The following is a 72089-nucleotide window of genomic DNA, read 5'->3' as shown; positions in this document are numbered from 1 at the left end:
ATAGGATGTAGCAAGCTCATCAAAAGTGATTTCACTGTCTGTATCACTTGAATCTTCAGCAGATTCAAATCTCCCAGTGAGTGCATTCACATCTCTGTCAGAATCACTTTCTTGTTCACTCTCTGTATCATCAGACCGACATACAGAAAGTCCTTTCCTCTGCTTCTTGAGATGAGTGGGACATTCAGCTTTGATGTGTCCAAAGCCTTCACACCCACGGCATTGAATTCCCTTGCTGTGACTGGGCTTTTCATCTGACCTTTTCTGGTATTCACTGCCTTTCCTGATGTCGAAAGGGATGTTCCGGACATGTGGTTTCTGCCTCCTATCCATTCTGTTCAGCACTTTGTTGACCTGTTTTCCAAGGAGCACAACTGCATTAGTCAGACCTTCATCAGTATCCAGGTCATACTCATCTTCTTCTCCTTCATCATTGGACACGAACGCCAGATTCTTGCTCTTCTTTTCAGTCCTATCCGAGAGTCCAAGCTCAAAGGTTTGAAGGGAACCAATGAGTTCATCTACTCTCATGTTGCAAATGTCTTGGGCCTCCTCTATTGCAGTGACTTTCATGTCAAATCTCTTAGGCAACGATCTGAGGATCTTTCTCACCAGCTTTTCGTCTGTCATCCTTTCTCCCAAGGCAGTGCAAGCATTGGCAATTTCAAGAATGTTCATGTGGAAGTCATGAATACACTCTTCCTCCTTCATCTTCAGATTTTCGAATTTTGTAGCCAATAGTTGCAATCTGGACATCTTCACTTTGGAGGTTCCTTCATGAGTGGTTTTCAGGATCTCCCATGCATCCTTGGCCACTGTGCATGTGTTGATCAGTCTGAAGATATTCTTGTCAACTCCATTGAATAGAGCATTCAAAGCTTTGGAGTTTCCAAGTGCTAATTCGTCTTCTTCTTTTGTCCAGTCTTCTTCAGGCTTCAATTCATCAGTGGGCTTTCCTTCTGTGTCCAGCATCTTGGGATGTTCCCAGCCTTTGATGACAGCTTTCCAGGTTCTGCTATCCAGTGATTTAAGGAAGGCCACCATCCTTGCTTTCCAGTATTCATAGTTGGTTCCATCCAGAATTGGTGGTCTGTTCACTGGTCCTCCTTCTTTCTCCATGTTCATCAGAATTTATCTCCCTAGATCTCACTCAGTGATTTCGAGTGCCTGCTCTGATACCAATTGAAATTCTGATACTGGGGACAGATGTCGTACAGGATGTCACGACATCACGCTTCAGAACATGCAGGTTATATTTGAGTGTGTGAACAGATTAAACAAGTAAATAACACAAGAGAATTGTTAACCCAGTTCGGTGCAACCTCACCTACATCTGGGGGCTACCAAGCCAGGGAGGAAATCCACTAAAATAGTGTTAGTTCAAGGTCTAACAGCCACTGTTTACAACCTTCTCACCTAACCACTACCCGTGCAATCTCTACCTAAGAGCCACTCTTAGATATGAGAACCCCTCTCACTCCCTCTCAAACACTCTCCCGTGTTTACAAATAAATCAAAGACACACCAGAGATTGCTCTCTGAACAAAAGAGATCAACTCTACACACTAGAGATCAACTCTACACACTAGAGATCAACTCTACACACTCAGGTCCAACACTTGATGTTAGGATACCATCAAGGTGGCTCACAAAACACTCAAGTCCTAAAACTCACAAAATAACTCTTCAATCCCGGACTTGGTACAGAACTCGTGCAGCCTCCATGTTTTTATAGCAGTGTGTGTATCTGGGCTGCAACATCTTGTGCTGGATGAGATCTATCATTCTTCTGAAAAATCTGCACTTAAAGATCTAAAAGATACAGTTTGATCTTTTAGTTTTTATCTTTAATCTTTAATCTTTAATCCCTGAACGAACTCCTCCAGTTTGTAATTCGAACTTTAATTATCTTTTAATTCGTTCCTAAAGATAGATCATCTTATCTCTTGCTAACTGCACAATAATCTGTTAAAGATATAACAGATTTATATGTCCAGTATTTTCGGGCCGGATGTCAGGACATCGTATCCGACATCGTGGATCCTGCAGCTTCACTTCTTCACTTGACTTTTATCTTGCATTGTACAGCAACTCCAGTATTCTCGGGCAGGATGTCCTGGACATTGTATCCGACATCGTGGATCCTGCAGCTTCAATTCTTCATTTGACATTTTATCTTGCCTTGTGCATTGTGCAGCCCGATCTTATTCTTTGACATAACGTTGGACATCATGTGCAGCAACTCCAGCTTTCCTTCATTGTCTAAGTGCTTATGTTTTAACAAAATCTTAGCCAATCTTTTAAAACTCAGTAGAGCTAAGCACTAACATATTAAACCTAAGAGTAAATTACATTTGCATCCCTTATGTTTTTTCCAAATTGCAACCAACACCCCTTCTTTTTTCACCATATAAAAAACCCCTTAATTTTTTAGCTCATATTACACCCAGACCCCCTCCCTCCTAAACACTGTTTAATAATTTAATAGAAAGTAAACACATGTTGGTCATATGACTTTTAATAAAAATTTATACCTAAAGTACCCTTATCTTCTTCCTCTTAACTCCATCAAAGACATATTGTCTTTTTCAACCTAAAAATATTTTAAACAGTAAATACCTTTTTCTCTCATTCCTGCACCAACCAAAGGATAACCAGTCCTACCTTGTCTCCACGCCTTAAAGTTGGCATGATCAGTATTCCAAGGAAAAAATGCCAAGTTCCCAAGCAGTGGCTTTTCTACGGTGAACGGGAAATTGAAACAAAGATAGTGTGAGTACACTCTAAGTCTAATTGCCTTGAGAAAAACCATTGCACTCCAAACCAACATTGTTTCCTTCATTTGTCCATAAAATCTACTTGGTACGCGCCAATTGAAAAATGTTCCTCACACTTAGTTCTCTGAAATGAATATATGGCGACAACAGTGAAGTAGAGTCTCCACCAACCTTTAACCTATTTTTGGAGTAGTGAATAGGTGTTGTTCAACAAATTTAGTTAAAGCCTTGTCAGTGTAGTTCCAACTTGGATACCATGCTCTTCCTAATAATGCATTGCTGGATTTTTCTGATTCATTCTTAAGACATAGTTTTTCAATTGAACATTTTCCAAATTTTCCCGCAATCAACAAAAGAAAAGAAACAAAATCTTATATGTACCTCTTTTTTTCATGCTTGATGTTTCATGTGTACAAGTATATGTCAAATTATGGACATGATGGTATAATAGTATAACAACATCATCACATAGATGCTTGTTGCCACAAGCAGATACTATATATGCTCAAATCGTCATTGGTTATATATCTCAACTCCAATAAATACCTGATATCAACTATCATATTATCAAGAAACAATCAAATCATAATATGAAGCACTCCTACCAATGTTGGAAGCATCATATCCATAAAATGTTTGCCTACATAAAATGCTTGATGGTAGTAGATGATATTCTCATATGGTCTCCAACATTTGGTTCTGACAAGATGGTGTCATATTTTAAAATTGCAGACCGCTTTTGTGAAATCAAATGTGTAATTAGATAATTCTCCAATTCAACCATATAGTACAAACTCTATAAAAAAAACATGATTTTGTTTTAACTATAGCAGCTCAATAGTTTTGTTTTCTTCTACAAACTTATCCAAACATGTTATGTTTAAGACTTAAGGATGTAGAGCGATAACGACTGTCAAATCGTTCAAAAACAAATTTACCAGGGAATTCTGTAGCATACGATTAACCTAGGTTGAACTCAGAAATATGATTCAATATGGTTCCTACATTCATTCACTTATAAATAGAAATGGGGAACAAAACACAAATCAAGATTAAAAGCATCAATCCAATTCACTAAACCAATGCAAATAAAATTATCACAGTTAGTACGAATGATTTCAGTGTGAAAGTTCACTCAAATGCATTAAAGAAAGTTCAATCGAATCAAATCTCTAAATTATTTGAAATCGTAAATTAGAGTGGACAATTATCCAAATAATTTGTGATTAGGTTTTGAAATTAGGAAATGAATCCATTATCTAATCCATTTTCAATCCTAAATATCATCACAATTATGAAAAATGAAAATAGGATTGTAGAGAAAGAAGAACATTTACATAGTAGAAAAACCAAACCAGGACTCAAATTAAGCTTTGCTTGGAGTGGATCCTTGGATTGATTAATTGTTTAGCCCTCCATGATCATCACCAATGGACAAACCACAAAATTTGCATAAGAAAATACTGGAACAAAAGTGAAAAGATGAAGAATAATAAAGAACACTTGAGAGAAAAGAGAAGGCTTACACAACAAGTTTTGTATAAAATGAAGTATAGTGAATTTCTACAATGAAGTTCTATCTTTAACTAACTATCCAAGACTAATATATAGTGTTAGTAACTAACTAAACTAATTACACAAAATAAAAGCCCAAACTCACAGCCCAATTCTTCAAGTGCATAGGTTCTAACTTCCAAGCTTAATTTGACCCTCGAGATGACAGAATTGACCAAATCTTATTGCCAACTAAATTAAAGATCTTTTTCTTATCTTTTCAATGACTACTCACATGTTCCATTTGTATTTCTGTAGTGTCCTCTAGTCCCAGCACAATGTAGATAGGTCAAGTAAGCACAAAATCTAAAATTTAGCTACAATTCTCAATTAAGTTTAATCATTTGCCTTAGACCAAAACTGAGTTAAGGTGAGAAAATAAGAGTCAAAGAGATGTAAATTGATCTAAGAAGAATAGAAAAATATTATACTACAAATGCTCTATCAAATTCCCCCACACTTTATCGTTTGCACTCCAGGGCAAAACTAAAAGAAAGATTAAGAAAAAGAAATCAAACTAAGAAAATAACCACACTAAAAGAAGGTATGAACAAGACATGCATATTTTTTTCAATGGATCCTAACAATGCACAAAAATGAGAGAGATGGAAAATGGAAGAATGGCCTCAAGGTAATAAGAAATCCATGAACACATGATCACAAAATGCAAAGTGGACATGTAGTCAAGTCAAAATTAAGAATGTACTATGGTGATAGACATCTCTCAAGGAACAACACTCAACCTTACCAAATGTTTATGGGTTTGTGTTTACGCTCAAGCACCACATGTAACTAGCACATCCAAATTTTGATAAGATTCTAATCCATTCAACTTGAAATACACATGCATCAAAAGATCAAAGGAACTTTTATTGGCTTGTAATGTATGGCTTAGGTAAGGGTGGATATGAAAAGGATATTTAGGCTAAAACCAAGGGAAAAGAGGAACAATGAGGAGTAAGTCAATAAGTTCAAAGAGGGTTAGAAACAAAGAAACAAAGTGAAGAACGACAAAATTAAAGTAACAAGAGCTTACAAAAATGAAGATGAATCGTAACACACTTTTTTTTTCATTCATTTTTTCTTCTTCTTCTCTTTGTTTGTACAAATCTTTTTCTTTTTAAACTTTTACTTTTTATACTCCCATTTTTCTATTTTCTTTTATTGTTTCCATTTTTTTCTTTTGTACTCTTCTCTTTTTTTTCTTTTCAACAAGTCACAAGAAAATGAAATGATGAAAACAAAGGAACTTTCATAAAACAAAGTATAATTTCCCCACACTTGTTTGAAACCCACTCCCAAAACAATTCCAAGCCCCTTTTTCTCCCTAAATTTTAGGACAACATGGTTTTCCACTTTTTGGCTTGTAATGAGCTACAAAATGAAAGAAAGGGTTAAAGGCTCAAAGAGAGTAACAATGGATATCAATGCAAGGTAGGTTTATTTGGCTAGTTGCTAAAAGAAAGAATGCCTAAATTATCTCAATCAATACATGTGCAACAAGGAATGAAAAGAGAAGCAAGGTAAAACCTAGAGTAATCTAGCATAAAGGTGAAATCACACATGAAAGAACACGAATGACATAATGCAATCCATCCATAAAATCCCAAAAACTCACAAGGCATAATTCCATTACACATGATCCACCTCAAAATTTTCAAGCCTAATTATCACTTCCACAATTGCAACAATGGTTTACATCAAGCTTGAAACCTCTCAACTAAAAATGATACATCTCTCACAATTTATACAAGTTAGAAATCCTATGAAAAACGTGAGAAATTGTCTAAATTCAACAAAAACATTAGAAACAACAGTTGTAAAATTTGTTTATTTATTTTTCTATATGTAAAACAATAAAAATAGTAAAATGACAAAACAAAACAAATACAGAAAAACAAAAAACAGAAAAGTAGAAAAAAGAAAAAAGAAAAACAAAACAGAAAACAGAAAACAAATTTCTCTAAACCCTCCCCCACACTTAAAATGCACATTGTCCTCAATGTGAGCATGTAACAAAATGCAAACAAAGGAACAACATATGAAAGACAAGGGGAAGGAAACTCTTCAAATTCCATTCAAGGTGCATCATAACATAAAATTGGTGACAAGACCATAGAGAGGTTCACCATAAATTCCTCCTCCATTTGGGGGCTTTCATGAAAAAGTTTGATTTTGTGACCGTTCACTTTGAAGACTTTGTTGGTAACTTCATTTTCAATCTTAAGTACACCATGGGAAAAACATTAGTAATAACAAAACCTCTTCACTTGCTCATTTCCCTTAAGCTTCCTCTTATGAGTGTGCAAGTCCTTCATGAACTTTGAATACCTAAGGTTCTTAGGTAGTAGTTTCAGCTCCAAGGAAGGTGGCTGAACGGTGGAAGCCAATGGAAGGTTGATGGTGGATGAAAGAGAACTAGGAGGATTAAAAATTGCACCTGCATCACAATCAGAGTGAATTACAGAAGAGATATCTACACAAATACTACAGATAGTAGCAGACTCATCAAAATGATCACAGTTACAAACAAAAGACTAAGATCAAAGTCATATAATCAGAAAGTAAATCTGTACAAATATCAACATTGACAGAATCTATTTTAGCACTATCGTCAATTTTGGCACCAACATCTATTGGCTTTTGAAGCTCTATGTCACTCTTCAAGGTAAAAACACTTACATAATCAATTTTGGCACCAACATCTGTTAGCTTTGGAAGCTCTCTGACACTCTTCAAGGTAACAGTAGTCACATTCTCTTTTGGATTGACAATTGGCTGCGCGAGAGTATTGCCAAAACCTAGTTGTTACAACTGATTGACAGTTGTAGCTAACTGTCCAATCTTAGCATGCAGGTCTTTGCTGGTGGCACTCACCTTTTGTTGAAACTGAATGTTTTTTATGACCATTTAATTTATTCACTCCTCCAAGGAAGGTCCAGAACTGATATTTTGCACAGGTTGGGTAGGTGGAGGTGTAGACTGCTGGAATTGTTGATGTTATTGTCTGAAAGGAGGAGCTTGGTATTGGTTAATGGAGGGTTGGAATTGTTGTTGTCTAAATGGTTGCTATTGTTGTGGACTAGGACCATACCTCAAGTTTGGATGATCTCTCCAACCAGGATTGTAGGTGTTGGAATAAGGATTATATTACTGTTGTTGAGGTCTGAATGACTGTCTAGGTTGCATGGTGGAACACATTACATAAAAATCATTTAGATGCTTATGTGGATCTTCACCTGCAAAACCATGAAACCTTGACAACAAATGGGTTAGTCCAAACTGTAGCTCATAACTAACCTCAGTCTCAGGATATTAAATACACCAAGGTTGATACACAACATCTGGTGTAACCCATTCCTTGAGAGTTCAGTTGTTATATGTCATTATACCAACAATATTTGTTTTTCAAAATTAGAGGCAATAAAAAAAGGTAGTAGCCCATTACAAGTCTAAAAATAGGTCCAAATTACAATTAAAAATGAAAATAAATCTTATTCTAAAAATTGACTAAAATTTATGAGTTTCACTTCTTCTTCTCTTTCCTCCATAAAGAATTTAGTCTCTCGTTAAGTTTTTCTTGAAATATCTTACTCCTTGCTCAAGTGATTGGTCCATCCATATTGACCCCACCCAAGCCAAACTCTTCCCCCTTGGATAGTCTATTATTCCTTCCTTCTTAGGAAGAATTCCTTTTGGAAGTAAACCTATTCTTCCTAAAGTGAATCCAAACCCAATCACCCGATTTGATAACCATTTTCTTTCCCCCCTTATTGGAATATCAAGCATATTGTTCAACCTTTTTCTCAATTTGTGCTTTCACCTTCTCATGCTAACTCTTAATAAAATTGGCTTTAAAAAGCTCATCCCTATTCATCATAGTAGAAGTGTTAGTCAAAGGTAAAAAATTAAGAAGGGACAATGGACTAGAACCGTAAACTACCCTATTATAAGAAAATTCAGCATGTGGTAGGCATTCCTCCCAAGCTTTCAAATTATTACCTACCACGTACCTTAGAAGTTGAGATAGAGTTTGATTTACTAGGATGACAGGTATAGCACATGGGCTCAAGATTTCTCTCACCCATCCTTTTTCCATCAAGCTCTCTACTTGCCTTTGGATCTCTTTTGTCTCTTCTAGATTGCTTCTATAAGTTGGCTTATTTGGTAAGGAAGCTCTTGGAATGAGATCAGTTTGGTGTTCTCCCTCTCAAAGGAGGTAACCCATGAGGGGTGTCTTTGGGGAAGACATCCCAAAACTCCTTCAATAATTCTTCCACACCTATTGGCAAAGAACTAGCAATAGAAGACAAACAATAACCATGAGGCATTAGTAAATACATAGGTGCCTAGCTAGCATCACTCTTTTCACCTTTTTTTCTCTCATGAACAAGCTATGTATTTTTATCTCTTCTTGATTTTCATTTTTTTCCAGTTTCACTATTTTCTTTCTTTTCTCTCATTTCATGTTTCTCTCTCTTTTCATCAATTTTGTTTTTGTCTTCCTTTATCTCTTGTTCTTTTTTTCACTCACATTTTTATTTGATCCTTATTTGGAGACAAAGGTGTGAGTGTAAACTTTTGCCCTTTATGTACAAATGAAAATTCATTTGTGACACCATTATGGACAACATCCCTATCATACTGTCAAGGCCTTCCAAGTAAGAGACGGTTAGCCTCCATAGGGATTACATCAAACAATATATCATCAACATATTTTCCAATGGACAAGCATATCAAAACTTGTCTATCTACAACTAGCTCCCCATTCTCACTCAACCATTGTAGTTTATAAGGTCTAGGGTGAGGGGAATCTTTCAAAGCAAGCTTTCCAATCAATCTTTGGCTAGCTACATTGGTGCAACTACCCCCTATCAATAATCAAAGAGCATATTTTCCCCATGACCATGCACCAAGTATGAAAAATTTTCTCCCTTTGTGTTTCATCTCTATTCTTACACACACTACCCATTAACCTCCTAACCATCAAAAGATCACCTTCCAGGGGTTGTACATTACATTCACTTTCACTAGAAGAGCTAGAAGAAAATGCATTAGTGATATTCCCATTACCCAACACAACCATATTCTTTTTATTAGGACATTGGGAGGCAATATGATCCTTTCTCAACCACTTAAAACATTTAATAGAACTCGCCTTTGAAGAAGTGGGAGTAGGATTAGAATTATTTTTACCAAGGGCAACACCTTTTTCATGAGATTTGAATAAAGATCCTCCCTCCTTTTTAAATGTCTCCTTATTTTTCAAAGTTGAAGAGCCATAGGGAGACTTCTTGTATATTTTCTTCCACTTTAATTGTTGGTCCACCTTGATAGCTTGATGAATGAGATCCTCCAAAGAGGCATAGTGGTGTAACTCTACAATGTCTTGGATCTCCCTATTGAGACCATGCAAAAACCTTGTCATGGTTTCCTCTTGAGACTCCTCAATTTGAGCCCTAATCAAGGAAATCTCAATCTCTTTGTAATACTCATCCATACTCCTATTTCCTTGAATTAGTCTTTGAAGCTTGTTGTGAAGGTCTATCCCATAATAGGATGACATAAATATCTTTCTCAAAGCTCTCTTCATGTCTTGCTAACTATTAATGAAGAGCCTTTTCATCATCTCAACATCACTCTTCACTTGATTCCACCATACTAAGGCATATCCCTCAAACTCCAGGGAGGCCAATTCGATCTTCTTCTCTTGATTGTAATTGTAGCAAGTGAAGACATGCCCAACCTTCATCTCCTACACAAGATACACTTATGGATCACAAGTCCCTTTAAAAGTAGGGTGTAGAAGCAAGCTTCATGATGATGAATCAAGTTGATACAAGTAGTTTTGATGATGACAAAAAGCCCAAGAGAATGATTTCAAGATTCAGTCAACAAGTTCAAGATAAAGATTAATTTCAAGTTTCATGAGAAGAAATCAAGAAGATTCAAGATTCAAGAGAAGTTTGATTTCAAGATTCAAGAGAAGATGAATTCAAGATTCAAGAGAAGAAATCAAGAAGACTTCACAAGGGAAGTATTGAAAAGATTTTTCAAAAAACAAACATAGCACAGTTTTGTTTTTCAAAAGAGTTTTTCTCAAAATTTTCTAAGTTACCAGAGTTTTTCTGGTAATCGATTACCAATTTCTTGTAATCGATTACTAGTGGCAAGGTTTGATTTCAAAAGCTTTTAACTGAATTTGCAATGTTCCAATTGTTTTTTAAATGGTGTAATCGATTACAATATATTGGTAATCAATTACCAGTGTATCTGAAAGTTGAAATTCAAATTCAATTGTGAAGAGTCACATCTTTTCATAAAATGCTTTGTGTAATTGATTACATGGTTTTGGTAATCGATTACCAATGAAAAATTTTGAATAAAAATCAAGAGATGTAACTCTTCCAATGGTTTCAGGTTTTTCAGGTTTTAATAACTTTTTTTTAACAATTCTTTAGAACAACGTTTGAGAAACCTTTGCTACTTATTCTTCTTCTTCTTCCTTTGCCAAAAGCTTTCTAAGTTTTCTGGTTTCCAAACCTTGTTCTTCCACAGAAAACAAAAGTGTGCTATTCATCTTTTTCATTCTCTTCTCCCTTTGCCAAAAAGAATTCGCCAAGGACTAACCGCATGAATTCTTTTTGTGTATCTCTTCTCCCTTTTCCAGAAGAACAAAGGACTAACCGCCTGAATTGTTTTGTGTCTCCCTTCTCCCTTTTCAAAGAATTCAAAATGACACAGTCTGAGAATTCTTTTGATTCTTCCCTTTCCCTTAAACAAAAGATTTCAAAGGACTAACCGCCTGAGATAATTTTTATTTCCCCTTCACAAAGTTTCAAAGGACTAACCGCTTGAGAACTTTGTCTTAACACATTGGAGGGTACATCCTTTGTGGTATAAGTAGAGGGTACATCTACTTGGGTTGTTGTAACTGAGAACAAGAGAGGGTACATCTCTTGTGGATCAGTTCAAGTGAAGGGTACATCCACTTGGTTGTTCAAAGAGAACAAGGGAGGGTACATCCCTTGTGGATCTTTGCTTGTAAAGGTTTTTACAAGGTTGAAAAGAAATCTCAAGGATCGCAGGTCGCTTGGGGACTGGATGTAGGCACGGGTTGTTGCCGAACCAGTATAAATTCTTGTGTTTGTCTTCTTCTTCCCTACACTCTTTAATTTCCGTTGTGCACTTTAATTATTGCTTTTACTTTTGGTTAAGTTTCTATTTATGTTCTTTACTTTCTTAACTTAGTAGTAAAAGCCTAATTAAATCTAGTAACATTAAGAAGGATAAGTTTGTAATTAGTCAAGGTACATTAATAATTAATTCAACCCCCTTCTTCTTAATTATTCCGAGGCCACTTGATCCAACATAAGGATCTTCACCTTCACCCCCTCAATCCCTTCCTCACTTTGCCTACCTCCATATCTTCTATGATTTCTTCTTTCCCTATACCTCTCATTCCTCCTTCCTCCCTCATCCTCTTCATACCCCTCATCTTCTCCATGAGAAGAATTAAATGATCTGTCCTCTCTTCTTCGTTCTATATTTTCAATCCTCACACTTAAAGCTTCACTACTCTTATGTATTCTTCTCAAACTCTCCTCATTATCTTTTCTCATTGTCTCTATCCTTTCTTCATTTTCATAACTCATTCTTCTCATTTGATCACAAAGTTTGATCATCTTTGCCATGAGCCTTGCGGTTTTTGGAGATGGTGGAGTAGCATTTCCACTTGTAGAAGCCATACCTACAAGTAAAACTAGTGCACAAGTAATAAACATAATAGGACCTTTGTCATACCCTAATTTCATCCGGGGACTATCATTCATAGATGTTTTTGATTCTCGCTAGCCAAACTGTGTGGTTTGACACCAGTTACTGCACAAAATGAAGGATTATTCAATGTTTTGATCAAGAATGAGAAAGATACCAAAAGGAGGGGGCAAAAGGGTCTTTTCATTGAGTTTCCTGGCCCCTAGCTTGCCTAGGCTAGCCTCTGTAGAAGCAAAGCTTCATGGTGAATCAAGAATGATTCAAAGATGTTTTGATGATAACAATGATGATAACAAAAGATGATGACAAAGGTGATGACAAAAAGCTCAAAGGTCAATCAAAGAATGAGTTCAAATTGTTCAAGATAGAATCAAGAACAATTCAAGACTCAAGAGGAAAAGTTGAAGAACACTTCAAGATTCAAGAGGAAAGTTGAATTCAAGAATCAATATTCAAGGATCAAGCTTCAAGAATCAAGATCAAGATTCAAGATTCAGGAATCAAGAGAAGACTTAATCAAGATAAGTATGAAAAGGATTTTTCAAAAACTGAGTAGCACATGGATTTTTCACAAAACATGTTTACCAAAGAGTTTTTACTCTCTGGTAATCGATTACCAGATTGCTGTAATCGATTACCAGTAGCAAAATATTTTTGAAAAAGTTTTCAAATTGAATTTACAACGTTCCAATTAATTTCAAAAAGCTGTAATCGATTACAATGTTTTGGTAATCAATTACCAGTGCCTTTGAACATTGAAATTCAAATTCAAATGTGAAGAGTCACTTCCTTTCACATAAAAGCCTTGTGTAATCGATTACACTGATTTGGTAATCAATTACCAGTGATTGTTTTTGAATAAATCAAAAGATGTAACTCTTCAAAAGGTTTTTGACTTTTTCAAATTGGTTTTAAGTTTTTCTAAAAGTTATAACTCTTCTAAATGGTCCTCTTGACCAGACATGAAGAGTCTATAAAAGCAAGGCTTTGTTTTGGATTCATTCATTCATTCAATCTTTTAATACACTTTTCCAATCAATCTTATACAATCCTTTACAAGCCTTGAATCTCTTCGAACTTCTTCTTCTTCTTTGTGCCAAAAGCTTTCCAAAGTTTTCTGGTTTTCTAAACCTTGAAAACTTGTGCTATTCATTCTTTTCATCTCTTCTCCCTTTGCCAAAAAGAATTCGCCAAGGACTAACCGCCTGAATTCTTTTTGTGTCTCTCTTCTCCCTTTTCCAAAAGAACGAAGGACTAACCGCCTGAATTCTTTTGTGTCTCCCTTCTCCCTTGTCAAAGAATTCAAAATGACACAGTCTGAGAATTCTTTTGATTCTTCCCATCCCCTTATACAAAAGTGTTCAAAGGACTAACCGCCTGAGAATTCTTTTGTATCCCCATTCACAAAGTATCAAAGGTTTAACCGCCTGAGATCTCTATCTTAACACATTGGAGGATACATCCTTTGTGGTACAAGTAGAGGGTACATCTACTTGGATTTGACTGAGAACAAGAAAGGGTACATCTCTTGTGGATCAGTTCTAGTGGAGGGTGCATCCACTAGGTTCAAAGAGAACAAGGGAGGGTACATCCCTTGTGAATCTTTGCTTGTAAAAGGATTTTTACAAGGTTGAAAGAAATCTCAAGGACTGCAGGTCGCTTAGGGACTGGATGTAGGCACAGGATGTTGTCGAACCAGTATAAAAACTCTTGTGTGTTTGTCTCCTTCTTCCTTACTCTTTTATTTTCCGCTGTGCATTTTAATTTCCGCTTTTACTTTCTGTTAAGTTTCTCTTCTACTCCTTATCCTCTTAACAACATAAGTAAAAGCCTTAGAAGAGTAAATTTTTAATTAGTAAAGGTTTACGAATAATTAATTCAACCCCCCCTTCTTAATTATTCTGAGGCCACTTGATCCAACAGCCTCTGGCTCGCCTAGGCTAGCCTCTAGCTCGCCTGGGCCACCAAAAGACTTCCATGTTAAGTAACCAGCTCACCTGGGCAAGCCAGTTGCTTCATAGCTATGTCTGCCATGGTCTCAAATGGATGTTTTTCCTATAAATAGGCGTGAAGGGAGGCTGATCAAGGGGTGGAAGGTCTAGAAGGTCAGAAATTGAGAGAAGAGAGAAAGAAGAAGAAGAAAGAAGAGGAAATGAGGCCAAAGTGCTACCGAATCGCGACTGTGATCATTCCTTACTTAATTTCTTGTTCGACGTTCTTCGTGCGACCGCCAGTTAGTTTTTGTTTTTGAGGATTGAATGTGATCTATGTACCCTTAGGGGCCCCCCTTGTTGTTTTGTGCACATTTATCTTCTCCATCTATCATCGTCAATCTCAATTTCTTTATAAAGTTCAATCTTAAACCGATCACTAAGTGTTGTAAAGTTGTCTTTGAAAAGATTGAAAGTTAATAAACAAAACCAAGATAAAACCAACGTATAACTAACTTCTTTTTTTTATTTATCAAATATCACTTGAGATTGTTTCAAGGTCCAATGCCGTAATGATTCTCTCTGCTTTTCATCAAACATCACTTGGGATCGTTTCAAGATCCATGCCTTAACAATTGTCTCCGCTTTTCAAATTTTAAAACATCGTTTCAAGGTCCAATGCCTTAAACGACTTTTTGTTTGCAATTAAAATCATTCTTTCAAAAACATAAAATAAATTTAACACACAAACTTTCAAACTTAAAGAACTACGTAGGTCTGAATTCCTCATTGCACCTGAGGATATGTAGGAGCAAGGGCAACACCTTTGTCGACACCAAAAAATAAAAATAAAAATTTAAAAAGGGAAAAGTAAATAATTTTGAAGTCACGTTGCGGACACTTGATTAAAGGCTTTCGTTCCTTGTGACGGGCGCGTGGGGTGCTAATACCTTCCCCATGCGTAAACAACTCTCGAACCCTTATTTTCAATATTCGCAGACCTCTTTTTGGTTTTTCTAACGTTTTCCTCGAATAAACGTTGGTGGCAACTCCTATGCGTTTTCTTTTTTAGAAGACATACCTTTTGGCATTTCGCCTCGCCCTTCCGCCGTAGGGTAGGTTGCGACAGATGGCGACTCCACTAGGGAAAGAATGTCATGAGCGTTACACAATTTTCATGATTCAAAACCTTTTGCATTACTAGATACAAAGCCTACATTTACTACATTTCAAGATGAAGGTTGCATGCATCTGCATCCCAAAAATCATGTTCATATTAGGCTATAAGTGCATAGATTTCTCTTTATATACCAATTTCCCAAATCTAATTCCCTATCTTTAGAGTTTAGGATGAGAGGCCCTCTCAAAGAGTCAACCTCTTGCCTTCTTATAAGGTTGAACCCTTTTGATGGAAGCTTGCTTGTGGAGCTTTTATGGAGGCTAGATCTTTGAGCTTCAATGAGGTCCTTTAATGGTGGTTTTCCACCATGGAGATGCAGCGGAAGACAAAGGAGAAGAGGTGAGAGGAGGCACCATCCACTAGGGAATAAGCCATGGAAGAAGGAGCTTCACAACCAAGATGAGACTTGGATAAGAAGCTTGGAGAGGATGCTTCAATGGAGGAAAAGAAAGAGGGAGAGAAAGAGAGACGGGGGAGCACAAAATTGAAGGAAGAAAAAAAGGGAGAGAAGTTGAACTTTGAGTTGTGTCTCACAAGACTCTCATTCATCAAAGTTACAACAAGTGTTACACATGCTTTTATTTATAGACTAGGTAGCTTCCTTGAGAAAAATTCCTTGACAAGCTTCTTTGAGAAAACTTCCTTGAGAAGCTAGAGCTTAGCTACACACACCCCTCTCATAACTAAGCTCACCTCCTTGAGAAGCTTCCTAAGAAAATTCCTAAAGAAGCTAGAGCTTAGCTACACACACCTCTCTAATAGCTAAGCTCACCTCCTTGAGATGAGAAGCTAGAGCTTAGCTACACACCCCCTATAATAGCTAAGCTCACCCCCATGAAAAAATACATGAAAATACAAAAAATTCCCTAATACAAAGACTACTCAAAATGCCTCGAAATACAAGGCTAAAACCCTATACTACTAGAATGGCCAAAAATACAAGGCCCAAACGAAGGAAAAATCTATTCTAATATTTACAAAGATAAGCGGGCTCATACTTAGCCCATGGGCTCGAAATCTACCCTAAGGCTCATGAGAACCCTAGGGCCTTCCCTTGGATCTCTGACCCAATCTACTTGGATTCTTCTATCCAATGCTCTTGCGGGGTAGGATTGCATCATTCCCTCCACCTTGGAAAGGATTTGACCTCAAATCCCGAGGTTCTTCATACTCTAGGCTCCTTCCCTCAACACCTGTAAAAAGAACAAAAACATATGTATTAGTGGTGTTTGGTATGTTGAAGTAAGGTATGAAAACCCATTTCCTGGGCATCTTCCCATGAAGGAACATGGTTCCTCACCAACTCAATGAGAGGTGCTACAAGTATAGAAAAATATGGGACAAACCTTTTGTAAAAGTTTATTAAGTCATGGAAGCCCCAAATTTTTCTTATACTTTGTGGAGTGGGCCACTCAGGAATGACCTTTATTCTCTTAGGGTTCATGGAAAACCCTACCAAAAAGTATGACAAACCTAAGGTTTCCCATATGAGTACCTAAGTTTGTATCAAAACCAAAAATAAGAACAAACCTACCTAATGAATCCCTATGTACACACACCATGAAGATGTTAGGTGTACGAGTGATTTTACAAAAGAGGGTTGCACCACTCAAAACATTCATCATACCACCTATTTTAGGGACTTGGTGCCTAATAATACCTATTTTGGGCACCAACAAAGCACAAGGATTTAAGCTCTTACAAACCAAAGCCTCATCCAACAACTTCTTTACTTGAGGAATAAACTCAAGCCCAAGAGGTGTGGCAATGCTAGCAAGTGTCTTTTTACAAAAGAGAAAATGTGGAGGTTGTCTAAGAGGGAAATTTTCTTTAATGTTTTTATTTATTTCAAAATGACTTTCCTTCTTGGCTAACCTCTTGGAGGAGACACTTACCTCCTTACACTCCTCCTTAACCATTAAAGGTTGTCCTTCTTCTTGGGGGTAGATTTCTTCACTAGATTCTTCCCCTTTTGCTTCTTCACTTTCACTAGAGGAAGGTGAAGTAGTAGCCTCATCTTGGCTACTATAAATGTCCTAGCCCCTCATAAGCATGGTTTTCTTGGTGGGACATTGAGAAGTAATGTGTCCTCTTCCAAGACATTTAAAGCACTTTATGGAGCTATTCTTCTCTTGCATACTAGCCTTAAGGGGTTGTTTTTCTAGTGTCTTCCTCTTATCATCTTTGGGCTTAGAAGGTGTCACCCCTAAGATGCCTTGACCTTGGTCTTTCTTTGGATAAGAGTGAGAGCCATAAGATTTTGAAGTAGACTTCCTTTTAAGTTGTTGCTCTACCCTTATTTCCCAATCTAAGTTAGCCTCTATATTGTCCTTCCCGTGGAAGCATGGGAGGTTAATGTTAGCCTCTTAAGGATTTCTTTCCTTTTCTCTACTATGGGAGTGGGGTCTAAGATGTGATCTATGCCTTCCTTCGTAATAGTCACGAAGTTCTTCACTTAGGCTCTTGCAAGAGTTATGACTACTATAGGAGGCATGCTTTTCTCTTTTCATTTCTTTCATTATTTTTCTTCTTTCTTCCTATCTTATTTTCTTTCTTTCATCTTGACTTATTTCTTCCACTCTTTTTTTTCCTTTTTCTTTTCTCTCTTGTTTTTCTTTCCATAACTTGAGGGAACTCAACTCATCTAAGATTCTAGATAAAGGATCTTTATGACTAGTACCCTCGCCATTAACACTAGATGAGTGATGACTCATGTTGGTTCCTAAGTTGTGGTTCTTTCTTGTTGGAGGTTTGAAAGCAAAAGGTAAAAGAAACTATGGTTGAAACTAGCCAAAATAAACACTAAAAGAGGTGTGAAAGATAAGGCAAAAACTAATTGGTAAAAGGAAAGCTATCTAGGCGGTTTGACAATGGAAGGTAAAAGAAATAAGCTATGAAAGTAAGAAAGAAATGTAAACTAGACGAATCCTAAAAGTGTTTGGATGACCACATTTAAGGTTCCCAACAAAACACTCACAATCCTAAGGGAAAATTGCCTAAAATTATTACACACAAAGGGAAGTAGGGTGACCTATTGGAGGCTCCCAACTTACTTCCTATGAAAGGCCTTTTTGTTACAAAATTTGAAAGCAATGAAAGTAAAGTAAATTGTCAATTACAAAATTGCAAAAAGGTCCTCAATTTTGGTGGTTTTTCTATCTTTGGTGATTCACTCAATTTGGAGTGCTTCTTAGTCCAATAGCTCATAAGGTGGTTGGCCCCTTGCTTCTTGACTCAAATTCTTCAAGGGATGGCACCAATCCTCCTTCCAATTCCCTATATGGCAACCCACAAACAAGGAAACAAAGAGACAAACAATAACCAAAGACCAAAAAAAAAATGAAATGAAAGCTAAACCAATGGAGTTTTAACAAGACAATTTTTCAAGGATTATTCAACAATTAAAGCAATGAAAAGGACATAGAAGCAAGCTAGGACTCAAAGAGAAACTTAGAATGACTCTAGAGTAGACTCAACAAACCTCTAGCTTTGGCACTTGTTTTCACAGTAGTTTTCAATTGAAATTTCAGAACTAAGATTGGTATAACATAGGCACCAATTATAGAATAAATTTTAAGCCAAAACAACAGGCACACTTCCCTTTCACTTTTTTTTCCCTGGATACTGATTTTTCTGCCAACTTGTGTGATTTTTAGTATTTTTTCCTTTTATCCAAATCACTTGGTTCTTTTTTTTATAACTTTTTCCCGATGTCTGGAAAATTCAGTAAAAAGTTCAGCTCAAAATTCAAAGTAACCAATTGTCAGTAATTTTTACAACTTTGTATGTCCAAGCTGCCAGCACCAGCGATTTTTCTTAAGCATGGTATATTGATTGCCTTGGGCTTACTTTCAACCCTCCTATGTATGTTGAACTCACTAGGATTGTTTACCACAGTTTTAGGAGTTCAATATTCACTTAGGATCAACATTTTATCCAGCAATTCAACTCAAATTCACGATAGACACAATCATAAGGAAAGCTAACAGTTCAAGAAAAGGTTCACAATCAAAGACACTCTAAGAATTTTGCATGAACATGTTAAGGACTACTTAACATGAAATATTTGACTCAAATCAAATAATAGGCTAAAAGAATTTCATACACTCATGAACAAATGAGTTAGACAAAGAAACAAGAAAATAAAATTCAGCACAACATAAGAAATCTTATGTGACAAGTTTCATGACTAGACATGACTTCTATGACAAAACTACAATAGGTGAACAAGTCACTCTAGATTTTTGAGGTTTTCTTCTACTTTAATATTTTTGTAAGAATTTTATGGTTTAGGTTTCAGCCACAAAAAATAACAAGACAAAACTCAAAGGAACCTAAACTCAACATAATTCATGGTTCAAGAACAAGAACAAGAAATTTGAACCATAAAAAATCAAATCTAGCTTCTATAACAAGTTTAATCGGTGGAAACTCTAAAGAATCATGTTAACAAAATTTAGCACAAGACATGTGAGGAGATACATAGAGAAAAATAAAGAAACAACAATGGAAGAGAAGGTAAAGCAAAAAAAATTAATGGAGGTTTAAGGAGCACCTACTTAAAGCTCTTGTGCTCTGATACCACTTGATGGAAGCTTGCTTGTGGAGCTTCTATGGAGGCTAGATATTTGAGATTCAATGAGGTCCTTTAATGGTGGTTTTCCACCATGGAGATGCAGCGGAAGACAAAGGAGAAGAGGTGAGAGGATGCGCCATCCACTAGGGAATAAGCCATGGAAGAAGGAGCTTCACCACCAAGATGAACCTTGGATAAGAAGCTTGGAGAGGATGCTTCAATGGAGGAAAAGAAAGAGGTGGGAGCACGAAATTGAAGGAAGAAAAAAAGGGAGAGAAGTTGAACTTTGAGTTGTGTCTCACAAGACTCTGATTCATCAAAGTTACAACAAGTGTTATACATGCTTCTATTTATAGACTAGGTAGCTTCCTTGAGAAGCTTTCTTGAGAAAACTTCCTTGAGAAGCTTCTATGAGAAAACTTCCTTGAGAAGCTAGAGCTTAGCTACACACACCCCTCTCATAACTAAGCTCACCTCCTTGAGAAGCTTCCTATGAAAATTCCTAAAGAAGCTAGAGCTTGGCTACACACACCTCTTTAATAGCTAAGCTCACCTCCTTGAGATGAGAAGCTAGAGCTTAGCTACACACCCCCTATAATAGCTAAGCTCACCCCCATTAAAAAATACATGAAAATACAAAAAATTCCCTAATACAAAGACTACTCAAAATGCCTCGAAATACAAGGCTAAAACCCTATACTACTATAATGGCAAAAAATACAAGGCCCAAACGAAGGAAAAACCTATTCTAATATTTACAAAGATAAGCGGGCTCATACTTAGCCCATGGGCTCGAAATCTACCCTAAAGCTCATGAGAACCCTAGGGCCTTCCCTTGGACCTCTGACCCAATCTACTTGGAGTCTTCTATCCAATGCCCTTGCGAGGTAGGATTGCATCACCTTTGGTACTAGTACCTATTGGCTTGTTTCACAAGACTCAACGTCCTTGGCTTTATGATTTCACAGGACTCAAAGTCCTCGCTCTTATCTTTCACAAGACTCAAAGTCCTTACCTTTATATTTAATTGGACTCAAAGTCCTCACTTTTATCTTTCATAGGACTCAAATTCCTCACCTCTATCTTTCATAAGGATCAAAGTCCTCTGTCCTTATACTTTCATAGGACTCAAAGTCCTCTGTCATTTACATTTCAAAGACTTCAATGTCTTCAGTCATTTACGCTTTCAAAAGACTATAGTGTCTTCCTTTACATTTCAAAGACTTCAATGTCTTCAGTCATTTACACTTTCAAAAGACAACAATGTCTTCATTTGCATTTCAAAGACTTCAATGTCTTCAGTCATTTATGCTTTACAAGACTTCAATGTCTTCTGCTTTCATGATTTACAAGACTTCAATGTCTTCAGTCATTTACGCTTTCAAAAGACAACAATGTCTTCATTTACATTTCGAAGACTTGAATGTCTTCAGTCATTTATGCATTCAAAATACTACAATGTCTTCATTCACTTTTCAAAGACTTCAATGTCTTCAATTATTTATGCTTTCAGAAGACTACAATGTCTTCATTTACATTTCAAAGACTTCAATATCTTCTGTTATTTACACTTTCAAAAGACTACAATGTCTTCATTTACATTTCAAAGACTTCAATATCTTCTGTTATTTACACTTTCAAAAGACTACAATGTCTTCATTTACATTTCAAAGACTTCAATGTCTTCAGTCATTTATGCTTTCAAAAGACTACAATATCTTCATTTACATTTCAAAGACTTCAATGTCTTTACTCATTTATGCTTTCAAAAGACTACAATGTCTTCATTTACATTTCAAAGACTTCAATGTCTTCAGTCATTTACACTTTCAAAGGACTGCAATGTCTTCATTTACATGTCAAAGACTTCAATGTCTTCAGTCATTTACACTTTCAAAAGACTACAATGTCTTCATTTACATTTCAAAGACTTGAATGTCTTCAGCCATTTACACTTTCAAAAGACTACAATGTCTTTATTTACGTTTCAAAGACTTGAATGTCTTCAGTCATTTACACTTTCAAAGACTTGAATGTCTTCAGTCATTTACGCTTTCAAAAGACTAGAATGTCTTCATTTACATTTACAAGACTTCAATGTCTTCTGTCTTTTACATTTTACAAGACTTGAATGTCTTTAGTCTTTTACACTTTACAAGATTTCAATTTCTTCGGGCTTTTATAAGACTAAATGTCCTTGTCTTTGTGCTTCTTATGACTCAACGTCCTCTGTTTCTATGCTTTGAAAAAAAAACTTCAATGTCCTCTTGTTTTTTTCGGTTTCACTTCCATGATTTTCGCCAGTTGCCCAGTCGAATAGCAAGGTCGCTCGAACGAAATTATGTTCTTATCTTTACTTCCCTTTTATTTCCAATTAAAGATAAGTAAAGAAAGGAAACTATCATACCTTAATTTCGTTCGAGGACTATTGTTCGTTGATCCTTTAATTCTTGCTAGTCGACTTACGGTGTTGAATGCCAGTTACAGTGCAAAACAGATGATCATTCAGTGTTTTGATCAATAATGCAAAAAATACCAAAAAAAAGGGGGCAAAAGGATCTTTTCCTTGGTTTTCCTGGACCTTAGCTCGCCCAGGCTAGCCTCTGGCTTGCCTGGGCCATGAAATAACTTCATGGTGAAGAAACCAACTTGCCTGGGCGAGCTCATTGCTTCATCACTAAGTTTTTAGCTCGTCCGGGCGAGCTGCAGCTACCCCAAAGTGACCCTTTGCCTATAAATAGGTGTTCTAGAGGTGTTTTAAAGGGTTCCAAGGGTTAGAAGGTGAGGGAATTGAGAGAAGAAAGAAATGGAAATGAAGCCGAGGCGCTACCGAATCATGACTGTGATCAATCTCTATATCACTTAAGATCATTTCAAGGTCCAATGCCTTAATGATTCTCTCCGCTTTTCAAATTGAAAAGATCGTTTCAAGGTTCAACGCCTTAAGGATTCTCTCCGTTTTTCAAATTTTATAACATCATTCCAAGGTCCAACGCCTTAAACGACTTTTTGTTCGCAATTAAAATCAATCTTTCAAAAACATAAAAATCAATTTAACATGCAAATATTTAGACTTAAAGAACTACATAGGTCTGAATTCCTCATCGCACCTAAGGATACGTAGGAGCAAGGGCAACACCCTTGTCAACCCCAAAAAAATAAAAATTTAAAAAGGGAAAAAAAATAATTCTAAAGTCACATTACGCACACTCATCAAAGGTTGTCGTCCCTTGTGAGGGGCACGTGGGGTGCTAATACCTTCCCCATGCGTAAATAACTCTCAAACCCTTATTTTCAAAATTCGTAGACCTCTTTTTGGTTTTTCTAACATTTTCCTCGAATAAACGTTGGTGGTGACTCCACTCATTTTCTCCCTTGGAGACGAACACTTTTTGGCTTATCTATTTTGCCTTCGCCATCCCGTCGTGAGGTAGGTTGCAAAAAATGGCGACTCCATTGGGGACTTGTTTTTATCATGACTTCTTCTTTATTTATGTTCCCTTTTTCCCTTTTTATCTTTTGTTTTGTCCATATTTGTATATAACCTTTGCTATGTTGTTGTGTTTGGTGTGTGTTTGTCTATCTATTACATTTATAGTTAGAAATATTTTTTCTATGCACACATGGCACCTACACTTTGCACACACATTAAATATTAGGCCCTATACCAGGTCTATGTGAGGCATAAGGAGTGGAGGTCGATCTGTTGTCACTTGAAGGGGACTTTTGGATCCTTTCCATTAAGTTCCTAAATTAGGGGGGCACATAGCAAACTTACTTTGGCTTGTTCCTTGATCGCATCATGCATCTCTTCATGGCATCGTAATGGACATATCATTCCTGCATTTATCATTTATCATATTCATGCATTGCATTTGCATAAGTAATTGCATTATCATACATCTTCATTTAGCATGCTTTTGTTCTGCCAGTTGCATACATTCTATTTTCATCGTTTGCATGTTATGTTCACTCATGCATGATCCTAACACATAGTTGCTCATGCCTTGCATTTTCCTCAAAATAAAAAAAAACAAAAAAAACAAAAAAATGTTTGATTGACTGTGTTTCAAATAAAAAATAAGAAGTACAGACATTCATGTGACCTCATTCCATCATTCTTAAAAGTTGTCTTTTTGAGAGAAAGGTGAGTCATCCAGAACAAAAGTCATTCGACTTAATCTATCAACTGAAAATCTTTTAAATATTTCTCGTCCTTGAAAATTCTTTTTTGAGAACCTGCACAATTTTTTTCATTTTTCCTTGCTACAAGGTCATGACAAAAGACATGAATAGATACCTCAGAACCCTACACTGGGGCAGTAAAGGGTACCATGCATGAGCCTCAAGCAAACCTAGGGGCAGATCAAAAGTTCTCACCCGGTAAGTCGGAAACCCAAAAGGGCGGCCTAGCCAAAAATTAGGGTTAATGAAGAAAAAAAAACAATCAGCAGTGTGTTTATCAGGGGTTTGGTCCCAAAATCCAAACTACAAAAGTATCTAGTCAAGATTTGAAATGACACATGGTCATGTTTCAACATCCCAAACACTAATTTATCCCTTGCTACCGCCCGAGCCAAAGCATATTTGTTTCTAAAAACACACAAAAAAAACAACAAAAACAAAATAGGAACCCTGAGTAGGAATCACCGCTAAACCGGAGGGAAGAGCAATGCAAACAACGTATGCATGAAGTTGGGCAACAATGAAAAGAAAAAGAAAATAAAATCCGCCAAATGCGAGTGAAGAAAAAGAGAGACAAAAGATCTCCAGATTTAGCAAGGAAAGCACAAAAGTGCAGTGAGGATTAATGTATAAGACAAAAGGAGTAAAGCCCGACCCAAGAGTTGAAAGGAATAAAAATACAAGCAAGACTCTCAAGGTTCTTACTCAATATAACCCTCAAACACTCTTTGAGCCTCTTTAATCCTTTCTTTCATAGCCTTCTTACCCCTGACCACGTTACAAGCATAATAAAGCCCATGTGGATCAAGGAATGACTAATTTTGCTTTTAAGTTGGGATTCTGGGAATGAAACCTGCACACGCTTTTGATTGTTGATATATATATATATATATATATATATATAAAGAGAGAATCCTCGAGGTTTCGCACTTGCACATTTGAGAAGAAAACTCATTCGACTAAGAGCCCGTGGAAAATACCCAAAGACAATTGTGATAGTAGGGTACATCTAATGTTAGTCGCTCATGCAGACTCCTTAGGATTCTTTTTGAATCCAAGGGTGGCCTTTGTTGTATAAATTCTTTTGGGATCGACCTATGCCATCAAGTTTCAGCGGGATCAACAGACCCTAGGCATCACTCTATAATCTTAAGTCAAGAAATTTTCATTTGGTTATACACCAAAATGTAACCATCCATTGCCATCCTTCTTTGGTGCATGCGATCGGTCCAAAAGCCTTATATGTTCTTGCTGTGCAAAATCATCAAAGTTTTAAACAAAAGACAGGGGAAAACCCTAGGATTAATATTTCGGTTGATTGATTAAATGTCAAATGGCTCCATTGTCATCACTCCAAAATTGTCAAGCGATTAAATCAAAACATACACTCTAAGGGAGTCCCCAAAGAGATTTGCAAAAAATACGATGAGGTTGCATGAGTTATCACGTCTTTCAGAAAGAGATAGTCAATTTGTGTTTTCCACAAAAAGAAAAAAATCAAATCAAAATCAAAATCAAAATCACAAAATAGGAAAGAATGTCATGAGCATTACATAATTTTCATGATTCAAAACCTTTTGCATTAATAGATACAAAGCCTACATTTACTGCACTTCAAAATGAAGGTTGCATGCATAATCATGTCCATATTAGGCTATAAGTGCATAGATTTCTCTCTATATACCAATTTCCCAAATCTAATGTCCTATATTTTGAGTTTAGACTCAAAAAGTCAATCTCTTTCTTTCTCATAAGGTAGAGGCCTTTGGTGCTAGTACCTATTGGCTTGTTTCATAGGACTCAACGTCCTTTGCTTTATGGTTTCATAGGACTCAAAAGTCCTCGCCTTTATCTTTCATAGGACTCAAACTCCTCGCTTTATCTTTTATAGGACTCAAAGTCCTTGCTTTTATCTTTCACAAGACTCAAAGTCCTCACCTTTATCTTTCATAGGACTCAAAGTCCTCGCTTTTATCTTTCATAGGACTCAAAGTCCTCGTCTTTATCTTTCACAGGACTCAAAGTCCTCGCCTTTATCTGATGAAAACTTGCTTGTGGAGCTTCTATGGAGGCTGGATCTTTGAGCTTCAATGGGGCCCTTTAATGGTGATTTTCCACCATGTAGATGCAGCGGAAGACAAAGGAAAAGAGGTGAGAGGAGGCGCCATCCATTAAGGAATAAGCCATGGAAGAAGGAGCTTCACCACCAAGATGAGCCTTGGATAAGAAGCTTGGAGAGGATGCTTCAATGGAGGAAAAGAAAGAGGGAGAGAAAGAGAGAGGGGGGAGCACAAAATTGAAGGAAGAAAAAAAGGGAGAAAAGTTGAACTTTGAGTTGTGTCTCACAAGACTCTCATTCATCAAAGTTACAACAAGTGTTACACATGCTTCTATTTATAGACTAGGTAGCTTCCTTGAGAAGCTTTCTTAAGAAAACTTCCTTGAGAAGCTTCTTTGAGAAAACTTCCTTGAGAAGCTAGAGCTTAGCTATACACACCCATCTAAAAACTAAGCTCACCTCCTTGACAAAATACATGAAAATACAAAAAAAAGTCCCTACTACAAAGACTACTCAAAATGCCCTGAAATACAAGGCTAAAACCCTATACTACTAGAATGCTCAAAATAAAAGGCCCAAAAGAAGGAAAAACCTATTCTAATATTTACAAAGATAAGCGGGCTCATACTTAGCCCATGGGCTCGAAATCTACCCTAAGGCTCATGAGAACCCTAGGGCCTTCCCTTGGATCTCTAGCCCAATCTACTTGGAGTCTTCTATCCAATGCCCTTGCGGGGTAGGATTGCATCATTCCCTCCACCTTGGAAAGGATTTGACCTCAAATCCCGAGGTTCTTCATACTCTGGGCTCCTTTCCTCGACACCTGTAAAAAGAACAAAAACATATATATTAGTGATGTTTGGTATGTTGAAGTAAGGTAAGGTTTGAAAACCCATTTCCTGGGCATCTTCCCATGAAGCAACATGGTTCCTCACCAACTCAATGAGTTGTGCTACAAGTATAGAAAAATATGGGACAAACCTTTTGTAAAAGTTTGTTAAGTCATGGAAGCCCCAAATTTTTCTTATACTTGGTGGAGTGGGCCACTCAGGAATGACCTTTATTCTCTTAGGGTTCATGGGAACCCCATGATCACTATTTGAAAAATTAAGAAAAGTAACGCAATAAAACATATCTTTTTCTGTATTTTCATATTGATTATTCCTACCAAAAAGTATGACAAACCTAAGGTGTCCCATATGAGTACCTAAGTTTGTATTGAAACTAAAAATAAGAACAAACCTACCTAATGGGTTCCTATGTACACAAATCATGAAGATGTTGGGTGCATGAGTGATTTTACAAAAGAGTGTTGTACCACTCAAAACATTCATCATACCACCTATTTTAGGGACTTGGTGCCTAATAATACCTATTTTGGGCACCAAAAAAGCACAAGGATTTAAGCTCTTGCGAACCAAACCCTCATCCAACAACTTCTTTACTTGAGGAATAAACTCAAGCCCAAGAGCTGTGGCAATGCTAGCAAGTGCCTTTTTACAAAAGAGAAAATGTGGAGGTTGTCTAAGAGGGAAAGTTTCTTTAATGTTTGTCTTTATTGTAAAATGAGTTTCCTTCTTAGCTAAACTCTTGGAGGAGACACTTACCTTCTTACACTTCTCTTTAACCACTAATGGTTGTCCTTCTTCTTAGGGGTAGATTTCTTCACTAGATTCTTTCCCTTTTACTTTTTCACTTTCACTAGAGGAAGGTGAAGTAGTAGCGTCATCTTGGCTACTATAAATGTCTTGGCCCCTCATAACCATGGTTTTTGTGGTGGGGCATTGAGAAGTAATGTGTCCTCTTCCAAGACATTTAAATCACTTTATAGAGCTAGTTTTCTCTTGCATACTAACCTTAGGGGCTTGCTTTTCTATTGTCTTCCCCTTATCATCTTTGGGCTTAGAAGGTGTCACCCCTAAGATGCCTTGACCTTGGTCTTTCTTTGGATAAGAGTGAGAGCTATAAGATTTGAAGTATACTTGTTTTTAAGTTGTTGCTCTACCCTTATTTCCCAATCTAAGTTAGCCTCTACATTGTCCTTCCCATGGAAGCATGAGAGGTTAATGTTATCCTCTTGAGGCTTTCTTTCCTTTTCTCTTCTATGGGACTGAGGTCTAAGATGTGACCTATGCCTTCCTTCATAATAGTCACGAAGTTCTTCACTTAGGCTCTTGCAAAAGTTATGACTACTATAGGAGGCGTGTTTTTCTCTTTTCATTTCTTTTATTATTTTTCTTCTTTCTTCCTCTCTTATTTTCTTTCTTTCATCTTGACTTATTTCGTCCACTCTTTTTTTTTTCCTTTTTCTTTTCTCTCTTGTTTTTCTTTCCATAGCTTGAGGGAACTCAACTCATCTAAGATTCTAGATAAAGTGTCTTTATGACTAGTACCCTCGCCATTAACACTAGATGAATGATGACTCATGTTGGTTCCTAAGTTGTGGTTCTTACTTGTTGGAGGTTTAAAAACAAAAGGGTAAAAGAAACTTTGGTTGAAACTAGCCAAAACAAACACTAAAAGAGGTGTGAAAGATAAGGTAAAAAAAAAATAATTGGTAAAAGGAAAGCTATGTAGGCGGTTTAACAATGGAAGGTAAAGGAAATAAGCTATGAAAGTAAGCAAGAAATGTAAACTAGGCGAATCCTAAGAGTGTTTGGATGACCACATTCAAGGTTCCCAACAAAACACTCACTATCCTAAGGAAAAATTGCCTAAAATTATTACACACAAATGGAAGTTTGGTAACCTATTGGAGGCTCCCAACACACTTCCAATGAAAGGCCTTTTTGTTACAAAACTTGAAAGCAATGAAGGTAAGTAAATTGCAAATTACAAAATTACAAAGCGGTCCTCAATTTTGGTGGTTGTTCTCTCTTTGTTGATTCACTCAATTTGGAGTGCTTCTTAGTCCAATAGCTCTTAAGGTGGTTGGCCTCTTTCTTCTTGACTCAAATTCTTCAAGGGATGGCACCCACAACCAAGGAAACAAAGAGACAAGAAATAACCAAAGACCAAAAAAAAATGAAATGAAATCTAAACCAATGAAGTTTTAACAAGATAATTTTTCAAGGATTATTCAACAATTAAAGCAATGAAACGGACATAGAAGCAAGCTAGGACTCAAAGAGAAACTTAGAATGGCTCTAGAGTAGAGAAAAAAAAACTAAAAAAAATGACTCAACAAACCTCTAGCTTTGGCACTTTTTTTCACAGTAATTTTCAATTGAAATTTCAGAAGTAAGATTGGTATAATATAGGCACCAATTATAGAATAAATTTTGAGCCAAAACAACAAGCACACTTCCCTTTCACTTTTTTTTCCTGGATACTGATTTTTCTGCCAACTTGTGTGATTTTTATTATTTTTTTCCTTTTATCCAAATAACTTGGTTCTTTTTTTTATAAATTTTTTCCAGATGTCTAGCAAATTCAGTAAAAATTTCAGCTCAAAATTCGAAGTAACCAATTCTCAGTAATTTTTACAATTTTGTATGTCCAAGCTGCCAGCACCAGCGATTTTTTTTTAAGCATGGTATATTGATTGCCTTGGGCTTACTTTCAACCTTCCTATGTATGTTAAACTCACTAGGATTGTTTAACACAGTTTTAGGAGTTCAATATTCACTTAGGATCAACATTTCAGCCAGCAATTCAATCACCAAAACTCAAATTCACAATAGACACAATCATAAGGAAACCTAAAAGTTCAAGAAAAGGTTCACAATCAAAGACTCTCTAAGAATTTTGCATGAACATGTTAAGGACTAATTAACATGGAAGATTTGACTCAAATCAAATAATAGACTAAAAGAATTTCATACACTCATGAACAAATGAGTTAGACAAAGAAACAAGAAAATAAAATTCAGCACAACATAAGAAATCTTATGTGACAAGTTTCATGACTAGACATGACTTCTATGACAAAACTACAATAGGTGAACAAGTCACTCTAGATTTTTGAGGTTTTCTTCTACTTTAATATTTTTGTAAGAATTTTATGGTTTAGGTTTCAGCCACAAAAAATAACAAGACAAAACTCAAAGGAACCTAAACTCAACACAATTCATGGTTCAAGAACAAGAACAAGAAATTTGAACAAGTTTAATCGCTGGAAACTCTAAAGAATCATGTTAAAAACATTTATCACAAGACATGTGAGGATATACATGGAGAAAAAATTAAGAAACAACAATGGAAGAGAAGGTAAAGCAAAAAAATTAATGGAGGTTTAAGGAGCACCTACTCGAAGCTCTTGTGCTCTGATTTCCACTTGATGAAAACTTGCTTATGGGGTTTCTATGGAGGCTGGATCTTTGAGCTTCAATGGGGTCCTTTAATGGTGATTTTCCACCATGGAGAAGCAGCGGAAGACAAAGGAAAAGAGGTGAGAGGAGGCGCCATCCATTAAGGAATAAGCCATGGAAGAAGGAGCTTCACCACCAAGATGAGCCTTGGATAAGAAGCTTGGAGAGGATGCTTCAATGGAGGAAAAGAAAGAGTGAGAGAAATAGAGAGGGGGGAGCATGAAATTGAAGGAAGAAAAAGGGAGAGAAGTTGAACTTTGAGTTGTGTCTCACAAGACTCTCATTCATCAAAGTTTCAACAAGTGTTACACATGCTTCTATTTATAGACTAGGTAGCTTCCTTGAGAAGCTTTCTTAAGAAAACTTCCTTGAGAAGCTTCTTTGAGAAAACTTCCTTGAGAAGCTAGAGCTTAGCTATACACACCCATCTAAAAACTAAGCTCACCTCCTTGACAAAATACATGAAAATACAAAAAAAAAGTCCCTACTACAAAGACTACTCAAAATGCCCTGAAATACAAGGCTAAAACCCTATACTACTAGAATGGTCAAAATACAAGGCCCAAAAGAAGGAAAAACCTATTCTAATATTTACAAAGATAAGCGGGCTCATACTTAGTTCATGGGCTCGAAATCTACCCTAAGGCTCATGAGAACCCTAGGGCCTTCCCTTGGATCTCTAGCCCAATCTACTTGGAGTCTTCTATCCAATGCCCTTGCGGGGTAGGATTGCATCATTATCTTTTATAGGACTCAAAGTCCTCACCTTTATCTTTCATAGGACTGAAAGTCCTCGCTTTTATCTTTCACGGGACTCAAAGTCCTTGTCTTTATCTTTCACAGGACTAAAAGTCCTCTGTCTTTATGCATTCATAGGACTCAAAGTCCTCCATCATTTACATTTCAAAGACTTCAATATCTTTAGTTATTTATGCTTTCAAAAGACTACAATGTCTTCAGTTACATTTCAAAAACTTCAATGTCTTCATTCATTTACGCTTTCAAAAGACTACAATATCTTCATTTACATTTGAAAGACTTCAATGTCTTCAGTCATTTAAGCTTTCAAAAGACTACAATATCTTCATTTACATTTCGAAGACTTTAATATCTTCAATCATTTACGCTTTCAAAAGACTGCAATGTCTTCATTTACATTTTAAAGACTTCAATGTCTTCAGTCATTTACGCTTTCAAAAGACTACAATGTCTTCATTTACATTTCAAAGACTTCAATGTCTTCAGTCATTTACGTTTTTAAAAGACTACAATGTCTTCATTTACATTTCAAAGACTTCCATGTCTTTTGTCTTTTACACTTTATAAGACTTCAAAGTCTTTGGTCTTTTATAGGACTAAATGTCCTTGTCTGTGTGATTCATAGGACTCAACGTCCTCTATTTCAATGCTTTGAAAAAAAAACACTTCAAAAGTCTTCTGCTCTACAGGACTTCAATGTCCTTTTGTTTACAGGTTTTTCTTCCTTGGTTATGGCCAGTTGCCCAGTCAAATAGCAAGGTCACTCCAACAAAATTAGTGTTATTATCTTTACTTCCCTTTTATTTCCAATAAAAGATAAGTAAAGAGGGGTAACTATCATACCCTAATTTTATTTGGGGACTATCATTCATAGATGTTTTTGATTCTCGCTAGCCAAACTGTGTGGTTCGACACCAGTTACCTCACAAAACGAAGGATCATTCAATGTGTTGATCAAGAATGAGAAAGATACAAAAAGGAGGGGGCAAAAGGGTCTTTTCATTAAGTTTCCTGGCCCCTAGCTCGCCTAGGTTGGCCTATGACTTGCCCAAGTTAGCCTCTGGCTCGCCTGGGCCACCAAAAGACTTCCATGTTAAGTAATCAGCTCACTTAGGCAAGCCAGTTGCTTCATGGCTAAGTCTCAGCTCGCCTGGGTGAGCTGCCATGGTCCGAAATGCTTGTTTTTCCTATAAGTAGGCATGAAGGGAGGCTGATAAAGGGATTGGAAGGTCCAGAAGGTCAGGAATTGAGAAAAGAAAGAAAGAGGAAGAAGAAAGAAGAGGAAATGAGGCCGAAGCGCTATCGAATCGCAACCGCGATCATTCCTTACTTCATTTCTTGTTCGGCGTTCTTCGTGCGACCGCCGTTTAGTTTTTATGTTTTAGGATTGAATGTGATCTATGTACCCTTAGGGGTCCCCCTTGTTGTTTTGTGCATATTCATCTTCTCCATCTATCATCGTCAATCTCAATTTCTTTGTAAAGTTCAATCTTAAACCGATCACTAAGTGTTATAAAGTTGTCTTTGAAAAGATTGAAAGTTAATAAACAAAACCAAGTTAAAACCAATGCATAACTAACTTCTTTATTTATCAAATATCACTTGAGATTGTTTCAAGGTCCAACGTGCCAGCGAAAAGATCAAAGTGGGTCTGAGAAGAGGCAAATTTGATTATCCTGCTTTAATGAAAATGAAGCCTGGGGCAAATGGAGAGAGTAAGAATGAGGGAGGAACCCATGCTATGACTACTGTCCCTACACGACCAAATTTCCCACCAACTCAACAATGTCAACACTCATCCAATATCAGTCCTTCTCATTACCCACCACCCTTCCAGTCAAGAACGCCCAATCATCCACAAAGGGCGCCCCTAAATCAGCCACAAAGCCTGCCTGCCACACATCCGATACCAAACACCACCCTTAACACAAATCAAAACACCAACCAGGGAAGGAATTTTCGAGAAAATAAGCCTGCAGAATTCACCCCAATCCCAATGCCATATGCTGACTTACTCCCCTATCTGCTCGATAATGCAATGGCAGTCATAAGCCAAGCAAAGACTCCTCAACCTCCGTTTCCTAGATGATACAACCTCAACGTGACATATGCTTATCATGGGGAAGTTTCGGGGCATTCCATTGAGCATTGTATGATCCTGAAACATAAGGTGCAAAGTCTAATTGATGCGGACTGGCTAAAATTCGAGGAGGACAATCACTTGTGAATTCTGACGTTGTCAAGCGACACTATGCATGGGGAAATTTGAAGGTTGTTGTTAGATGTCTCCAATGACTTATTAGGATTTTCAAGTTTATGCCATTACTATAAACAACAATCACAATGCTAATAATATGGATAAATTTGATATCCTTGTCTCTCATTCTCTCATAATTACATCTTTGTTTATTTAACTTCCACTGGAATGTGAATGTAAGCCGTTGGTTTGTTTGCTCAAGTGACATGGGCTCCTAAGTTGATCTCCAAGTCTGTTCAATCAGAAATTTCTCGTTCTCGATGTTTGGTGGGGGTGCCGTAAACAATGAGTAAAGTAAAAAAAAAAGAAAAAAGAAAAAAATTTGATCGATTGTGTTTCAAATCAGAAATAAGAAGTACAAACATTCATGTGACCTCATTTTATCGTTCTTAAAAGTCGTCTTTTTGAGAGAAAAGTGAGTTATCAAGAACATGAGTCATCTGAATTAATCTATCAATTGAAAATCCTTTAAATATTTCTCGTCCATGAAAATTCATTTTTGAGAACCTGCACAATTTCTTTCATTTTTCCTTGCTACAAGGTCATGACAAAAGACAACAATAGATACCTCAGAGCCCTACACTGGGGCAATGAGAGGCACCATGCTGGAGCCTCAAGCGACCTAGGGGCAGATCAGAAGTTCTCACCCAGTAGGTCGAAAACCCGAAAAGGTGGCCTAGGCAAAAATTAGGGTTAATAAAAAATGAAAAAAAACAATCAGCAGTGTGTTTCTTAGGGGTTTGGTCCGTCCCAAAATCCAAACTACAAAAGTATCTAGTCAAGATTTGAAATGACACATGGTCATGTTTCAACATCCCAAACACTAATTTATCCCTTGCTACCCCCCTCCGAGCCAAAGCATATTTGTTTTCTAAAAAGAACAAAAACAAAATAGGAACCCTGAGTAGGAACCACCGCTAAACCGGTGGGAAGAGCAATGCAAAGTACACTTGCATGAAGTTGGGCAACAATGAAAAGAAAAAGAAAATAAAATCTGCCAAAGGCGAGTGAAAAAAAAAGAGACAAAAGATCTCCAAATTTTGCAAGAAAGGCACAAAAGTGCAATGAAAGATTAATGTATAAGACAAAAGGAGTAGAGCCCAACTCAAAAGTTCAAATGAATAAAATACAAGCAAGACTCTCAAAGTTCTTACTCAATATAACCTTCAAACACTCTTTGAGCGAGTCTAATCCTTTCTTTCATAGCCTTCTTACCCCTGACCACGTTACAAGCCCAATAAAGCCCATGTGGATCAAGGAATGACTAATTTTTCTTTTAAGTTGGGATTCTGGAATGAAACACGCAAACGCTTATGATATATATATATATATATATATATATATATATATATATATATATATATATATATAAAGAAAGAAAGAAAGAATCCTCGAGGTTTGGCACTTGCACATTTGAGAAGAAAACTCATTCGAGCTTGTGGAAAATGCCCAAAGACAATTGTGATAGTAGGGTACATCTGATGTTAGTCTCCTATGCAAACTCCTTTGGGATTCCTTTTGAATCCAATGGTAGCTTCGTTATAAATTCTTTTGTGATCAGCCTATGTCATCAAGTTTCAGCGGGATCGCCAGACCCTTGGCATCACTCTATGACCTTAAATCTAGAAAGTTTCACTTGGTCACATACCAAAGTGTGACAATTCATTGCCATCCTTCAAGGGGGCGCACGATCAATCCCGAAGCCTTATTTTTTTTTCTTGCTGTGCAGAATAATCGAAGTTTTTAAAAGAAAAGGGGAAAACCCTAGGATCAATATTTCGGTTGATTGATTAAATGTCAAACGGCTCTCGTGCCATCACTCCAAAATTTTCAAGTGATCAAACAAAACGTACACTCTGAGGGAGTCCCTGAAGAGGTTTGCAAAAAAAAAAATAGAATGAGGTTGCATGAATTATCACGTCTTCCAAAAAGAGATAGTCAATCTGTGTTTTCCACAAAAGGAAAAAAAGAAAGAAGCAAAAAAAAAAAATCAAATCAAAATCAAAATCACAGAAAATAGGAAAGAATGTCAGGAGCATTACACAATTTTCATGATTCAAAACCTTTTGCATTACTAGCATTTCAAGATGAAGGTTACATGCATCTGCATCCTAAATCATGTTCATATTAGGCTATAAGTGCATAGATTTCTCTTTATATACCACTTTCCCAAATCTAATCTTTCATGTTTAGGATGAGCGGCCCTCTCAAAGAGTCAACCTCTTGCTTTCTCATAAGGTTAAGCCCTTTGATACTAGTACCTATTGGCTTGTTTCATAGGACTCAAAGTCCTCGCCTTTACCTTTCATAGGACTCAAAGTCCTCTGTCTTTATCTTTCATAGGACTCAAAGTCCTCCATCTTTATGCATTCAAGACTATCAAAGTCTTCTTTACATTTCAAAGACTATCAGAGTCTTTTGTCGAGACTATCAAAGTCTTCTGTAAATTTCAAAGACTATCAGAGTCTTTTGTCAAGACTATCAAAGTCATCTTTATGTTGGATCGAGTGGCCTCAGAATAATTAAGAAGGGGGGTTGAATTAATTATTCCTAAACCTTTACTAATTAAAAAATTACTCTTTTAAGGCTTTTACTTTTGTTGTTAAGAGAATATGGAGTAGAAGAGAAACTTAACAGAAAGTAAAAGCGGAAATTAAATGCACAGCGGAAAGTAAAAGAATAGGGAAGAAGGAAACAAACACACAAGAGTTTTTATACTGGTTCGGCAACAACCCGTGCCTACATCCAATCCCTAAGCGACCTGTGGTCCTTGAGATTTCTTTCAACCTTGTAAAAATCCTTTTACAAGCAAAGATCCACAAGGGATGTACCCTCCCTTGTTCTCTTTGAACCTAGTGGATGTACCCTGCACTAGAACTGATCCACAAGAGATGTACCCTCTCTTGTTCTCAGTCAAACCCAAGTAGATGTACCCTTTACTTGTACCACAAAGGATGTACCCTACAATGTGTTGAGACAAAGATCTCAGGCTGTTAAACCTTTGATACTTTGTGAATGGGGATACAAAAGAATTATCAGGCAGTTAGTCCTTTGAACACTTTTGTATTAGGGAATGGGAAGAATCAAAAGAATTCTCAGACTGTGTCATTTTGAATTCTTTGACAAGGGAGAAGGGAGACACAAAAGAATTCAGGCGGTTAGTCCTTTGTTCTTTTGGAAAAGGGAGAAGAGAGACACAAAAAGAATTCAGGTGGTTAGTCCTTGGCGAATTCTTTTTGGCAAAGGGAGAAGAGAATGAAAAGATGAATAGCACAAGTTTTCAGGGTTTAGAAAACCAGAAAACTTCAGAAAGCTTTTGGTACAAAGAAGAAGAAGAAGTTCAAAGAGATTCAAGGCTTGTAAAGGATTGTATGAAAAGTAAAAGTATTGAATGAAATTAATTGAATTTGCAAAACAAAGCCTTGCTTTTATAGACTCTTCGTGTCTGGTCAAGAAGACCATTTAGAAGAGTTATAACTTTTAGAAAACTTAAAACCAATTTGAAAAAGTCAAAACCTTTTTGAAGAGTTACATCTTTTGATTTATCAGAAACAATCACTGGTAATTGATTACCAAATAAGTGTAATCGATTACAAAGCTTTTGAGTGAAAGGATGTGACTCTTCACATTTAAATTTGAATTTCAACGTTTAAGGGCACTGGTAATCGATTACCAAAACATTGTAATCGATTACAGCCTTTTGAAAATAATTGGAACGTTGCAAATTCAGTTTGAAAACTTTTTCAAACTCATTTTGCTACTGGTAATCGATTACAACAATATGGTAATTGATTACCAGAGAGTAAAAACTCTTTGGTAAAGGTTTTGTCAAAAACTCATGTGCTATTCAAAGTTTTGAAAAAAACTTTTTAATACTTATCTTGATTGAGTCTTTTCTTCATTCTTGAATCTTGAGTCTTGAATCTTGATCTTGATTCTTGAGATCTTGAATCTTGAATCTTGATTCTTGATTCTAGGCTTTCTTCTTGAGTCTTGAATTCTTCTTGATTCTTGAACTCTTGACTTTTTCTTGATTCACTTGAGATGTTCTTTGATTCACTTGAGTTGTTCTTTGATCTTTGAGCTTTTTGTTCATCACCTTTGTCATCATCTTTTGTTGTCATCATTGTTATCATCAAAACACCTTTGAATCACATTCACCATGAAGCCTTGCTTCTACACTTTACATATCAAAGTCTTTTTTACATATCAAAGACTATCAGAGTCTTTTGCCAAGATTATCAAAGTCTTTTTTACATATCAAAGACTATCAGAGTCTTTTGTCAAGACTATCAACGTCTTCTTTGTATTTCCATGTCTTTTGTCAAAAGATGACAATGTATTCATTTATGTTTCAAAAGACTTCAATTTCTTCATTTACATTACAAAAGATGACAATGTCTTCATTTACATTTCAAAGACTTCAATGTCTTTTGTCAAAAGACGACAATGTCTTTGTAGAAGCAAGCTTCATGATGATGAATCAAGTATGATTCAAGTAGTTTTGATGATGACAAAAAGCCCAAAAGAATAATGTCAAGATTGAGTCAACAAGTTTAAGATCAAGATTAAAGAAAAGACATCAAGAAGAATCAAGATTCAAGAGAAGATGATTTCAAGATTCAAGAGAAGAAACCAAAAAGCAACAAGTCAAGACTTCACACGGGAAGTATTGAAAAAGATTTTTCAAAAACCAAACATAGCACAGTTTTGTTTTACAAGAAAAGTTTTCTCAAATTTTTCTAAGTTACCAGAGTATTCACTCTCTGGTAATCGATTACCAGTTTCCTATAATCGATTACCAGTGGTAAAGTTTGATTTCAAAAGCTTTTAACTGAATTTGCAACGTTCCAAATGTTTTTTAAATGGTGTAATCGATTACAATTTATTGGTAATCGATTACCAGTGTATCTGAACGTTGAAATTCAAATTCAATTGTGAAGAGTCACATCTTTTCATAAAATGCATTGTGTAATCGATTACATGGTTATGGTAATCGATTACCAGGGACATGTTCTGAATAAAAAGTCAAGATATGTAACTCTTCCAATGGTTTTTTCAAGATTTTCTCAAGGTTATAACTCTTCCAATGGTTTTCTTGACCAGACATGAAGAGTCTATAAAAGAAGGACCTTGACTTGCATTCAAACAACTTTTACAACTTTTGAACTTCTTTGAACAACTTTTAAGATATCTTGAAACCTTTGCTTCTCATCTTTCTTCTTCTTCCTTTGCCAAAAAGCTTTCTAAGTTTTCTGTTTTACAAACCTTGTTCTTTTGCAAAAAACAAAGTGTGTTATATCTTGTCATTCTCTTCTCCCTTTGCCAAAAAGAATTCGACAAGGACTAATCGCCTGAATTCTTTTTGTGTCTCTCTTCTCCCTTTTCCAAAAGAACAAAGGACTAACCGCCTGAATTCTTTTGTGTCTCCCTTCTCCCTTGTCAAAGAATTCAAAACGACACAGTCTGAGAATTCTTTTGATTCTTCCCATTCCCTAATACAAAAGTGTTCAAAGGACTAACGGCCTGAGAATTCTTTTGTATCCCCATTCACAAAGTATCAAAGGTTTAACCGCCTGAGATATCTTTTGTTTCCCCTTTACAAAGATTCAAAGGACTAACCGCCTGAGAACTTTGTCTTAACACATTGGAGGGTACATCCTTTGTGGTACAAGTAGAGGGTACATCTACTTGGGTTGTTGTAACTGATAACAAGAGAGGGTACATCTCTTGTGGATCAGTTCAAGTGGAGGGTACATCCACTTAGTTGTTCAAAGAGAACAAGGGAGGGTACATCTCTTGTGGATTTTTGCTTGTAAAGGATTTTACAAGGTTGAAAGAAATCTCAAGAACCGGTGGTTGCTTGGGGACTGGATGTAGGCACGGGTTGTTGCCGAACCAGTATAAAATTCTTGTGTTTGTCTTCTTCTTCCCTACACTCTTTAATTTCCGTTGTGCACTTTTAATTATCCCTTTTACTTTTGTTAAGTTTCAATTATTGTTCTTTACTTTCTTAACTTTGTAGTAAAAGCCTAATTAAATCTAGTAACATTAAGAAGGATAAGTTTTAATTTATCAAGGTACATTAATAATTAATTCTACCCCCGCCCCCCTCTTTTTAATTATTTCGAGGCCACTTGATCCAACAGTCTTCATTTACATTTCAAAAGAGTTCAATGTCTTCAGTCATTTATTCTTTCAAAAGACAACAATGTCTTCATTTACATTTCAAAAGACTTCAATGTCTTTAGTCATTTACGCTTTCAAAAGATGACAATGTCTTTATTTACATTTCAAAGATTTCAATGTCTTTTGTTAAAAGATGACAATGTCTTCATTTACATTTCAAAAGACTTCAATATCTTCAATTATTTACGCTTTCAAAAGACGACAATTTCTTCATTTACATTTCAAAGACTTCAATGTCTTTTGTCAAAACACAACAATTTCTTCATTTACATTTCAAAAGACTTCAATGTCTTCAGTCATTTATGCTTTCAAAAGATGACAATGTCTTCATTTACATTTCAAAGACTTCAATGTCTTTTGTTAAAAGATGACAATGTCTTCATTTACATTTCAAAAGACTTCAACGTCTTCAGTCATTTACGCTTTCAAAAGATGACAATGTCTTCATTTACATTTTAGAAGATTTCAATGTCTTCAATCATTTATGCTTTCAAAAGACGACAATGTCTTCATTTACATTTCAAAGAATTCAATGTCTTCAGTCATTTACACTTTCAACAAATGACAATGTCTTCATTTATATTCCAAGAGACTTCAATGTCTTCAGTCATTTACGCTTTCAAAAGATGACAATGTCTTCCTTTACATTTTAAAGACTTCAATGTCTTCAGTCATTTACACTTTCAAAAAATGACAATGTCTTCATTTACATTCCAAAAGACTTCAATGTCTTCATTCATTTACGCTTTCAAAAGACGACAATGTCTTCATTTACATTTCAAAAGACTTTAATGTCTTCAGTCATTTACGCTTTCAAAAGACTACAATGTCTTCATTTCAAAGACTTCAACGTCTCGTCTTTTATAGGACTCAGTGTCCTTGTTTGTGTTTCATAGGACTCGATGTCCTCTGTTTCTATGCTTTGAAAAAAAAGGGAGGAAAAAGAAAAAAGAGGAACTTCAGATGTCTTCCGCTCTACAGAACTTCAATGTCCTCATGTTTTCTCGGTTTCACTTCCTTGGTTTTCGCCAGTTGCCCGGTTGAATAGCAAGATCGCTCGAACGAAATTAGTGTCCTTATCTTTACTTCCCTTTTATTTCCAATAAAAGATAAGTAAAGAGGGGTAACTGTCATACCCTAATTTTGTCCGAAGACTATCGTTTGTTTATCTTTTGATCCTTATTAGTCGACTTACGGTTTTGAACGCCAGTTACAGTGCAAAACAGATGATCATTCAATGTTTTGATCAAGAAAGTGAAAGATACCGAAATGGAGGGGCAAAAGGGTCATTTCAGGGGGGGTTTTGAACCCTGGCTTGCCTGGGCCCCTAAATAGCTTAGGGGTGAAGTAACCAACTCGCCTGGGCGAGCAAGGTTACTTCAGGTTGAAGCAACAGCTTGCTTGGGCGAGCTCCAGCTCGCCTGGGCGAGCTGCCATGACCCTCAATGCCATCTTTTGCTATTAATAGGCATGAGGGAGGCTGAGTAAAGGGTTCCAAGGTCCAACATTGAGAGAAATCAGTGAGAAAAAGAAGAAAGAAGAGAAAAACGAGGTCGAGGCGTTACCAAATTGTGACCGTAATCGACTTTCTACATTGTTCTTCGTTCGTCATCCAGTTAATGTTTGTCTTTAAGGATTTGAACATGATGTATCGACCCTCAGGGGGTCCTCTTTATTGTTTTGTGCATCTTCATCTCCTTCTTCTATCACCGGTAATCGCTTTTCTTTTGTAAAGTAAGTTTTAACCGATCATTAGTGCCACAAGTTATCTTAAAAAATGTTGAAGGTTAATAAAAAAAAAACCAAGATAAAACCAACTCATAACTAATTTCTTTTTATCAAATATCCCTTGAGATCGTTTCAAGGTTCAACGCCTTAAACGACTCTCTCCACTTTTCAAAGTTTAAAACATCGTTTCAAGGTCCAATGCCTTAAATGACTTTTATTCGTAATTAAAATCAATCTTTCAAAAGAAACATAAAAATAATTTAACACACAAACTTTCAGTCTTAAAGAACTACGTAAGTCTGAATTTCTCATCACACTTGAGGATACGTAGGAGCAAGGGCAACACCTTTGTCAACCCCGAAAAAATAATAAACATAAAAAGGGAAAATACATAATTTTGAAGTCATGTTTTGCACACTCGATTAAAGGCTACCGTCTCTCGTGACGGACGCGTGGGGTGCTAATACCTTCCCTGTGTGTAAACAACTCTCGAACCCTTATTCTCAAATCTCCAGACCTTCATCTTTTGGTTTTTCAAACGTTTTCCTCGAATAAAAATTGGTGGCAACTCCACGTGTTTTCTTCATGAGAAGACGTGCCATTTTGTTTTGCCTCACCCTCCCATCGAAGGGTAGGTTGCGATAGTGGCGACTCCCACGCATTTTCTTTTTTAGAAGACGCACCTTTTGGCATTTCGCCTCACCCTCCCGCCGTAGGGTAGGTTGCGACAACCTCACCACTCAGCTTAGTGTTTCACTCAAGTTCACTCGTATCACTCTTTCAAGGCTTTTTCTTTTATAATATGCACTCTTTCCTTTTACCACTCTTGCTCCTCTTCAGTTCTTAAGTAGAACCTTCGAGCTCAAAATTAAGAAGTATTCAATGTGAAATATGTCACAAATCAAAACTCAACTCAAGAAGCCAAAGATAGAAATACTCTAAGACAAAACTAAGGAATTTCAAAGACAAGCAAATATAATGAATGAATACTCAAAAGGAATGCCAAGGAAGACAAATTAAAAGACTCTAGAATGAAGAAAAGGATTGCCCCAGAATTGAACTAAGCTACATGTAAATAACTAACAAGACACAATTTTTTTTGGAAGTATAGGTATGTGAAAACTAGAAGGGAAACAACTCTGAATGTAGAACCTTTTTTCTTCTTTTTTTGTGTTTTTTTCTTCTTTTTTTATTTTATCTTTGCACCTTTTTTGGCACGAAATTCAAATTTGAATGCAAATTAGTGATTAGCCAGATCCAAATCTAGAATGTAAAATAATTTTGTCTCCAAATTTGAAAAAACAAATTTAGATCCTACAACTTCAATTATTCAAATCTATATTATAACAAAATTTTGGCTCCAAATCAAATTTAGATCATAACAACTTCAATTATCGAAATCTAGATTGTAACATAATTTTGGCTCCAAATCAAATTCAGATCCTAACAGCTTCAATTATCAAACTCCAGATTCTAATAGAATTTAAGCTCCAAATTTGAAAATTGGACTTTTTTATACCTTTTTTCTTTCCTTTTTTTGCACGAATTTTTTATTTTATATATATATATATATATATATATATATATATATATATATATATATATATATATATATATATATATATATATATAAAGTTAAACAGAAAGGGCAGAACAAACAAAGGAGAAAACACACAAGACCTGATTTCAAGAACCAAAGCTCCGATACCAATTGATGGAACTCTAGTTTGTGGATATAATTTTTAGCATCAACAACTTTTTGAAATTGGGGAAAATAAATAGGAAAAGGCAAAATTAGAAAAGGAGATGGAAAGAACAACATCATAATCTTGGAAGATTCATAAGTTGAGGATGATTCTCCACAAAGAATATAATTCTTTGATAAGAACCTAAGGTTCCACACAAGAACCAAGAGAGACACTCTCTTAACTGTGTTTAACATGAAATTTTTTCCAAACTGCCAACAAAGTGTTTAAGAAGACTATTTATAACTCCTACTAATAACCCTAAATTAGGCCCAAGGCCTAATAACTAATTTAATAATTAAAAGACTTAAAAATAACAATAAAAAGGTAGCAACCCATTACAAGTCCAAAAATAGGCCCGAAATACAATTAAAAGTGAAATAAGATCATCTAATTTATGAGCTTCACTTCTTCTTCTCTTTCCTCCATGAGAGATTTAGTCTCTCGCCAAACTCTTATTGAAATATCTTACTCCTAGCTCAAGTGATTGGTCCATCCATGTTGAACCCACCCAAGCCAAACTCTTCTTCCTTGGATAGTCCTCTATCATTTAATGAGGAAGAAGCTTGGCATAACTGTAAGGTTGGCTTTTAGACAAAGAAATAATCCCTCTGGTTGCTAACAAAGATAGTTAATTCCATAAAAAGTACTTTTGTTGCTTGAATTGCATTTACACATTCCAAAAGTACTGTTAGTTTTGATCAGCACTAGTTCAACTCCAAGTGATTTCAGTCACTTATCTAAGTGAGCAAGAGACTACTTCAGCCACCATCTCTTTGGGGCACTAAATATAGACAAAGAACATAGAACCATCCTTGGCAGCAACAACTAATGCAGGATTGTCCTTAATTCTAAGGTCCCTCAAACTATAAGTACTTCTCCTCAAGTTTCCTTTTTTACACACAAACAAATACAGTGCTAACCTTTAAAATGATATAGTTTTCTTATTGAATTGAATAAGAAAACTTGGATTTGGAATTTTGTCAATAACACAAAGCTATTTATGGCCTAAAACCACTGTCAAAAAGGACTTAACTCCTTAGATATGAGACCAATTGGTAGATTATCTTATTTGAATCTCCAATTCCACATGCCTTATACTCTTATCAATCTAAACTCCAAACCCCACCAATGAATAAAGACATGCAAATGGGAAATCTCCAAATATTAACCAAAATTGACTAAAGATCAACAAGAAGGTTCTGGTACATAGCATGGTTCACCTCAAAAACATAAACAACAAAACAAAGACTATATACATATATATTCACAAACAACTAGAGCTCGAACAAATCCTTGGAGACAAAAAAAAAAAAACTAACTGATAGAAACTCTTCAATTTCAAAAACTCACTTCAAGTTGCATAAGGGAAGGTATCAAATACACATGAGCTAGATATTTTATGAGCAATTCATTCATATTCGTACAATACATTCAAATGAGGGAAGGTATCAAACACACATTAGGTTACTCCAAATTCTTTGCCGCCAACCAAGGAAAGCTATGAGAAGAAACTAATCAATACAATACATTCATATTCAAAAGCCATAAACTAATTCAAAAGTCAAGAACTAAATATTTCATATTAACTTCATAAAAGGTTTCTCCAAAAAGTAGCAATATATAGCTTTTTACATAATCTTGCATATAAAACCCAAAAAGCCTCCTGCACAACTATATATCAACTTTTTTCTCAATGTCAAAAAAGTATGACCCTTCACAAGTATGTCTATATCCAAAAAGTGATCCAATAATTCCCTAAAAAATAATTAAAAGCCAATCATGCATCCTGCATCCTTGTCTTCCTTTTAGTTCTTTATTTTTTTTTTTTTGCCTTTTTTTAGGTCTTGCTCCTGTATCCTTTGTAGTGTTCACTCCTCCACTTGAAGATTCAACGGGCACTTGCAAATGCATTTGTGTTTGCTGAAATTGAAAAGACAAAAAAGTCAATTATGAAAAGGTGAAAATGTTTGTAGAAATTTAACTACAACAAGATCGGTTTACATAAAAATATATACATGAGTAGTGACTTCAGATTGTTGTGAACATACAACATTAGCTTGGACAGATTCAACATTTACATCACTTTTCTTTTATTAAAGCATAAAAATAATTCAAAATATTACATACTAAAACACTAGAATATTAATATAATAAAAGTTACAATATTAAATTATATATATATATATATATATATATATATATATATATATATATATATAAAGCTTTCTTGGTTTCCCCACTGGAGCCCTTTGATAGGTCCTATAATTATGATCAAACTCTTTGCAAGTTGAACATCAAACAGTATTGGACCTCTTGCCTGTTGGGTACCAAATTGCCCTTCAACCTCATTCTTCCTCCTAGCTTTCCTAGGTCTTCTTGGTAACCTTTTCAAAGCAAAAGGATCAATATTGGGGTAACCTTCCATTTTCTTAACATCCAGTTCAAGCATGGGGTGCAATAATTCTGAATAAGAAAGCAACCATTTTGAATTGTAAAATGTCAAGTCACAATAACTCTCAACATTGGCCCTTTTGTAATGTACACATGAACAAACATGTTTACATGGAAATCCTGCAATCTGCAAGTAATTACAGCCACACAACTTGTCATTAAGTTTGACCACAAATTGAGTGAATCCATCCTTAACTTGAAATTCATCAAATTCAGCATGGCTAACAACACAGTATCTACCATTTTGCATAGTTTTATCAAACAACACTATTACTCTAGGAGTCACCATGTAATTAGTAGATTGCAACATAAAACGGTTCATAATAGATTGCAACATTTCCAAAACAGTCTTATTTTTTGTCATCACCAATCCAAGCATTGAATACTCACTACAAGAAATTTTCCATGTAGCTACAGACATTTTTACCTATAGACATAATTTAGTGTAGGTAGAACTCAAATAAACTTATACCTACATGTGTTTAATGTAGGTAAAAACAAAATGACTTATACTTATCTATGTTTGATGTAGGTAAAAATAAAAGAACTTATACTTACCAATGTTTGCTATAGGTAAAATTTCTAATAACTTATACCTACGGAGCACTCTTAGTTATGAATATAATTAATTCTATATTAAATATATATAATTTTCCATGTTTAGTATAGGTAAAATCTCAAAGATTTTTAGAAAAGGTGTTTGCTTCCGCGAGCAGCGTCGTGACGCGAATCTTGAAGCCAGAGCGGACCTCGTGGTTCGCTGAGGACGGCACTGACCATAGTGGTGATGTTGGTACACTTCGCGTGTTGGAAGATCCAGTCATGGGAGTCTGCCGCCTTATGCGTGGCGCGCTCTACGCCTCGTACAGTGGATTCATTCCTCCGTCGTGATCGGAATCAGAGAGGAGCGCGGCGGAGGCGACGATGATGGAGATGGAAACAACGGAGAGATGGAATCGGCGATATGAATAGTAACATGTACATGATTTCATTTGGTATAGTGGAAATTATTTTCTCTCAAATTTCGAGCTTCGATCAATTGTGGTGGCTCTCCATTGTAGCTGTTGTCATGTCCTTCACATACTCCACTATTAGGCTAGGCCTTGGTATTGGAAAAGTTATTGGTATGAATTCATGTTATTCACATGTCCATCATGATGATATTTGTTCATCTTCAATCACTGGTAAGAAATCTTACTTGAATTAACCATGCAACAGAAAATAGAGGAGTCGGGGGAAGCCTAACCAGGATAACAGTTGGTACCGTGACTCAAACTGAAAAAGTTTGGAGAACCATGCAAGCTCTTGGTGACATAGCCTTTGCTCATTCATACTCCCTCATCCTTGGAGAACCATGCAAGCTCTTGGTGATATTTCATATTTGCATATGATTATATTTATAGTTTCTAGCAATTTTTTCATTTCAGCTTAATTCATATATTGCTGATTTGCAGGGTGTAAAATGTGGTATTTATGGTGCCAATTCTGCAGAATGGATTATGAGCATGCAGGTACATTTTATTTTTGAATTTGCTTCCCCTGTTTTCTTCTGAGTTTTTTCCATCTTAATTTTTCTGCTCACTCTATATGTTAGAGGTTTCTATTGTATTATTTAGATGTTGATATGTTGATTTTTGTTTCTTTTTTGTGCTAAGTATCTATTATTATTTCTATGTCTACTGTATTGTTTCTTTGGTAGTTGGATTTTTGTAGTCCTTATTGAGCTTAATGGAGAATAAAGTATTTCTAGATTGAAGCTTTGTTTCTTATATTGAATATCTACTCTCTGCAGAGAGTTCCACTTATTTTAATTGTTGCTCTATTCTTATGTTGTGCCAATGATTGGTATCCCTTCTCACTTAACAATAATGTTGTTGAACTAGCTTTTTCCACTTAATGGTTTTTAACATATTGGAAAACAATTGCAGGCTTGCAATGCTCATGGACTTTATTGTGTTCCTTTATATGATACCTTGGGTATGTTCACAGCTTCATTAAAATGTTTCTAAACCATGGTGACAGTTATATACTCAATTGCAATCAAAACTTGCTTTCCACATCTGTTGTACACAAGAGTTGCTACTATCAAGGGACAATAGTCTCAAAAGCTTTAATGTTGTGTGAAAAGTTACAACATTTATGGCCATATGACATTTTCAAGTAACTTTTACCACCAAATAATAAGTTCACTACTTTATGAACTTTTGAAAAACTTACCTGTTTATGTACATCTTTTTGAAAAATTATGTTAAGTGCTAAATTCAAACATCTATTGAGAACTTTTGTGACTATTCTGTATTTTTTTTATTTTGTAATTTTTCTCACCAAATAAGTAAGTTCACTAATCTGTATCCTATTGAAATTCTCACCTAATTTACGAACAAAGTCCTTTTAAAATAATGCAAGTAAAGAACTTACATTGAAACCAGTCCCATAACTAAAATTGCGATAACTTTTCTAACAATGATATGTTTTTTGAAGTTTACTGCCATGCAGTAAATTCAAATGGTGCATGGTACAGGGAGAATATCTCATTGTACAAATATTCATTTTTCAAATTAAACTTATAATTTTTAGTTGCTTTGACACTCTCATTCATATGACACAGGTGCTGGGGCTATAGTGTTTATTATATGCCATTCAGAGGTCTCAATTGCATTTGCAGAAGAGAAGAAGATACCTGAGGTTCTCCTATCTAAACCCTATGTTTTATAGCAGTTTAATTGTTAGGAAGGATTTGAGAGTTGTGTACAATCTTTTGTAAACAGTCAGTCTCACCCAAATATTTGTTTCGAAACTTTTCAGCTATTCAAAACATTTCCAAATGCAACAAAGTATCTCAAGAGTAAGTTTTGTTGATTCTCTCCTTTCTTTCCTAAAATGCTTGTGCTTTAGAAAGAAGCATTCATTTTTATGTCTTTGTTACAACAATTGTAAGCTTCGGAAAGGTTAACCCTAAACAAAAGCAAGAAGTTGAAAGTTTTGGGTTGGCAATATATTCATGGGATGAATTTGTACTAGTGGTGGGTTATTCATTTCATGTACTATTATGCTTTATCCACAAGTTTTATAATAGAAATGAAAGTGCTCCTTCTATAATTACTTGGCATTATCTGTAATTTCTAGACAGAAAAGGTATTGTTTCATAAGCTTGGTCCACATGCAATTGCCATGATAGTGGCATATGTGGACAACAATTAATGAATATAACTTTTTTGTGCAATGGAAATGAAAATGTAAGGATATCTTGTTAATGGAAACTTGGGGATTGTTTGGTTTGACCAATTTATACAGAATCATATACATTAGAATTTATTTTTCTGAGGTCAATTTCAGTCATGACCTCTAGGAATTAATTATGTCTTTTGCTTTGAATATTTTGTGTTTCCCACTCCTAATTCAATTTTTAATACTGCCACAGGGTCAAACTGAGAGCTTTGATCTTCCTATTAAGAAAAGGATGTATACATATCATACCTTCCACTCGCACATACTTTTGATAGGGTCATTGAGGAGATATTCATATGGCATGGTGCTTCAATAGGTTCTGGCGTGGGGTAAGTATATGTAGTATATGTATATCTGTCATTACGAAATGAACAATTGATGTAATAATTAAACTTTGGATTTGTTTGATTTCCTCCCCCCTCCCCCCCCAACAAAAGTTGAACTTCAGATTTGGAATATGACCATTATTTACTCAATGGCTGTAGGATGTCAAATTGTTAATTGATGATGTTGGGGAACTAAAACCAACTATTTTCTGTGTTGTTCCCCGTGTGCTTGATAGAGTGTACTCAGGTAAACTCTTGAAAATTCTCATGATTGTTGACAGTTTTTAATGATCTTTCCATAATCATATAATCTTGATGGTAAAATTATTATTTCAGTAGGACAAAGCTACTCTGCAAATTATTTCTTGATCATTGGAGTAGCATTTTTCTTACTTTTCTTTTTCATTTTTCTTCCTTCCCCTTCCCAATTGGGAGAAAAATGCATTGACTCTCAACCCCAATCTGATACACAGGTTTGACACAGAAGATTTCTTCTGGGGGCTTCTTGAAGAAGACATTATCCAACTTTGCTTATTCATAGTAAGTGTTGTTTTGTAGATAGTTTCTTGAGTAAAGGTGAAATCACAACAAACCTGCAATAAACTGTCATGGATCCTCTATAAGATATTAGGGAACTAAGATTGTTCCCATATGAATTCACTTACAAATTCATATTAAATTAATATTAATTTTTATTAGGTTGTATCTAAATCACTGGTGACCTCTTTAAGTAGGTACTTGAATATTCTTTTATTATTATTATTATTATTGGTAATTAGCTCTTCCATATTCTAATAATGCAAATTCTGAAATTTGATTGCAGTAAGCTTAATAACATGAAGAAAGGGATTAGACATGGAGAGGCATCTCCACTTCTTGATAAAATTGTGTTTGACAAGGTTTTAAAATTTATAAATTTGAACTCCCCCTCCCCTTGGTATGACAGGATTTTTTACTAATCATGATTTTACTACTTGATTAGGTAAAGCAAGGTTTAGGGGGTAGAGTACGTCTTATTTTATCTAGAGTCGCACCTTTATCTACACATGTGGAAGGTTACTTACAGGTGGTTACTTGCGTTCATGTCCTACAAGGATATGGTATACTCTTTTTAAATATGAAAATCAGACTTACACCATGCTATTATTTTTTAAAAATCAAGTCATTAAACAAATTGTAAATACTCCCATTTTAGTTATGCCTATTAAACTAAACTATTTTGTTTAACAACTGTTTATTATTATTTTCAAAACTCAAAAAGAAAGACAGATTTGAACTGTAATTATGTTTATGTGTGAACATGCGCACACAATAGAATCTCCTTTTATGTTTATGTAGTCTAACTTTGGATTTTGAATGCTAATTATATGGGTCTAAAATTGTTCTTGATTAATTAGATTAGGGAAATGGCGATTAGCTAATACTTCTAGATTTAAATTTATTTCTTATAAATATAAATCAATAAAATTAAGAGCACAACTATAAAATTATGTCTAACTGAAATATACGTGGAAGTTATTCTAATGTCTTGTCACTCTAATTTTGTGTATATATGCAGAAGATATTGTAGACATCTTTATGGTCCTTGTACTAGATTATGGCCTTGATGTCTTGTCACTCTAATAGTGGAGGGCCGGCTCTAGCCAAGGCCTAGGTAATTATGAACTTGGCAAAGCTAGTTGGAGTTGGAGCTGGAAGGATCGTTGGATTGTTGCACTACCCACATTCAATTATGTATGTTCTAAGCTCTCTCTAAGATCTAAACATTTACCTACAGTTGAAGATGATAGGTACATATTAAAGACTTTTACCTACAGTTAGGAGATGTAAGTAGAAGTTAATGACTTTTACCTATACACTATACATAGTAGGTAAAACCTATAGTGACAGACAATTCGCTGTCATTATATGCCCCCTCAAAGTTGATGGAAGAAGCGTTTGTAGGACAAAGTCTATCATACATTTACCTACAGATTTTTTATTTATAGTGATAGTTTTTGTCCGTAGGTATAGGTCATTTTTCTTGTAGTGACTTCACAAGCATTATTTGTAACATGGTTACTCTTGCAAGATGAATCATATGTGTGTCTAGCCCACATACGCTTTGATCGATCCTCAGATAATAACCAATCAGTTGCATCATTACTAATCTTCCTCAAAGCAGAAATCGCTTTGTCAAACATAAATTCATTATATGCCATGACATATGCCCAAAAGGGACCAATTAACATTAATGATCAAAACTTAGTTTTAAAATGATTCAACATATGGTTGCAATAAAACCTACAATTTAGTCACAATTATGGTAAATCAGAATCATTTGAATAAGAATTTTAGCACAAAAAACAAGTCAAGATATCATTGAAATCAGAATCACAACACAATAAACAAATCAAATATGTAGAATTTGACCTATGTTTTGCATATGGAAAAATATCAGTTATTGCTTGAGTCAGTCCCTGTACACATAGAGTAAAACATTATTTGCATATATACAAATACTCAAATTTACTTTACAAAATTGTACATTTACCTTTTGCATGTTAGACATGATAGTTAAACACTCATTCTTCCGTTCAACACTCCAATCTCCATACTCACCAATGAGGTCATACTCACTTTCAGAAGATTGGTTTATAATCTTATCCATTTCATAACTCTTATCATCATCACTTGCATAGACCTCATCATCAATGAATTGTCCACTAACATTCACAAGTTCATTCATAGATTCATTCATAGGTTCATTAACATTTTCATTTACGGGTTCATTCACAGGTTCCTTCATATTTTCTATGACATGTTCATTCACATTTTCTATCACATGTTCATGTAGGTTCCAAAACTCATCCTTTGTTCTACTAGCATACATATGAATATAAATTGAATTTTGATTCTCAACAAACATGTTCAACACATTAGCATCGGTCTTAAAGGGAAGAATTTTACCACTAGCAGTAGAATGAAACCACAAAATAAAAGGGTGACATGGTGGCAATTCTAAGTCATTAGCAATGTTGTTCACACAATCATGTGTGCCGAACATTCCAAACTTGTCAGAATCAACATTGCATATCTCACTTGGTTCGCCCCGTTGGTCCATAAAGTGGACCAAAATATCCACGTTGCTTGGTGCAAGACCTATGTATTCCACTTCATCCATTATGTTCCTGTGGCCCCAAATATCAATACTACTTTAATCAACAATAATAAACAAGTATTTTTAAGAATATCATGTGGTCCCAAACTGGTCCCCCATTGAAACCCCATCAGAAACAGGCGAGAATGAACAATCAAAATTAAATAAATAATCTTAAAAAGCAACCTATATACAAGATCTAGTGATCACTTACAAGCAGAACCCTAGTGCGAACAGAAATCGTGGAACAGGAAGAGAAATAAAGGCACTCGTGAATGTCGAAGAGGATGACAAACTATGATGCTCGTGAATGTCGTGAGAGGAAGAGGAACGATGACGTGAAATCGCAAACTAGAAGAAGAAATTGCGAACAGAGGAACAAATATCACAAAATGGAAAAGGAACAAAGGAGCGTTCACTTGATTTTCGAGAGGAACCCTAATCGTGAACAAGAAGATGAATATGTGAACAGGAACCCTAATTTCTGAGAATATTGGGAGGGGATAATTAGAAAGGATAGGTATGATTTTGCAATTAAAATATTAGAATAATTTCTTCTGCTCACATATTTCAATTGACTCTAGTTAACGATGTTAACAGAATGTGATAAAAGTAATGTAAAAAAAGGGAGGAATATAGGGTGCAATTTGAGAAAAACACAGGGGTGCAAGTGTAATTTACTCTAAATCTAAACCTAAATTCATCACCTTCATTTTTGAATTGGCACACCTCAAAAATCTATCAACGAAATAAACATAGCTCCATCAGCCATCATCGGAATAGCCATAGCCCCAGATGAGGTCTCCATCATGAACATGTCCAAAGCCCCAGTCGCCACCTCCAAACCCTTCTTCGTCACTTCGTCATGTCCAAAGCCCTCTTAAACACCTTCACCATTGGCTCTAAACCCTCCTCTAAAACCTTTGTCGCTCCCTCAGCCTCCTCTGCCACCCCATCCAAAACCTCATCCACCTCCTTCGCCGTCCCTTCCAAACCCTTCTCTGATGCCCTTTCCTACCCCTTTTTTGCCACCAAGTGAAACATCGAGGACGTTGAGGAGGTCATGTAGAAGCCATGGAACTTATGCCCCAAAAATTGGCGCTCCCTAAGGCTGATTTGATTGGAGGCCTCGAGGATTTCCAAAAGCCAAGATTGACACATAAAATGATAGTGTTTCAATGAAGCTTTTTTATTTGTCGTAGAAGACAACGAAGAAGAAGGATTTTAGTTAGAAATTTTCTTTTTCTTACATGCGAGACACCTAGTGACAGTGCAATCCATCAACTTTCATTTTTTATTTTGATTTTGGTTTTAAGGTTACGTTTATAGATTATTTGATTTTGATTTTGATTGTGTTCGTTGAATCGACAATAAATCTCTAAATCAAGTTTTATTTATTTTTTGTTTTGGTTGTGACAGAGAAGATGTTTGTGTTTTGTTTTGATTTGAGTAACAATATAGAGAAGATGATGGTGTTCATGGTGGTGCTCGGTTCAGAGAAGATGATTGTGTTCATGGTGTGTCATGTTTTGGTTATGACATTAATTAAATTTAATTAATTATAAACTTTATAATACATTGAATTTGATTCATTAAATTTTTAATAATATATCTAATGGTGATAATTATTGGTTCGACCCATGAACCACTTCTTTAGTGGGATCATGGTTGAATCTGTCATCAACCGTAATTACTTTTTATCCTCTACAGTGTTAATAAGGAAGTTGGAAAAATCCCAAACATTCATTTTTAATGGCTAGAGTTGCAACTGCATACTCTACAATTTCAAAAGAATCTGTAGAGGATCCCGATCCGTTGGATAATTGGATTCTTGAATGTGTATTAATGTGTATTAAGTTACTTCTGTTAGCTTTTTTATAAGCTTTTATTTTAATAATTTTTTAAAAAAATGAGATACTTAAACTTTTAAGAGATTTTATATAAGGGTGTTTGGCCCAACGAACTCTTTTTTAAGAAGAATATATATAAGTTTTAAAAAAATTGGGCGAAACGCCAACTTAGTATCAACATCTTGTAACTTTATATTTAAATTTAAATTATTGTAGTTGATTGTAAGGCGTTGACCAATTTATTAATGCTTAGTATAAATGTCATTATTGAAACAATTGGTACTTGTTTATACCAACATGTTGTAAATGTCTATTTTCCAAAAATTTGATAGTTGGACAAATTTTAGGTGAAGTATTTTAAGTATTTTTAATATTATTTCTAAATTAAAATTAGAGTTCTAGTTTAATGATCAGCATCGACTTTTAATTTTTTTATTGTACAATGAGATGAAGTTTTAATATAATTAAAAATATATAAAATATTATTACACCTAATTAAGCTTTATTATTTTATAAAGTTTCGTACATCAATAGGAATATAATTTCTATATTTTGTGGTATATATCCTTGTGCTTTTTTAGGACAAATTTTAAAACTATTTACCAAAAAAGTTTTAAGGAAAAAACATATTACATAATTAAGTGCGCAGTGAAACGCACCAAAAATTTCCAGGAAACCTTAGGGCCATATATAAGCTGGATTTTGCAAGAATATATTGTACTTCTAGAATGTGGAATCCGTTATGAACCATGGCAACTATTAAATCAAAAGTTTTTAGGTAAAATACACTTTCAGTTTTTATTTTTCTTTTATAATATTCTATTTTTCTCTCATTTTTAAAAGTTCAATTTAATTTTTAATATTTTTATAGTGAGTCAAAATATTTATTCTCAAAATAATAATAATTTTCATTTTAAGACACATTTTTTAAATAAATTATGATGCAAAATTTATCTCATTATATATATATATATATATATATATATATATATATATATATATATATATATATATATATATATAACTAATTGATTTATTTGAGGATACCTACTACTCAAACTCAACCTTTAATTGAATTGGTTACATCCGTTAATATACATCCTCGTAATTCAAAATATATTTAAGTTAAATTTTGTTGCAAAAGAAAAAAAAAAAGACTCGCAATACATTTTAGGCCGAATAGATAATGGACAACAAGCAAAATGGATCCTTCAAGATTAAGGTTTGGTTTGTTTGTGGGGGAGAAAAAAGAAGAGAAATAAGTAAGAAATATAATAGAAAGAGAAGTGATTTGGTTGAGGTGAAATAGAATGAAATATTTGAATTAAAATTAGTTAGTAGATAAGAAAAGTAAAAAATAATTAATATTAAATAAACATATGTTATTATTATTATTATATTATTATTATTTATTATTGTTGTTTATGTTTATTATTACTATTATTTATTTATTATTACTATAAAAAAAATATAAAACATTCAAAAATAAAAAATAAAATAAAAAATCACCTCTATCTGCTGCAACTAGCAACAAGCCATGCACCCAATAGGAACAGTATTTTCCGCTCAAATCTGCTCATGTTGGAGATGAAATGCAGTATCAGTATTTCTTTGCACTTCTTCCCATTTAGGTGCAACCAAACCACGCACACATCCCAACATCCACTCATTTATTTTCTCTTCCATCCTTCTCCTCTCAATTTAGCCACAATCAAACCACCCCTAACGTAGAATTGGTATAATTTTTAAAAATGAAAAAAAAAAAATCCTCTACTGAACATTTACTTAAATACTGTGCTTTTAAAATTGAATAAATGAAGATGGTAATTTAAGATTTAATGATCTAACTAATAATACATGATATTCAAAATTAAACATGAAATTTAATCAAATATATCATAACATTAAGTTTAATAACAAACAATAATATCTATTAGTAGCTATAATTAGAAATCAAACAAATATAGTTGTTCATAATATTGATTTTTTCAATTAAAAAATAAAATGTTTCTCAAGCAAAGTGGGCCAAATTGATTTTTGATCATTTTCACATATTTATCAAATTTTAAACCCCTTCAATCAATTTTATAGGGCATTGTTAACCCATTGACACTCATTAATTTCATGATTTTTCTATTTTATCCTTCCATAAAAGGAATACGCATTAATTTCATGATTTTTCTATTTTATCCTTCCATAAAAAGAATACGGATTATATGACCTGTATATCTTTTTTATAAATAAAAAATTATTATTAAAAAATTAATTTATTAATAAATTAAAAAAATATATATAAATTAACTAATCGTATGAGTTATATCAAAATTAATTATTACAAAATTTGTTATTTAAATTTACATACACATTAAATATACATTAAAAATTTTAGTATTATATATAATAATATTATTTATTTTATAACATAACTGATCTATTATCTCAATTCGTTAAAGTGTCGTACTAATAGTCTAGAAGTCACAAAGTCACATATGCTTGAGTCATTTTGTTGAGTGCACACCAGCAATGCTCATCTGTTTCTTTCAAGGACAAGCTTTTTAAAGGTTAAATTAAATAAAATAGCATAGTGATTAATTCCCAATTTAATCGATCCATCCAAATAGTTGGATCTGATTGGTTGTGAAAATCCTACTTAAATCTCACTTATCAACTTCCAACTATCAAGCAAAATAAAAAAAAAAATGAAGTGTGTATCACTTAACTCATATATCATCTTTAGTCAGATTAGTTTCAAATTTTCATTTTATTTAATGTGCCATCCAGATTGGATCATAATCCGCTCACTAAGCCTTAGCCTCTACGCACCCGGATAATATACGATCTATAAAGATAATGTCCTTAAATACCTTGATACGTCATTATATCCGGAACTGCAATCATAAGGGAGGGGGGATGGATCATAAACAATGACAAATGTCTCCCTCCTTCACCTAAGAAGACATGTTAAAGAATATACTTCACTAAAGTATTTTAGATTAGATCGTTTAACGAAAATCTTTTCCGAAATATTTAATAACCTTATTATTAATTAACAAGGCTGTAAATACAATTCATTAAAAAATGAAAATAATCTTATATGTGTATATTTACTTCAATTTTTGTTATAGTTTATATAAAAAATTTATTTGTGTTTAGTACTTATAATTACGGATAACATGATTTCAATCATTTATTAAAAGATTTAAAGTTTATGATTTTATAATTTTTAGAAATTATAAATGAATAATTTTTTTAAGAATTAGTTTTAGAAAAAAACATATATAATAATTTTAAGAAATTTTATGTAAATGATGTTTGGGCCAACTTCTTTTAAGAAGAAAAAAGTGAAAAATAAGTTTTGTCAAACACTACCTTACACCCCATTCTTAGACAACCAATAAATAATTGATAAGATCGCACTACTACAAAAAAGTAGTTTTAACATCGACTTATTAACATCGATTTTAGATAAAACTGATGTTAAGTTAAACGCGGTGACATATTTGTAAATAAAGTATCCTTCTTAATATCGGTTTTCCAAAAAACCGATGTTAGCTAATGATGTTAACATCGATTTTTTCAAAAACCAATGTTCACTAATGATGTTAACATCGGTTTTTCAAAAACCGATCTTAACGTATGATATGTTAACATCAGTTTTTCAAAAAACCGATGTTAACATCATTAGTTAACATTGGTTTTTGAAAAACCGATGTTAACGTATGATATGTTAACATCGGTTTTCCAAAAAATCGATGTTAATGCATACACGTTAACATCGATTTTTCAAAAACCGATGTTAACATCATTAGTTAACATCAGTTTTTGAAAAACCGATGTTAACGTATGATATGTTAACATCGGTTTTCCAAAAAATCGATGTTAACATAAACCTTTTTTTTAATTATTTATATATTTTAAAAAATCATATATTGCGTTATTAATTATATTTTAATTAAAAAAATATAATAATTAATAAACAATTATAAATTCAAAAGGTTAGCATTTCAAAATTAAACTAAATTTTTAAAATTAATTTCGTAATTTTAATTTTATTATTTCATGATTATCATTAAATATAACACACATTTATATAAATTATTTGATATTAGTTAATTTGAAAAAAAAACTGTTTTTAATAATAGAGTTTAACTTTTATAGAATTTTTATAGAATGTTGGTAAAAAATAATTATATCGTAAAAAAATTAAAATTTATTATTAATATATTTTTATTTAATTATTATTAAAATAAAAAATTATATTTCTTCTGATTGTTTTACATATATTATATTTCTTTTGATTGTTTTAATCAAATATGGTAATTAAGCATTTGCTTTCAAAATACTACTACATTAATTAATTGTTCTCACCAAACTTGCCCTCAAACCATAATAATAACTAGCGTTAAATTATATATTGTGGTTGAAAGGGAGATCAAATTCGAATAGGGATTATGATATTGGCGGAAGTGAAGTCATGAGCAAAGTGTTCAATGCTTTTGGTGTAATTTCTGTCATCATGATTTGCAACGCGAGTGGCTTGCTCCCCGAGATACAGGTCATATTTATATTCTTCTTTTTCTTACACAAATTAATTGCATTGACACTTACATAAATAGGGACGAAAAATTATTTTTTTTCTCTCAAGAAAACATAATAAATTAACTAGCCAAGTTTGCCGAAAGTGGATAATTAATGCCACTTAACCTGTGGAACGTTACATAGATAGAAAATTGCTTTTAATTTTATTCATTCAAATATTTTATTAACATCGATTTTCAAATAACCGATGTTAATATAAACTTTTTTTTGATTATTTATATATTTTTAAAAAAAATCATATATTGCGTTATTAATTATATTTTAATTAAAAAATAAAATAATTAATAAACAATAATAAATTCAAAAGGTAAGCATTTAAAAATTAAATTAAATTTTTAAAATGAATTTTGTAATTTTAATTTTATTATTTCATGATTATCATTTAAATATAACACACATTTATATAAATTATTTGATATTAGTTAATTTGAAAATATAAAAAAACTGTTTTTAATAATAGAGTTTAACTTTTATAGAATTTTTATAGAATGTAGGTAAAAAAAAAATTATAAATAATCGATGTAGAAAGCATATTTTCTAATAGTGAGAGGTATAATATAAAAAAAGTGTCCTTCATTTATTAAATTCAATTAAATTTATTATAAGAAAGACATAATATAATTAGTTTCTTTAATAAAGATTTGATCTTACAAAGATGTTAAATGTTTATAAAAAAAACATTTTATCTTGTTATCTTCTGCTTATGTAAATGAAATAAAATATATATGTAGCCAACTAACTAAATCAGATTTTTTTTTACACAAACTAAACCAGAAATTTTATAAATATATTTTCTCTGTATTTTGTTAATATATCCTGTATTATTAACTAAAATTTATAAAGTTTCATTTTTACAAGAAATATATTATTAACTAAAATTCTTAATATACTAAAATATACCTCTTGAGTGTAATACAAACTAAATACAATAACACAAAATTTATTAAAAATAAATATAAGATATATTTATAAAATGTCCTATAAATTTTATAAGAAATAATACTAATGTTGTAAAATATATTAAAAATAAACACAATATATTATTTTAAAATTTCTTGTTGGTCGATTTTATTAATAACAATTTAAATTTTAATGATTTATTTTATATAATTTATATAATAAAATTTATAAATATAATTTATATGTATTTTAAACTGAGCGTATACGTAGTTTTTAAAATATATAAATGCTAATCTATTTAATATATTTTATATGGTATAGTTTACATAATATATTTATATTAAAAAATACATATAAAAATTGGTTTTTTTTATTCTACAAATGTTTTAATATATATTTATAAGATCAAATTTTAATTAAAGGAAATTAATTATATCATTTCTTTATCAGAAGGGATCAAATAAAATTTAGTAAATGAATAGCACTTTTCTTTATATTTTTCATTTGTCAATTATTTATTAATTGTGTGTAAAAATGAGATGCGTGTCTACACATGAATATATCCACTTGCAAATGGTTTTAGGCATGAATTAATTTCGCAGGAAAAAGACCCAACCACTTCAAAGTGCATGTGAGCATTGAGTGGATGCCCTCAATAGTAGAAAATTAATCTTTTGGTTGACGTTTAATTTCTAACGTGCTATTTCTTTTATATTGTAATAAATAAATAAAAAATTAAATATGGCATTTGAATTTGATGGCTTAAACAAGTTTCCAACACTTATTTAGGCATCTCCCACATCTCCCAAGCATCCCCTTGCGGAAGCTCTTTAAAAAGACATACCTAAGCCAACAAAAGTGTGACTGTAAGTCATTTTGTATTCTCTTTTGCTGGTTTCGTTAGTCTCTTCTATATCTTTTTCTCTCTCTCTTCATCTTGGTCCAAAGGGGCTCTTCCTTTGTCTAACTATAGATCAACAAAACTTCCTCATTTCAAGAATTAGCCTCGGCCATTTTGGTCAAAAATTACGGGTCATGGACGAAGCCTCATCCTCAAATAGCCAACAGAGGCTTACTAGGGCATCAAGTTTGGGCAGATGTGCTGATTCTATGTATTTTACAATGATTTCTATTAAAAGCGACACCGTTGGAGGATGTAGCGTTTCCTTTGTTCCAGAGCAACTTCAAAAATCAAAAGTGGAAGCTTACATGCCACAGGTGGTCTCCATAGGACCCCTACACAAGGGAACTAAAAGGGACCTTCTATACATGGAGGAGACCAAATGGCGCTGCATGACGTATCTCTTACTTCGAACCAAGAAAGACGAAGCGGGTATGTTTTTTCTAATGACAATGTGCATCGAAGCTTTGTCGAGGGCAGATGACATGGTTCGCGCATGCTACAATACTTATGAGATTAAGTTCGATCGCCACGAACTCGCCAAAATTATGGTACTGGATGGTTGTTTTCTGCTAGAGCTTCTCATATGTGGATCACCCGAATTAGACGAACGGTTAAGGTGGACCTTAGATGAACCTAGTCCCGGAGCTGAAGTCATAAAAAGAGAGAAGGTCTTGTCGGATTTGACGATGATGGAAAACCAAATCCCTCTCATAGTTCTCAAAAGGATCTCTGGAATACTTTTTCCCGAAATTTTTACAGACGGTGGTACAGACAAATTGATACAAAATCTTGCACTTTCTATATTGGGCTACAACGCTCCGGATTCCGATTTCAAAGCCTCTCATTTACTCGAGTTTGTTCACCAGGATTTGAAGAGTTCTATAAGCAGTGGAGAAGTTCCAAATACCAGACATGGAAAACAAAATCTACAGCGCTGCGCTACTAGGCTCGAAGCAGCTGGGGTTACAATCGGACCTCCACAGGCACAGAGCGAGAATGCAAATATGGAAGCTGGGGTAACAGCTGAACCTGCAGAGGCACAGAGCGAGGTTACAACACAACCTTCAGAGGCACTGAGCGAGGCTGCAAATATGGAAGATGGGGTTACAGACAAACCGCCAAAGGCACAGAGCGAGGTTACAACTCAATCTCCAGAGGCACTGAGCAAGGCTGCAAATATGGAAGTTGTGGTTAATGTCAGACCTAGGGTTGCAGCTGAGACCAGGTTTGACTTGAAGGTAACATTCAGCGACGGGAAACTAGAAATTCCGCAACTACATATTACTGAAACCACCGAAGCTAAGTGGAGAAACTTCATTGCTTGGGAGCTTAAGAGAACTACCCTAGAAAAACAGCGCGGGGTTAGGAATGAAGATAGAATTAGCTGCCAATTCATTTCTTATGCTTTGTTCTTTCAAAGTTTGACTTGTTCCGTCCACGACGTTAAACTGCTTCGGGATAGAAATGTCATAGTGGTACATAAATTAATGAGCGACGAAGATTTGCTGAATTTATTTCATAACATCATAGAGGGAGTTCCTGATGCTGAGATCGAGATGGATTCCTGGTTTGCTCAGGTGATTGAGAATTTGAACTCGCACCCAACTACTGTAGATCGTGTCACGACAACCAGTAAAATCATGTGGCATATTTTCATATGCTTTCTAACATGGAGCTGGTACCAATGTAGAGGCACATATCGGGGGTTGAGACGTGTTTATTTTCCTTCGGGATGGAAACTAATAGCACTGCTTGCAGCTGCACTGGGACTTGGTCTAACCATCGCCCAGACTGTTTTTTCGGCACTCGGTCAATAATTAATGTCTTATTTTTTGAAACTAACTCACCCATGTTTAAGTTTACTGAAAACAAAAAAAGTGTCGACTTCACTAGGCTTTGTCTTTCATGTTTCAATGATGTGCTGGTTTTGTTTTTTCCTTTTTTTTTTCTTGAATGATAATGTATTATTTAGATTTTCAGTTCCATTTGTTGCTTATAATAAGGATGAGAGTATATAACAAAATTAATATATGTATATTATATCATTTATACTTGTTCACGCAGTTTAATTAGTGTCTCCTTGTTTAACCAATGACTCCTTAATCTAATACATTGATAGAGTCATCGAATAATTCTATTTTTAAAACATTGATTTAGATAGTTATGTAATTTGTTCATTAATCCTAATTGATTATTTATTTATTTATATAGATTATAGTTATATTCTGTTTAAGGTGTAATTCTAGCATTGTTCACTGATAATCAGTACGAACTTAATTGATTAGACTTAATTTGGGTTTTAATTTTTTTTATGGATAATCCAAACCTAACCAATACAATTAACATCAAATTAGTTTGGTTAAAATCATCGGGTTATAAAATTAGAAAAATAATTGACTGGATCATCAAGTTAGTTTTATTTGAAAAAAGATAAATTAGAGAACCAAACTTATTGTAAATGGTTTGGATTGTAGGGATGATTTGTCAGGTCGAGTAGAGCTATTCTAAGCAACAAAACTCTGTCTTTGAGTCACTGAGTATAATTACATACTTAAAACCTAAACTTGAGATCATTTGTTAAGGTTAAAACATCTTCACATTATTTGATTCACGTGAACAATGGTCCTAATTGAGTACCTTATTAAATATTGAATTTCTTTCCTTAATGTATGTAAACACAATTATATTTTCATCCTATCCTATAATGTATTTTTTTTACAGGCCTATAATGTAAATCTAAAACAATTGTTGAAATGTATTTATGCAATGCATGAAGTAATTAGAAAATATTTTATCTATGATGTTATTGAAAAAATAATTTAAGATTGTTTTGTAATAAAAAAAATGGTTTAATAAATTATTTACTTTACTTAAGTAATTTTTTTTAAAAAAATATCAAAAATATTACACAAGAGATTTTTCTTGTTAGTAGAAATTGAACTTAGACATAGGCAGTTTGAAACAAACTACTTATATTGTTTAACCAAGTTAGATTCCTTTAATTATATAATAGAATCTAAATATTGTTATAATTAACATCTAATTGTTCAAATATAATATTTATATTTATTTTTAAAATTTTAAATACTATTTGATAGATGCTACTAAAAAAATTATGTTTAATTGATTTTATAATTTATGCATAAATTATTTTTCCATTAAAATCTAGTTATTATTTTTAAAAATTATAAAAATTGGATATGTTTAAATTTAAAGTTATTATTAAAATGCATATTTTTAATAAAATAATATATCTTAATTATTTTTATTATATTATCTACTTAAGAGTGATTAATTACAATAAAAACGAACAGTAACTTTAGGTAATCGTACTCTCAGTATCAAGAGTTGAAGAATTATTATTGTAAATATCTATCACTTATCACTTGACCATTATCAATAACTTAAGAAATAATCTTGTAATAGTGCTTATAGACATACTATATCAAATACCAAAAATTTGAAATATTTCATATAAAAATTAATTAAATATCTTCTAACATAAAAATATAAAAATATTGTTGAAGCTATATTTAAACCATGCATGAAGTATTTATATATAAAATATATTTACAATGATAGCAAATAAATAACTTCAAATATTTTGTAATGAAAATATAATTAAAAACTAATTTACTCATGACCTATTAAATTCCTTGCTATATGTAGATGGTGTGAGACAAGTTGAATGGTGTAACATCTCATACGGATCATACCATAATGAGAAAGATTCAGAGATTATACAAGTATGAAACTATATGATAGAAAATGATTTAGAGGAAATAATTAGTATTACCTATACTAAAAAGATGCATTTACTTTTCGATAGCTCATTAATGAAAAATTCTACATTTAAGTGTGTTTAGCTTATAACAATTATGAGATAGGTGAAAAATGGTTTGATGATAAAATGCTGAAAAATTTTGTGTTAATTTGTGGGGACAACTAACAATCCTAAAAGTAGTCAAGTTGGTTTGATGTCTCGAAAATGGTTATCTACGAAAGAATTCTAACCAACAAGAATGTTAAGTGGAGTATCATCGTGTGAAGTATTGTAAAATGTAAGTCGTCCAGGTGTCAATAGTTAGGGGCATTACAAAAGGGATGCCCTCCACCACTAAATGAAATAGTACAAATTTGTGAATTTTAAACAATGCAACCTTGTGCAATGCATCCTTAGAAAATATGTTTTTTACATCAGTTATTTATGACTTTCCACATCGGTTATTAACCGATGTTAAAAGTATTATCGTTAATATCGGTTTTTAAAAACCGATGTTAACGTAAAATTGACAACATCGATTATTAAAATAATCGATGCTATATAATAAGAATTACATCAAAAAAAGGTATGAATGTTGACAGTTAACATCGGTTTTATGTAAAACCGATGTTAACTTATACATTAATATCGGTTTTCTATAAAAACCGATGTTTACTTCCAAACGTTAACATTAGTTTCACTCAAAAACCGATGTTAACTTATATGTTAACATCGGTTTTCTAGAAAACCGATGTTAACATTTTAAATTAATATCGGTTTTTAGCAAAAATTGATGTTAACGTATAAGTTAATATCAATTTTTTACAAAAACTGACGTTAACGTTTTTTATATTAACATTGATTTTTAAAAAAAATTGATGTTGTTATTAGGAATTTTTTTAAATACACTTTCTGTCTTTACAAAAAACCCAAAATTTAACCTGTAAATTTCAAATAAGACCACACAACACAGCATATATCATTTGCATTCTGCTTTGAAACAGTTTTTAGTAGAAAGCTAGCTAGTAAACTATCAATTGTAAAAAATCAATTGATAACTATGAATAAATAATTTATTAATAACTATTAATAAAGAATATTCAATGTTAAAAGGAAACAACAATTGTAAAAAATATAAAGCAAGCTAGTAAACTAATTAAGTAAACTAAAATTACATAGTTCCCTAACATCCTAAGTTTGATTTCTAACTTTGAGATAATATTGTGCCCACTGGATGCGAAGTGCCTTCAATCTCTCTGCTTCCAATGGTCTAACATAATTAAAATACTGCATGATCAAATAAAACATAAGTTAATAATGTAATACCAATCATAACAAAATCAAATTTGTTTGAAATAAACAATTACCATTTCTCAATTATTCCTGAAACTTACTAAGATTATAGTGGACATCCAGTAGTGCATCACGTAATAGCCACACTCAGTGCTTCCTTTTTGTCTATTACACTAAATAAATAATGAAATTTAGATATTAAACGTTAACTACAATTAGTGTACATACACATAAAATATATATATAAGTAGAAGTTTTCTTTAAATAACTTACTTTAACAACAATCCACCTAGCACCAGCCTTGGATTTAGGTTGTGGAGTATCATCAAGTCCTTTCAAAGCACTGTTGAATACAAGGAACATTAAAATATTGATGTTGTTGAGTAATGCTAATGCAAATACATTGAAAAATAACACTGACTTGTTAATTATTCCTTTAAGGTAGTTGTCTGGCATGTTATGCAAGGAACAAAACCAGACAACAAGATTTTCCTTAGGCAAAATGACAACCATTTTCCAGTGTGTGTTGCAGTGGAGACCAATATGGGTTATTGTAGTATTATACATTATTTAAATTCATTTGTTTAGTTTTACTTACCCATTCAGGTAGGCTCCTAAGTAGACATCGCGTTTTGAATTCTGCATCCAGTTCTTCATGTAACTTTCTGATTTAAATTGCGATTACCCAGATCTCTGGATGGACTGTGGCTCGAGGAATCCATACACATCGGAATTCCCCGCTCGCATAATTCTCTTAGTCATATGCCTATTGTTGTTAACACAAAGTTAATTATGTATGAATTAAAAACAATAACTTAAGTAATTAACAATAATCTAAATTGACTTATAGAATCCACAACTGTATAACAGAGATGCTAAGACATTGACCACTGTGTGCAATTTCAAACAGATCTTCGTGCTTTATGTACAACGAGAAGTCTTGATTAAACACCCCGAACACGGTAGAATCCCACATAACCTGGAAAGGCTTCAAAAAAAGTTGTGGGATGGTAAATGTCATCAAATATAGGGGATCATTGACCTGATGATTCGGCTATCTAAAGGTTTTGCGAGTCCCACAGCTCCCTATTGTTGGATTGAGTGGCCTCAGAATAATTAAGAAGGGGGGTTGAATTAATTATTAACGAACCTTTACTAATTAAAAAATTACTCTTCTAAGGCTTTTACTAAGTTGTTAAGAGAATAAGGAGTAGAAGAGAAACTTAACAGAAAGTAAAAGTGGAAATTAAAATGCACAGTGGAAAGTAAAAGAGTAGGGAAGAAGGAGACAAACACACATGAGTTTTTATACTGGTTCGGCAACAACCCGTGCCTACATCCAGTCCCCAAGCGACCTGCGGTCCTTGAGATTTCTTTCAACCTTGTAAAAATCCTTTTACAAGCAAAGATCCACAAGGGATGTATCCTCCCTTGTTCTCTTTGAAACCCTAGTGGATGTACCCTCCACTAGAACTGATCCACAAGAGATGTACCCTCTCTTGTTCTCAGTCAAACCCAAGTAGATGTACCCTCTACTTGTACCACAAAGGATGTACCCTCCAATGTGTTAAGACAAAGATCTCAGGCGGTTAAACCTTTGATACTTTGTGAATGGGGATACAAAAGAATTCTCAGGCGGTTAGTCCTTTGAACACTTTTGTATAATGGAATGGGGAGAATCAAAAGAATTCTGAGACTGTGTCATTTTGAATTCTTTGACAAGGGAGAAGGGAGACACAAAAGAATTCAAGCGGTTAGTCCTTTGTTCTTTTGGAAAAGGGAGAAGAAAGACACAAAAAGAATTCAGGCGGTTAGTCCTTGGCGAATTCTTTTTGGCAAAGAGAGAAGAGATGAAAAGAATGAATAGCACAAGTTCTCAAGGTTCAGAAAACCAAAAAACTTTGGAAAGCTTTTGGCACAAAGAAGAAGAAGAAGTTCAAAGAGATTCAAGGCTTGTAAAGGATTGTATAAGATTGATTGGAAAAGTATTAGAAAGATTGATTGAATGAATGAATAAAAATACAAAACAAAGTCTTGCTTTTATAAACTCTTCATGTCTGGTCAAGAGGATCATTTTGAAGAGTTATAACTTTTAGAAAATCTTAAAACCAATTTGAAAAAGTAAAAAATCATTTGAAGAGTTACATCTTTTGATTTACTCAGAAACAATCACTGGTAATCGATTACCAAATCAGTGTAATCGATTACACAAAGCTTTTATGTGAAAGGATGTGACTCTTCACTTTTGAATTTGAATTTCAACGTTCAAAGGCACTGGTAATCGATTACCAAAACATTGTAATCGATTACAACTTTTTGAAATTAATTGAAACGTTGTAAATTCAATTTGAAAACTTTTTCAAATCCATTTTGCTACTGGTAATCGATTACCAGAGAGTAAAAAACTCTTTGGTAAACATGTTTTGAGAAAAATCCATGTGCTACTCAGTTTTCGAAAAAACCTTTTCATACTTATCTTGATTAAGCTTTTTCTTGATTCTTGAATAGCCTTTTCTTGTTTCTTGAATCTTGAGTCTTGAATCTTGATCTCTTAAATCTTGATTCTTGATTCTTGATTCTTGAATTCAACTTTCCTCTTGAATCTTGAAGTGTTCTTGATTCTATCTTGAACATCTTTAACTCATTCTTTGATTGACCTTTGAGCTTTTTGTCATCACCTTTGTCATCATCTTTTGTTATCATCTTTGTTATCATGAAAACATCTTTGAATCACTTTTGATTCACCATGAAGCTTTGCTTCTACAATCTCCCCCTTTTTGATGATGACAACTTTTGAAATCAAGAAACACACACACACTTTTTCCTAGTCGATCACTCACATAAATTCTCCCCCTTTGTTTTTGAATTTATGCCTATCTTAAAATTAAGTTGATTACTCATGTGAATTCTTGATTTAATCTCATTTCTCTCCCCTTTGGCATCAACAAAAAGCCAAAGTGCGTATCAAATTCAAATATAACTTAAACACCCATACAACATTCATGGAACAACTATCAACCAAATTATGAAGCAAGAACCATGAAGCAACAATCATAAATAGATTAACTATAAAATCCATATAGTCAAATAGCAAACTTAATATTTGTTCAAACATATCATGCAAATAAGGAAATAGTAACTTGTTCAAATACCATAATAATATAGCCAAAATACAAGGCTGAAAATCAAAGTACTAATAATATTAAAATAGAAATCTAAGATGATGGTGGCGGCGGTGGTGGAAGATCGAAGCTTGAACGAATGTAAGACACATCTTCCTCAACCTTTGTCATTCTTGACTCCATTTCATTGAAGCACATATCCACTTGCAATTCCAAAGTGTCAAACCTCTCACCAACAAAGGTTTGAAGACCATCAAACCTTTCCAAAATCTTCAAAAGAAGAGATGAATCTTCTCCATCATGTCCTTCTTCACCAACATTTCTAGCACCTTTCTTCACCCAAGAGCCATCATGCTCCTTTATATAACCAAAGGATGCTATGACTAAAATGCCTATAAGGAATGATCTCTTGATTGGAACATAGGGTTCAAAATCAAGAGGGATGTTGAAGTATTGAAGGAAAAGGGTAACAAGATGAGGATAAGGCAATGGGGCATTCAATCACAATGCCTTATGCATGCAATATCTAACAAGATGTGCCCAATCAATTTGTAAACCTTTATGAAAGGCCCACATGACAATGAGATCTTCTTCAAAAACCTGAGCAAGGTTTGAAGATCTCGGAAGCAAGATGCGAACAATAAGGTAATGGAGGATGCGACTTTCAAAAGCCAATGAACCGGCAAGAAGCCTTCTAGTCATATCCGCTTGATTGGTACAAACCAATCGGCGGGCATCATGTACAGAGAAATCAAACTTCCAATCGTCAATTAGTGCGCCTTCAAATGGTACACCTTCGCTTGGCAATTGGGTTAAATCATAGAATAGGGACTGGTCAATGACCATTTTAGTCCCATAAACCTCAGACATTAAGGTACCTTCATGGATTTCTAGATTAGAATAAAAATCTTTGACTAGTTCAGAATAAACAGGTAATTTCAGAGACATGAAAGGAATAAGATTGGAGTTTTCAAATGCTTGAAGGCATTCTAAACTCTCATTTGAGAAGAAATCCATATCTATGAATTTTGGGTCTATAATGGAATGAGAGGAAAAGAGGTTTGTGTACCGTATATGCTGTTCCTCTAATGAGAACAATGATCCAGAGGGAATGGAGGAAGGAATTGGGGTTTCTTGTGATCTGAATGTCGTTGACTCCGACTCAAAGTGCCTTTCTGCTTCTTCGATGGTTCCTCCATTTGAGGAGTTTTTTCGAGATTTCAATCGGTTCAAATGAAAGAGATTAAAAAAAGATGAAGTTTAGGCTTTATGGGGAGTGATTTGGACAAGAATTGAGTGAGATATGGCTGGAAGAAAAATTAGGGGCGAGGGTTTTCGAGAGAGAGGTTTGTTGCAGATTTCAGAATTTGAAATCTGAATATATAGATGCAGGGACGCGTTGTAATCGATTACGCAAATATGGTAATCGATTACCAGAGAGCAACATTGCCAGAAATAACTACTTGTAATCGATTACACTATTATGGTAATCGATTACCAGAGGTTATTTTAGCCAGAAAATAAAAACAAAAGGCTTTCTAGGAGAGAAGAAGTTTTGAGTTACTATCAAAATACTTTTTCATAAGAAATATATTCAAAAATACTTTATGAATAGTTCTCAATCATGTAATTCACATATCATATTATGCACGAACATTAAAACATGTAAATAATCAATTTTATCAAAACAATCAACACAGGTATGAAGAGTATTGATGTTATTGAAATAAATGAATGGATATTTCATGCAAATAAGATGAAATCAATCAAGAACATATACTCATGATTTCAAACAATAAAAAAACAAACAAATACAAAATTATTAGTCATCATAATCAAATTGTTTGAATAAAAATTTCAACTTTAAGAGAAATTTTAATAAGATAATGGTTTTGATATTACCTTTTTCATGATTGAAGTGTCTAGATCTTCAAAGATGAGGATCATGCTTTTTCTCCTTGTTTTTCATCCTTGAGAGATGTTCTCGTCACTTTCATAATCTTTGGTTAGAAGATTAATCACCTTTTATGAACCATCGGATGAATCATTGTCATCCCATGCAATATATGCTTTCTTAGTTCTTCTTTCATCAAATCTTCTCTTTTCACTTTTTTCCGACCATTCTTCATTTGAAGGATAGTTGGCCTTGATGTGACCAATTTGGTTGCATTTGTAACACCTAAGGACTTGAGAATCATCTTGTGATTTTCTTCCATTATTGAAATTCTGACGCCTGTCAATTCTTCTTTTCTTGATGAATTTCTTAACAAAGAAGGAAAAATCTTCTTCATCATCTAAATCTTCTTCTTCGTTTTCTTCTTGTATTGAAGATGCGGCTTTAAGGGCTATGCTTCTCTTCTTTTTGTCATTTTCTTCATTTTGATTGAGGCGTTGAAGTTCCATGTCGTGTTCCTGCAATTTACCAAATAAAGTGGCAAGAGACATGGAAGAAAGGTCTTTACTTTCAGAAATAACAGTTACCTTGGGCTGCCATTCCCTATTTAAACATCTTAAGACTTTATTAATTAAATCCTCATTAGGAAAGATTTTTCCTAAAGATGCAAGATGGTTTACTATATGTGTAAATCTTTTTTGCAAACTATGGATATTTTCATTTGGGTTCATCCTAAATAATTCATATTCATGGGTAAGGGTATTTATTCTAGACCTTTTTACATATGTGGTTCCTTCATGGGTTAAATGGAGAGTATCCCACATATCCTTGGCATTAGTAAAATTTGACACTCTAAAGTACTCATCTATTCTAGGGCTAAAGTGACGATGTTTTTGGCTTTGAGATCGTACCAGATTTTTCTCCTATCTTCTTCTATTCACTTATCTCTAGGTTTTTGGGTTGTAGTGCTTGTGCTTACATCTACTGTAGTGGGTATGTGCGGTCCTAATTCTATTGCTTCCCAAATATTTAGATCTATGGCTTCAATGAATATCTGCATGCGGGTTTTCCAATAATGGTAACCCTCACCATTGAAAATTAGTGGTCTGTGAATGGAATTTCCTTAAGGAAACAAAGGATTTGAGGAGGCCATGAATCTTGAAGTGGTTAGAATTTCTACAAGATACTTGCTCTGATACCACTTGTTGGATCGAGTGGCCTCAGAATAATTAAGAAGGGGGGGGGGGGTTGAATTAATTATTAACGAACCTTTACTAATTAAAAAATTACTCTTCTAAGGCTTTTACTAAGTTGTTAAGAGAATAAGGAGTAGGAAAGAAACTTAACAGAAAGTAAAAGCAGAAATTAAAATGCACAGCGAAAAGTAAAAGAGTAGGGAAGAAGGAGACAAACACACAGGAGTTTTTATACTGGTTCGGCAACAACCCGTGCCTACATCCAGTCCCCAAGCGACCTGCGGTCCTTGAGATTTCTTTCAACCTTGTAAAAATCCTTTTACAAGCAAAGATCCACAAGGGATGTACCCTCCCTTGTTCTCTTTGAAACCCTAGTAGATGTACCCTCCACTAGA

The 72089-nt window shown here is 34.2% G+C and overlaps 2 protein-coding genes and 1 long non-coding RNA gene across 3 annotated transcripts; all 3 read left to right on the top strand.

The window, feature by feature from the left end:
* Positions 1–46923: 46923 nt before the first annotated feature.
* Positions 46924–48165, top strand: LOC114405038. Its single transcript, XR_003665165.1, has 3 exons — positions 46924–46991; positions 47409–47457; positions 48089–48165. It is a non-coding gene; the product is annotated as an uncharacterized LOC114405038 (long non-coding RNA).
* An 839-nt stretch (positions 48166–49004) lies between these two features.
* Positions 49005–50657, top strand: LOC114374525 (long chain acyl-CoA synthetase 4-like). The gene is made up of 6 exons (XM_028332218.1): positions 49005–49037; positions 49194–49281; positions 49508–49574; positions 49858–49933; positions 50017–50089; positions 50593–50657. Exons 1-6 carry the CDS (start codon positions 49005–49007, stop codon positions 50655–50657), a joined length of 402 nt encoding a protein of 133 aa, XP_028188019.1.
* A 9900-nt stretch (positions 50658–60557) lies between these two features.
* LOC114374441 lies at positions 60558–62243 on the top strand. Its single transcript, XM_028332109.1, has one exon. The coding sequence runs from the start codon at positions 60558–60560 to the stop codon at positions 62241–62243; it is 1686 nt and encodes a 561-aa protein (XP_028187910.1).
* Positions 62244–72089: the final 9846 nt, after the last annotated feature.

This window comes from Glycine soja, chromosome 1 (genome assembly GCF_004193775.1).
Source record: "Glycine soja cultivar W05 chromosome 1, ASM419377v2, whole genome shotgun sequence".
Taxonomy (NCBI): Eukaryota; Viridiplantae; Streptophyta; class Magnoliopsida; order Fabales; family Fabaceae; genus Glycine; species Glycine soja.
This window is presented reverse-complemented; position numbering and strand designations above follow the sequence as displayed.

Bases quoted from the DNA above. Each gene is read 5' to 3' on its own strand.
- LOC114374525 (XM_028332218.1), top strand. From the start codon at position 49,005: ATGGCATGGTGCTTCAATAGGTTCTGGCGTGGG. The intron at 49,282-49,507 runs GTAAACTCTTGA...TCTGATACACAG, and splicing joins GCTTGATAGAGTGTACTCAG to GTTTGACACAGAAGATTTCT. The intron at 49,575-49,857 runs GTAAGTGTTGTT...ATTTGATTGCAG, and splicing joins TCCAACTTTGCTTATTCATA to TAAGCTTAATAACATGAAGA.
- LOC114374441 (XM_028332109.1), top strand. From the start codon at position 60,558: ATGGACGAAGCCTCATCCTCAAATAGCCAACAGAGGCTTACTAGGGCA.